This window comes from Oryza brachyantha, chromosome 5 (genome assembly GCF_000231095.2).
Source record: "Oryza brachyantha chromosome 5, ObraRS2, whole genome shotgun sequence".
In the NCBI taxonomy this organism is placed as follows: domain Eukaryota; kingdom Viridiplantae; phylum Streptophyta; class Magnoliopsida; order Poales; family Poaceae; genus Oryza; species Oryza brachyantha.
In genome coordinates this window covers 914438-975385 of record NC_023167.2, presented here as the reverse complement: position 1 = coordinate 975385, position 60948 = coordinate 914438, and the positions used below count along the sequence as shown (strand labels likewise).

Genomic DNA, 60948 nt, shown 5'->3' with positions numbered 1-60948 from the left:
CCTGTCACATCGAATGTTTGGACGCTAATTAAAAGTATTAAATATAGACTATATACTATTAATAAAACTCACTTCGTACTCTGCATTATTTTGCGGGACGAATCTATTGAGCCTAATTAATCCATGATTAGCGAATATGATGCTACAGTAAACATTTGCTAATCATGGCTTAATTAGGCTTAAAAATTTTGTCTAATGAAATAGCATTTATTTATGCAATTAATTTTGTTACCAGACTATATTTAATACTCCTAATTAACGTCCAAACATCCGATGTGACAAGGGACTAAAAAAAGTCTCTGGATCCAAACAGCCACTTAATTTACAGTGTGCGTGCCGTATCAAAATTCAGGACAATCCATTCCAACCAGTAATACTCCTTCTGAAGGAATGGCCACGATACCCATTATCTAAAAGTATATTTTGAAAAGGTATAATTTGTGGAAATAGAATCGTAGGAGTACGGTTCTAACTGCCAGGTGGACATGCACGTGCAGTTAATAATTAATGGAGCAACTATAAGCATCAGCACAATAAGTTGTCGTAGACAGGGTGTATATATAAGGATCGACACATTAGATGTGTACTTATTAGGTGGTGGAGAGAAGAGGAGAAAAAGAAGAAACAATGTGTATATATATGTATATATATATATATGTGGAAATGCAAATATGCTCGTACGTTCACATGCATCAACAATCTATGCCGTTGGCTTGTGTTTGAGATTGGTGTGGCTGTGTTACCTGTGCACATTGAGGTGTGCCAGTGGTACAGATTAGTACAGGGAGAGAGGACAGATGGGACACAAAGAACCGTGTTTTTTTATCAAGAGAAAGAGAGAGAGAGCGCAGGAGACAAGGGGAAGTTGAGATGAGGCCAGTAAGCTAGGTACTCCATACCTAAGTACCGTATTTTGAGACATCTCTTAATTATAAAAAATGATATATGTAATAAAAGTGTATTTTTTTGAAATATTTCTTGAATAGCTATAAATGGTTTAACTCAGAGAAACTCAAAAATAACTGGAAATATAAGAGAGAGAATTATACAGTTAGTAATTAACAAGAAAAGTCTCGGTGTAGGTGTGTTTGCTCCGTTGTTGAGCCGAACCAGCGCAGAACAGAGAGAAACACCGGGCGGAGAGAGGGGGCTAGACACACACGCATTCGTCCCCAGGAAAGTTTACTCTCGTCCCTTCCTCTCACTACTACGGCTGCCGCCGCCGAGAGAGAGAGAGGCCGTCCGCCGCTCGCCGTCGCCGACGATGCGTCGGGCGAAGTTGATGGGGGGCTTCCCCTGGCCGTCCGGCGGCATGCTGATGCCGGCGGAGCATCCGGCGCTCCGGTCTGTAGCCCCACGCCCCCCGCGTCGTCCGGATCCACCACCACCAGCTCCAGCTGCAGCGCCCTCCCCTCTTCGCCACGCGAGCCGCTCCACAGATCAGGCGGCGACGCCCGCACTCATCCGCCCCGCGCCATGCCCGCCTCATGCGCATGCGCGTCAATCCGCCGGCTGCCACCGTCTTCCGACTGTCAACCCGCGCTGGCGCTGCCGACCCTTCGCAGCATCGTCCTCCTCCTCGCCCGCCTCCGGGATTCTGCGTGCGGTAAGTCCAATTTGCACTTGCAGCCAGTAGTTAAGAGCGGCGTTTCAGGTTAATTCATATGCTTTTCCATCTCTCCTCTTTGCAGCGTCTCATGAGTACATTACCGCCACCCGCACGTCCTCCCTCAACTCTCTGCTGCTACCGGACTAATGAGCCAGTGAGCTTATCTGAGTTCCCTATCAGCTATCGTACCCCACTGGAGTTGCAAAATCAGTTTGATGAGGACAAAATCTCTCTTCACCAAAACCTTCATCTTGAAGAAATGAAGGATTTGTACTATACATTGGTTCGCCCGGTCTTAGTGGCCAGCTGTCTAGTCACCGAGGACCCCATCGATAGCCCTAATACCAGAGCACTAGATAGCACACTCTGTGCTAATTTTAAGAAGCCTCCTGTTTACTTATCAAGCCTGTCTTTGATGAAAGTGCTTACTGGACTTGCTAGAAACAAGTGGTGTTACTTGATAGAGTTTTTGAGGATCAATAGGGTGCTAATATGTGAGAATTGGACAGATTCATTTGGAAATTTGGAGTGCTTAGTACATGATGACTGTATAACCCTTTCAATCGATGGTGAGACCGTTTACAAGGGTCAGTGTGATGCTGGATACAAGAATGGGAAAGGAAATCTATGCGCGATCATAACGGCCGGGTCCAATGAGATTGTGGATTGCACAGTTCATTTAGGAGTACCTTGTGACTCGGCGCCACACGCTGAGTTATGGGCAATGTATGTGTTGCTCAGACGGGCGATTGATCTCAAGGATGTCCGCTTCTTTCATGTGAAGACGGATAGCAAATTTGTTGATGACACCATGTGCGAGAAATACCCCATCAAGCCAAATTCCACCCACCAGGAAATTTGCGAAGCGATTAGATGCATGAAGAGCTACTTCTCACGCTTTCATTGCAGATGGGAACCAAGGGAGAATCTTCATTTAGTTGATAGCCTGCTTAAGCTGATGAATGAGGGTAACTCACCAACCTTTGAGGAGATAAAAGCTGAATGGACAGACTACCTGCTACAGAAGCCACAGTTTCGAGCTCACCAAGAGAGGATGAGGTTTAGGAAGGAATACATTAGTACGTGTCTGCCTGCCTCCCTTTTTTTATAATATTGTACCAGTTATTCTCATTTTTCTATATTGTAACTAACTTTTCCATCTATTGTTACAGACAAGGCACAGCCAGTGGGTACCATCACTCTCCACCGCATGTACAAGGCCATCGTCAAAAACTGTCAAGAAAGCAGAATAGATGCAGTTGCGAATATCATCTTGTCGCTAAACCCACCAAACGCAGTTGTTCTTATAGGAGATCACAAGACAGCAGTGTTAGTAAAAGGGGAGTTAGAGAAGTTGGAGGGGTTTCCTGGGAAGTTTGGCATGTCAATTGTTGAGGTCGATGGATGTTGCTTTCTCACCTTGTTAAGGGTTCAGTTGGACAAGGTTGATAGAACATTGGATGTGATCTTCTATGCTGAGTTGAGTGGGCTTTATAAGGTAACAGACAACTCTTTATGCGTGAAGCTGTTGACAGCAATGGATGATGATGCCAACATGCTGGAGTTAAGCCCAGTTTGTTTCTTGTACTTCCATGGAAAGAATCCAATTAACTTGTAAGTACCAAACTTTCTTTAGTTGGACTCAACATAGTTCTCTTCAATTCCTATAATTTATAATATATATTATGATATCTGAATTTGTTTGTATTTTTTAGATCTTCTAGCTCAAATGACTAATAGGTGCTGGCTGCATGTTATTTAGTACCTCGGGCAGGGAACTCTACTCATGTTGATATGCAGTTGTAGTTCATGTTATAGTTTTGACCTGTTTTTTTTTTTTTTGAATTGACCATAGGGAGAGCTAGACACCCTCATTTTTTGCTTCTGCTTATGCTTATAAACCAAAATTTGAATTTTCAACTTTAGATTTAGAGTTGATTTTGGTGTTTTTTCATCGAAGTTTATTTTTTAAACTTAGCTTTTAGATTGCTAAGAACATGTATATAAAAGTTTTATTCATAAATTATTTTTTATTTACAAATATGCCGTAAGCCAAACAATCACCCTCAGAGTTGGTAATAGTAGATTAGAATTGATGTTGTTGGCAATTCAGAGATAAGTTAGTTTTAACTCTTCTAACCTTGATCTTTTGGATTGTTTCTATGTTGATGCAGTGGGGGGAAAATTGGTGAGACCTGATATCGTACTTTTGGAGAGCAGAAGGGCAGTAATTAGCTGAAAAATAGCTGTTTTTTTGTCATTTAGTTGGTTGTTAGTGGTTGAGATATCTAGACTTTGTGGTGAGGTTTCCAGTTAGTTCCTGTAAAATATTTTAGAGTTGGGTTTTGTTGGATGGACAGATTGTTTCAAGATGTATGTCCTTGCATGCAAAGCTGAAACCCCAGCATCGAGACTTCATTCCAGATTTGCTTTCTATGATGCAGGGCCTTGAGCCTTACATCTAAATATAAAACTTCGAAATGCAGTACATTTTGAGAGGAGTTTTAAACAGGTGGCATGTTTTCTTTGTGTTCCTGCAGTAATGCACTTATATATGTGATTCCATTGTCTTATTTAAATTCCTATTTATGTAATATTTGCATGTACTATGATTTGAGCCCTTCAGCAGCATGACAGTGCTAGAGAATTGGCACTTTTGCTCCTCTTCTTCCCATCTCTTTTCCATCTCAACTGAGCTTGTTTACAACTTCAAAACAAAGTATGGGTAGAATTTTCTGTTTACATACATGTTCAACTATAATAAATTTGTACTTTCACATAGACGTGCAAGTTTCACCTGTCTGGTGATTTGCTATTTGTTTAACCTGTCTGGTGATGGATCAAAGGGAGAAAAATAATAATTCGCTGCAGATCATTGCACCGGTGATTCAGTGTGTAAAATATTTAAAATGCTATGAAATTTTATGCCTAATATACTGGGGCTTTTTTAAAATCGTCATATACATTAATTGGAAATACAGGACATCAGTTCGAACGGGAGAGTATCAGCCTCATCTGTTCACATATAATTACGTTTAAAAGCTAAAATTTTAATTTTTAATCTTAAATTAAAGTTCATTCTGGGGTTTTCTTATCATAGTTTAATTTTTAGCCATTGCTCTTAGATCATTAACAACATATATAGAAATTTTATTCACAAAATATTTTTTATTTGTAAATATATCATTTTATTTTTTTCTACAAAACCAAACAATCACCACCACCCAGTATAATACTACTGTCAAAGTCACATTAGTTTAGTTGGTGAGATTATATAATACTACCTCAGTGGAAGAAGCCGTCGTAAATTAGTCCAACTAATATTATACTACTTTCGTTCTAAAATAAGTTCATTTAAGTTTTTGGGTACCGTGTTTGACTCTTTGTCTTATTTAAAAAATTTGTGAGTAATATTTTTATTATTACTAGATAATAACACATGAATAGTATTTTACGCGTGACTTTTTTTTAAGTTTTTCTATAAATTTTTTAAATAAGACAAATGATCAAATGACAAAAAAATAAAAAAATAAACTTATTTTAGTACAGTCACGTCACGTCGATAGATGCTAATTAGTTGGGGAGATTATATTCCAAGTCCGTATTAGTTGGGGAGATTATATTCTAAGTCCGTACGGAGTGACAGAAGCCTCCCGACTGTCCCTCCCGACTGTTTATCTTCATCATGTCAGACTCACCTGGTCCGCTGATCGTATTATCATCCACAAATAGCCGATGAAAAACACACCAGGATTAACTCAAGCCAAGCAGGATCGATCGAACAAAAAACCAATCTGTTGAAAATAGACTGCAGGACGTTCCCATTCCATGCGATCATACAATATTTGTTAGACCGGTTATGCAAGTACATGAACACAACATTTGTTCAGCCAACGTCGGCCCTGGCATATAAATACTGCAGTACAATAACACGTTATCAGGTCTCTGTCAGAACGACACACATCCAGTACAGAACAAAGCCAGGCAAACTAAGGGCAAGATAGTATGGTCCTACTCCACGAATCAGGAGGGCACCTGCACAGGAAAGGAACAGCGGTAAATAAACGACAATGAAAATGGTTGATTCCCCCTACCATCTATCTTTGATATGCAATAACTTGAGCTAAAAACCTACCATACCTTCCAACTCATGCACGCTTCAACATCTTCAGTAGTGTAAATGCAGCAGTACCAAATAACCTTCTGGATCGATGGATGCTTGTTAGTTGTGAGTTTTTCCCGAACAAACCAACATGAACTGGAAAAGACCCTTTATCCTTCAATTTATTTTCAGAACTACCGCCTGTAGAAAGCTTTGGCATAAATTGCTCATAGTCCTTCATGGGTGCATAGCTTGGGAACACTTTTACTGTACGGCGAGATTTTAACACTGATCTCCAAAATGGGAAGAACATATTCTTTGTTTTCTCAAGTTCCCATCTACTTGGTGGTTTATATCCTACAGCCTGGTTCACAAGTCAATCAGAATCTGGATCTCAGAAACCATGCAACAAAAACTTCAATACGAAGACAACACTCGGAAGTATAAACATATCACTGTTGTTTTGTCAACTACTAATGATAAAGTAATCATTCAGTCATCTGGGAACAGCTGACCACATCCTAAAACTTGACTTGGGAAGGCTAGTTTTTCACTAAACATTGACCAGCAAGGACCACACACCAACATGGCAGGCTGGGCAGGAGACTTGCTGCCGGGCAGCTTTAGCATTATATCAGAAGGGAGTGGGTATAACAGACTGGAGAATTCTTGCAATGCCAGAAACAGATGGGAGAGTTCAGGCAAGGCTAAAGCAGCCAGATAGTTAGCCAAACGATTACTGGCAGACAGTCAGTAACAAAATTTATGTACGCAGTTACGACCTAACCAAACCAAAACAGCACAATTGAATTGGACGATCATAAGTAAATATTAATTTTCAAAAAGGACTTGACGATGCTGGTGTTTGGTTCAAATATTGCATAGCCAGAATCTAACACAGGTAATTAAAACTAAAATATCAATCCAATTAATATCTCTGTAAAATAATACGTTTATTTTCCCCACTTCATCTCTGCAATCCAAATTCCAGTTGCAACCACATACAGCAAATCCCCCTGCCTCTCCAGGTGTAAAAACCTGCATATAAATTACTAGCTAGCACAATGACACAAACCATAATAAACCCGCTGTGAAGTTGTTTAAATTAGACAGGTCAACCATTCCATAAGCATAATTACTGGTGCAGATTGTACAAACCACAGATACTAGAGTTTACCAAATCAGGAATCATGCAACTAAATCAGATTTCAAAGTAACAAAAAAAAAACATCTGTGTTTTCGACTTTAAATCCACAAGTCAGCGATATTTAACTCCACTGGTCCAAAAAAACTCTCCAAGAACTGGGATTATAGAGACCTTTGCCCCCGACAATCTCAACATGCAAATACCCCCCAAAAAACACCTGGGCAATACCAGCTTAATAAGAACCAATAATGAAACGCAAAAAAAAAGGCCACAGAAGATAGAGTACACGGCTTCCATATACTTACATTTTTAGCTTCCATATTCAGATTAGGAGATTCTCCACCTGCCTCGGTCATGAAATATTTTTCTGTTTCACACGATACAACTATTAGAGAATATTTTAGTAAATCTGAGGAAAAATATCTGATATACTGTACCATGAGAACAGATACGCACCATGCTTGGACTTTAGCAGACTATCCGGCTCTCCGCAGTCATAGGGGCAGCTTCAAGAGCACGCGGACAAAAGTAATTAAAATATATACATATATAATCTGTGAATAAAAGAAATATTTTGTCATGGAAGCATAAGCGAATCAAGTCAAACCATTTCAGCTCTCCTATGTTTATTCCTTTTCCAGCAGAATCAAAACCATGATCCTTGAGAATTGATGAAACACTTTCAAGGATCTCCCTGTGAGATACCTGCATCATTTTTTGTAATGTTTAGATAAAAGTGAAAAAAAAAACACAAAGCACATATCACATCTGGTAATATTTTATGATAGTAATGAACAGATGAATATCATCCGATAGTTCTAAACAGCTACACAACTAACTGTGTGTTATTTAATTCAATAAGCCATCATGTTCAACAAATCAGTGAATTGTCTGTATTTTGCAGAGTACATTATTTGCATCAATGTGTGCAGCAAATACAGGTCTAGTATAATATATGGATGTGTTAATGCAGAAAAAATTGAAAAAAAGGAGGAAATCCATGCCATTGTTTTGAGATACAATACATAGATAGTGTTTCTGCTATCCATTTTCGCTATACAAACAAAATAAACAAAACAAGGCAGATGGATCAGATATACTTTTGTTTTCATTTTCTTGCTAGAGAAATGTCATCGGTCCAGAAAAGCCAACAAATGTGTTCACTTTATCCATTTCGCTATAGGGGCCATGATGATGAAACAAACTTTATAAACTTCGGGAATCAACCGATGAAATTATGCATAACCTTCAAACAAGTAATACCCTTATATTGACTTTTGATACAGTTTGGCATAAGCATGAATTTGCACTCGCAATAAGCCATTGCAAAATGTACGAATAACAAATTAACTTTGGACGTCAAGTCTATAGGTGAAGGGCCATATTTTTTAAAAAAATGAAAGAAGTAAATGAAACAAAGGACATTCATGTTGTGAGCTGACAAAAATGTGTACCTCTGAATGAGTCTGGATATATTCATCAAGAGCTTCACCAGCTTCAGAAATCATAGAATTAAGCACCAATGCATTACAGAACAACATCCGCTTCTCCTCCAGCTGCCTATATGCCTTGCTATTTCTACCGCTTGTTAATCCAGGCCATTCTGTTTCTATGGAAACAATGAATCCCATGATACGATCCTTGATAATAGTAAACCCACTCGGGTTATGCTTGATGTTTCTATTAGAAGAAGCACATGTACGAATTCTCCGTTGTGCTGCAAGGAGCAAAATGGCTGCATGGACAAGCTTTCCCTCCTTAATGTAATTCCATAGCTCATCAAGAAGATTATCCGTGTAGTCTGCAAGCAGTCTAGTCGTGGCCAAGAAGATCTTCTGCAAAGGCGATCAATGCAGAACAGAATTAATTTCTTATCTCCTAGCATGTGTAATCAGCTGACTTCAAAATCTATCAACCAATGATGAATCAACAAACAAATTAGTAATAATAACCTTTAACGGCACATAATCATGAGTCTGTACATAAACCAGCTGAACCATAAAAAAGGCACAAACAAGTCTCGATACAAAAGGAATACATAGATTGGATGTAACTTAGTCCTCGGCCTCTTATAGAAGAAGATGTAGATATTTGGTATGAGCTCAACGTCTTAATTATTGTTAAGTAAGCAAGGTAGTAATTATAGCAAGGGATTTCAAACAAACCATCTCAGGTAGACAAAGCAGATGGACAAGCTTGTAGATGAAGCCAAAATCCACTTGTTTGTGCTTTTGGTCAGTTAATAGATTATCCTCCAGATACTTGTGCATGCAAGTGTCCTCAATGGCAACATGGAGAGGGAGGAGGCCCTCGATGACCTTTTCCCCCGATGTGCGTAAATTTGCTGATGCGCCATAGCGAAGCAGCAACTTAATCATGTCAACAGAGAAATTTTCAGCAGCTTGATGGAGGGGGAAGTATCCGGAGCTGGTCATGCAGTTCGGGTTGGCACGCATCTGGCAGAACGCAGGCGCCTTGCCCTCCAAAACAAGCTTAGCACACCGCAGGGCATTGCGTGCAATAATCAAGTTTAATGTTTGAGGGGTGATGATATAACCCCAAGCCATGCAATCCACATTTTCTTTATACAGCCTGAGGAAGCTCCGAACACTATCTCTTTTGAGGATGAGCTCTAGTTCACCGGATATTTTGCAAAAATTACCGAGCACCACCTAGAGCAATTCATCCATGTTTGACAAAGGAATATTAGATAAATCTACCCAATTATTCAAATAATGTACCAGTAAAAAAAAGTAAGCAAACAGAGTTGCCCGTGAATATGAAAAAAGGTAAGATAGAAAAACGATCTATAAAATATAGTAAATGAAAAGAATAAAAAACCTGAGGAGTACGGTCTGGGGCAATTATATTTGTGGACCTGGAGGCAGCAAGTGCAGCCTGTATTCGAAATCCATGCTAAAAAAGGAGGACTCAGTCAGGAAAGAATACAGGTAGTCAAATACTAAGGAAAGGGATGGAATTGGATATCATATAAGCAGGCAGTTTTTGTACCTGTTTGATCATTTGCAATTTGGTCATAAAGTCTGCCGTCGGTGGAAAAGCAGGACGAGGAGGATATGGAGGGTTCCATGGGTCCCACTCAACTGCATCTGATGAATCTGATCCATCTGTATTTTCACTATTATCTTCAGAATGAGCAACTTTCACAGCATTGGTTTTTTCGACAGTTTGCATTGGCATTGCTGAGTCAAAAAGGTAGCATGGAATTACAAGACCAAACAATCTGGTATGCTGCTTGGATGTGCAGCTTTTAGTGCACTTCTGATAGGCAAAATGAAAGGGCGTAGAATGCATGAGGAAGTTCAAATTTCAGGGAGGCTATTAGATAATGGAAAGTCATGTGCCATACAAAGTCTTGCAGACTACTAAAGCAAACAGTTGTGTCGAACACGTAAATCGCCTAGCACCTAGTTTAATTCATTTTTATAGTGTGCCATGTTATTGGCTTACCACTAAACAGTTCAACTGCTAGATGCATTCCATTTAATTTACACGATACAGATTATTCATTAAATATTCTTTCACTTCACAATACCTATCCAAGACCACCATGTGCAGGAAACAAGTAATCACAAAAGTGACCATGCATGCTCATTATTAAACAACATTCAGAACAGGCACTTGGAGCTCACACAAATAAGGGGGTGAAGAGTGAAAAAGAATGGTAACTGGAAGTTTGATTTCCTCAATGGATAAACAACGCAAGCCAACACATCTCAATTGAATGGACAACCGTTACAAAATGGATGGGTATGTAAAGGTATATGTTCCTGTCATATCTTCTGAACTGAACTGCCATATATTCTTTAATCCTTTTACAGAAGGACCGTCTGTCCGTAATCGAGCACTCTACAGTCTACATTCCCCGCACCCCACACCCCACCCCAGAAAAAGAAATCACTTCAGAAAGGTCTCTTGTGGATGAGTTTAGACATCAGTGTGTTGTTTGTAGAATCCTTTGAAAAGGATTGTATCCTCTGTACATGCGTGCATGCCAAGGATGAAAAGGTGGATCTTTTAGAAGTTTAGAACTTGACCGTGTTCTAGAGAAGTTCTACAAACTACAAAGCCACATATAAGGAATGGATGCACAACATTGTAGTAGCAACTAAGCCGCATAAGCTGCCATTAAGCTGTATAAGTGCTACAAGATGGGTTGACCACGCAAATACAAGTCACCGCTTCTTAAGCTTGGAACTTTTTTATTATATCCACTCAAGATACCACATCCGTACATCACATAATAAAATGAATCCGAAATATTGTATGATTCTACGAATTAAGTGCATACTTGTGCATGTTAGAGAACAAAATTTAACGTGGATTACTTGAAAAATGGATAATCAAGCCACATTATGAACCAAGTAGAGTAGAAGGAACCTAAAGTTTAACTGTCAATGAAAAGAGCCTAAGGTTTCAGATTTGACATGAGCAACAAGCTGAAAACTGAGAGTAGGAAAAGGACAGGGGGGAACCCCCAAACTTTTTGGGAACAAAAGAACCTGTTATTAAGGTTATTATTAAGGCAAATTAAGCCAGATCCAGAAGAGAACAGATCTAGGGTTCATGATGCAGATTCCAGAAGAGAAAAAACTAGAGCGCGTGGTTGGATGGATGCTCACCGAGGACGACAGCGCCCCTGCTCGCGGGAGATCAGCGCAGGCGGTGGGAGGAGAAGCCCGTCCTGGGCCGCCCCAAGGAAGCCCGTCCTCGGCGGGAGGAGCGCGGGCGGGGGGGGGGGGGTGGAGATCGCCGGCCGGTTGTCGCCGTCGCGTACGGGGAAGAAGAGAGGACGGGGAGAGAAGAAAGAAACGAGGGTGCGAAGAGATTGATTTGGGGTTACGAGTTACAACATTCAATAGAAAACGCTGGGGCATTTGGGTCTTTTCAATTGGCACTTTTGCTGCTCTTCTTCCCATCTATTTTATAACTTCGAAACAAAGTATAATTTTCTGTTTACAAACATATTCAACTATAATAAATTTGTACTTTACATAGACGTACAAGTTTCATGCATAGTTGCACGCCGCCAATATGAGATTTGCTATTCGTTTTACCTGACTAGTGGTGGATAAAAAGAGAAAAATAAGAATTCGTGGCAGATCATTACATCGGTGATACAGTGGGCGAAATATAAAAAATGCCATAAATTTTTATGCCTAATTTATTATTTAGAAGTGGGGCATTTTTAAAATCGACATGTATATACAAAACGTCAACTCGAACGGTTGTTAACGAGAGTATTAGGCTCATCTGTTCACGTATAATAGTCAAAATTTTAATTTTTAATTTTAAATTAGAGTTGATTTTGGTTTTTTATCGTATCTTGTTTTTTAGTTATTATTTTAGATTGCTAAGGACACGTATACAAATTTTATTCACAAAATATTTTTATTTATAAATATATTATTTTATTTTTTCTAAAAAACCAAACAATCACCACCACATTGTATAATACTGCTGTCACGTCACGTCGATAGATGGGGAGATTATATTCCTAAGTCCGGATGAAGTGGAAGAAACCGTCATAAATTAGTCCAACTGTTCGTCTGTTAATTGCTTGATACATGTTGTGGCTCCTCTGTTAATTGCTTGGGTACTCTTCCTCCTCTGTCCCTCCCAACTGTTCGTCGGTCGTTGTCTCCGCTCTATTTTTCCCTAATTCTTTTCTTCCGTGAATTGCATTTGGACCACTCTTAATTACATTTTCATTGTTTTATATTATAAAATTTTCTGGCTATTCGTAGATTTATATGGGTACCGAGTAAGTCTGACATATATATATAAATATAAATCATATATATTAATCTAGGCTAGTCTTAAAGTCTTATACTTTCTCTATTTATTATTATTTTTTATTAGATGTTGTTGCTATTTGGTTCTATTTTAAATCAGTTATCTTATTTAATGACGGCGGGTTCTCTTCTTCGCCGCCTCGCTCTCGCCCTGTTTGCCTGCGTTGCGCCTCGGCAGTGGACCTAATGACGGCGGGCGCGGCAGGCGGCTGCTGACGGCAGAGCCCGGGGCGGCGAAGGTGGTGTCGGCAGCTGCCGGCCATGAAGCCCGGGGCGGGGGAGGCGGGCGCTGCGACGGATCCGGCCGAGGCAGCGACGTATCATGCCGGAGCGACGACGGATCCGGCCGGGGAGGCTGCGGATTCGGTCGGAGCGGCAGTGGATCTGGGAGCGGCCGGAGCTTCCTCACGACAGCGATCGCGGGCGAAGGTTCCTGTCGGCGACGAGGCCCGGGCCGGCGGGTCCAGGCGGGCCGGCGATGGATGTGGGAGCTAGCGGGCATCGCCTTCCTCTCCGCCTCGCTCCCTCCCTGTCCGGCCGCGGTACGCATCCTCCGGTCCGCCTCTCCGCGCTTGGAGGAGCTGCTGCACCGGCAGGCGCTGGCCATGGCCATCCACCAGCACCTCGACGCCGAGGGCTCCATGTCGCGCCGCATCGACGCGGGCGGCTCCATGTCCCGCCGCATCGGCCCCGGCTCCACCAGCTCCCGCTGCCGCGACGACCTCCCGGACTCCGTCACGAATGGCAAGGCAGTAAGGCTCTCGCCTCTCCTTTCCTCTCCCCGCCTCCACATGCTGTCACCTGTACTTTTGTTCAACCATGAGTTGTTCTTACACGTTCATACCCAATGCCACTGTAAAATTGTCCAATCGTATGTGTATTTTTGTGTTGGTGTATTGACGCAAAACTTTTGTGATTCATCGTGTTTGGCCAATTACAGGTTTATAGCTGCCAATAGATTGTAAGATCATTTCATCATTTGGTCCTAATGATTGTCATATTTGTTTCTTTTTGTCTTAGCTTACATTTTGTTGTTTAAGGTGTTCGTTGGTACTTGGAAGCTTCCTGTTTTTATGACCATCGTGTTATTGCCATGTTTTGAAGTTCCTTGCATTTTCAGTTGGCATTTGGACGATGGCTTCACTGCAACATTGTCCTCAGATTAGCCGATTTGCTCTGTTCTTTAATGTCTGCCTGCTCTAGATCTCAATGCATTGGTGTGCACATTCGTGGAGTAATAATTTTTCCCTTTTGATTGTTCGACACCACAGGTGAACATCGATCTTTGCAATAGCTTCTCAGTTGACCATTACCCTTTCGGACTTCGGGGTCCACAACAAAATCTGCTTCTGCTAAGCGGGATTCTAAGCAAGACAATAGCGAGATAAAATTAATTGATGATGGAAGAACAGCATAGCATTTACTTAAGTGGATAAATAATCGGATTAAATGGTAAGTTGTTTTCTTGGCCTTTTCTGCTCTCTGTAAAGGTTCAGTACATATGGAACCAGTAGCTACCTGCACTATTCTAATGTCTCTCTATTAACTCTGGTTGTTTTGAAATGTCTTGGTAAGAACACGTACATAAATTATTTTTCGTTTGTAACTATGGATTTTTTCTTTAAAAGCCGAAACCCCCTAGGTTTTCTCTGTTTACCAGTTTACAGAAGGTAACACCACGAAGCAGCACATTTAAGAACACACATATACGATAGTGAATTGAAATTTCGAAATACGATGCAGCATTTTTTGTGTTTGCAGCACCTGAATATATTCTTTCCAAAATTAAGGTTTCGCAGCGAAACCTTTGTGCACATCGCGGGACCTCCCAGTTCGTGTTCTTGTTGGGCTCATTGGCCCTGATTGGCCAACAGCCCTGGTCTGGCCCTGATTGGCCAACAGCCCTGGTCTGCCCCTGATTGGCCAATAGCCCTTGTCTCACCGTTCAGACATCCATTTTGGAGCAAGACAGAGTATATGTGCGTGTGTGTGTATATGCGTGTGTATGTGTATATACACATGTATCTATCTATCTATTCTGAGAAGCTAATACAGGCTGCCTAATCCACTCTCAGTTTGTCCACTCTCAGTTTGTTCATTTACATAAGAATTTGACGTTGAGTTTATTTTCTTTTATTTTTTCACTAATCATGATACCATTGGTGCGATTATTTTCTTATATTTATTACAGATGGCAATAGCCTCCACTCTTTAAATTCAATACCAGCTATTTTTTTCTGCCCAATTTTCTTCTTAGCTGGCCTTGATGTCAACAAAGAACTATTTATCCTATATAATTTTCATGTGCATGAAAAATCGACGGTTAGTTCGTCTTATTTACTTCCGTTTTACAAGGTGATGAGCTTAGCAAGACCAGGCATGAAGGAATACAAGTTGGAAAGCATATTTCTCCATCATGTTTATGTGTATGGAGGCTGTCGACATTGCTCTTATACATGTATATGTCCTGCCAGAAAGAATAGGTGAGTATGCATATAATTCTGTTGAAAAGCAAATGCCTATATATAAACTGACTTATATCTTAAAACATCAATATGTATAAGCCATAAATAGGAAAGGATGGATAATAAAATCCTAGATCAGTATCTGTTGTTTTGCACACTGTTTCCATTCAAACTTGCAACAGTATGGATACAGCACTCTTAACATGAACTCATGAAGTGTCACAAGGGGCGGTCTTTTAGATCACTTATTTACTTGCCATAGGGCAACCTTAGTTGTACAAATGAGATTACTCACAACAATACTGAACTGTCACTAGGGTCTCTCTTTTAGCATTCATTATCAACGCAGGGTATTTACAATTATTTCATTACAAATGACTATGTAAACATATATGACTCTTTTAGTTGGAAATGGCAGCCCCAAATGTGGCATTATTAAATATGCCCTAAATTTATTAATCTGTCCTATGTTTCCATGTCAGATATTTACAGTGGCAGAGTTTTGCTATCAAGAATCAAACAACAGGTGAAACGAAACACTATTATGTTTTAGTTTGTTCAACTATTTAGTGATATAACACTTCTGCTTGTTGTGCAGTTATGTTCTTCATTATGGGCATCCTGCTGCACCAAATGAACGGGTACTCTTTTACGAAATCTTGTGAGTTCGGTTAATGCCTGCACATTATTTATTTATCTCTTGTACCCACCAACACCAAGCGCTCAGCCACCCAAACCTCTTATACTCACACTGCCAGCTAATTGAAAATGGGGATGGTTTGGTTCAATTTCAAGACAGTAGAGTTCACCTACCTCTCTCTTCACCAGCTGCAATTTATTTTGTCCCATATGGTCTTAATGCCTACCTGATGTCTATTTGTAGAGAACTTGAGGGTAATGATGTAATCGAAGCAACTATAAGAGTACAAGTTGTTCTGGTGTTCTACGTGATCTGTAACTTATTACTAACTAGGTAGTATATTAGTCTATGAGTGTCTTGTATGCTACCTCTTTATGCCGAGTTAGCAAACAGTTGAATGCCCATTCTCATCAATGAATCTTTTAAATGTGAATATGTGGTAGAGCCGTGGAGTAGTCCTACTGGGACACTGCGTGAACGAAACACTTCTGAATGTGAAATGTCAAATGTCCATTATGAGAGACCATGAAGTCAATGATTTAATCTATATTGCAGGCCATCATTACTAGCTAGCAGGAAAATACTCCAACTTAGATTATCATTGTTTTACAGACCCTGAATGATGGAGACATGGCACTAATGGACATGGGAGGTGAATACAATTACTATGGATCTGAGATAACATGCTCATACCCTGTAAGTTTTTTGGAATATCCAGCCATCTACTTTGGTAGACATAGTGTTCTAACTTCCTCTGTCTTAGAACTGCTTCGCTGTTATTTGTTGTTGAAAGTCTGACAACACTTGTGCTAGACACATGTACCGATAGACGACAGCTGTAATTATATATGATGCTAACATCTGAAAGATATTATTCTTACTAAATTGCTGGCAACTGAAAGAGTTGCTTTCTTAGTCCTATATATAGTGGCAAAGGATCATTCTTGGATTCTATCTAAAGCAAATTTATTTTTGAAGAATAATTTTAGGTCAACTTTTTAGCCGTCTTCTTGGTAGTCACGAAAAGGTAGCTTGGCAATGAAAGTAATTGAGAAAACCCTAAAGATAATTTTAATCAAATTCTAAAAAATATAGTATGAAGATTAGCCAATTTATCTTTTCCTTTATTATGCACTATTTCTTCATTAATTGCCATCATCTATATCTGACTTTCGCCGATTAGCCTATAACTGACAGTCCTATCACCGCATTGCATTGTATGTGGTATTACCGTAGAATTTTGATTGACACATTACATTTTAGCATAACGTCGATCAAAAGCAAAGCAATTGTCTCTTTCTATTACTGTTTTGTCTATTAATATGATCTCAGTCTATATATTTTCAGATAAATGGGAAATTCAACAGCAACCAGGCAAAAATAAAATATTTCATCATATTTTATTTTTATGAAGACGATAAGATATGTTTGATAGGAAAAATATGCTTGCAGTCGTACATTACCCATACCACTCAAATGTGTCATTTTAAACCATGGATTATAAATCTTTCAAACAGTTCTTCTGGATTTTTCATCACCTTTCCATTCATGTCGTCCATTCTTTTTCTTGGTGTTCCATTAATCTGACTTTCTAATAGGTTAGCACCCTCATCTTTTCACTTATGTTTATACTTGTAAGCCCAAATTTCAGTTTCCAACCTTAAATTTGGAGTTAATTCGGGTTTTTTTTCATCGTATTTTATTTTTTAGCATTTGCTTTTGGGTCACTAAAAACACATATATAAAATTTCTATTCATAATTTTTTTTTGTTTTCAAATATCTTGTCCAAATGATGAGGGCCTAAGATGGTTGCGTCAGAGCATTGTGCACTAGCTTTCTTCTTATGGCTGCCTCATCTCTTCCTGTTCTCGGAGCTTCACATCTCTTACACGCCACCAATCCATCCTGCAGTTCTCCGCCACCTTGTTAGCCAAATTTGCCAGTCAGCATTAAATCCTACAGTATAGTACCCGGAGAAAGGATGGGATGGGATGGAGGTTGAATTAGCTTCAACCATGTCTTCATGTATGTACTTTTAGATTTATGCGCATTGATCCATTTTACTTCTCATAATGCTTTTTTTATATTGACTTGCCTTCGTTGTTCTGATTCTGATTTTTCTTTAATTCCCTTCACAGTTTGAATATTACAATGTCATCTGTTGAATCTATCAGGTCTTCTAATTCTACACCTAGGAGGGCTGAGTTACATGTAGTACTCGTGAGAATTATGGCCTTCTAAACCATTATACAAAACACCATGTCACTGGAAATGCATTTCGCCATGTTTGCAGTGAAATGTATGAGAATGCGTTGAATGGATGATATGGATCAATACCAACAATTACTTATTGTACATACTTTATAAACTAAAAATAACAGAATTTTCTTTTAATGGCTCTATATCTATTTCTTTTTATGTCCACTCACCAACAAATGTATTAATGCTATGTGTTTTGTGGAAGTAACCAATTTTTCTTTCATTTGTATCAGGGTTTTGCTCCACGTTTGTTCATTTATCACAAAAGATACATGAATGTGTACAGAAACATAAGATGCCTGTATTATTTCAGATGTACTTCACATTGCCACTTGTGCTCATTCCCACCTATGTACAAACAAAGTTCTCTTGTGTGTGCGCACGTCTGTGTGCATGCCCTCCAGTATGGTACATGTCTGTAGGTGCTTCTAAATGAGATTTCGTTAACTAATGTTCACTTTCATCTGTTTATATTTACATTTCAACTTAATTGGACTCTTCAGGATGTGATGACATGTTCAGTCTAATTGTGCAAAACTGGTTCTTTCCTTCTTTAATTGTCCTGTTTGCAAAAGCTATGACCTTTCAATATAGGTCATTTATTTTTTTCTGAGTACCAGAGCACTCATAGTTTATGCGTTCAAGAAATTTATACATACTTTTTCCCCTGTTAATTGTGTTATTACGTAATGAAAATACTGTGTTAAAATAACCGTATCTTTGTAGTTCAAATATGATTGTTGTTTTACAGGGATTACATATTACAGTGCGATTAATATTCACAAGAGAGCAAATTTGAAAATCTTGGTGTCATTGATTTATTTTTGAACCAATTATTTTGGAATGTGCAGAGTCGTGGCCAGGCCGCGCGCTAAAGCACGCCCCAACATCTAGTTATAGAGAATTTGCGGTATGCCAGTGAAATTATATCCGGTTTCTTTTATACTATGTAAAAAATCAAACTTCTATCTGTCACCACTGCTGTTAACTTTTCTATTCAACTCAGTTAACTTATCTGCTTACTTTTATGCCATTACATGCCAAATGACGAAACATAGAATTGAAATTTATATTTTTGAATAAAATTTAAAATTAAGATAGTAGAATTGAAAATTGATATTTTTAATTCAATTTAAAAATTGATATTTTTGGATACATTTGAAATGACCCGCAACATAGAATTGAAAATTTGAAAATATCAATTTACCTACTTTGAAGAGTACTAAAGAGCAATATTTGACCTTGCCTAGGTATTTTTTAAACCTTTTGAAAAATTCCAAAAAATAAGATGGTTTTAAATCTCTGAAGAAAAAAATAAACGAGTAAACAAAGTGACAGAATATCTTTAAAAATTCAATGTAATTAGATTGATATTTTTTAAATTTTCAATTCTATGTTACAACATTTCAAATTTATCCGAAAATATCAATTTTCAAATTTTATTAAAAATATCAATTTTTAATTCTGCTGTCTTAATTTTAAATTTTATTTAAAAATATCAATTTTCAATTATATGTTTCGGATCATTTGGTATTTAGTGGCACGTAAGGAACATAAGTAAAATAAAATAATGGAGTTGGATAAAAAAGTTAATGGCAGTGACACGTAAGGAAGAAAAAATTAAGTGAATGGAACAGAGAGAAGTTTAATTTTTTTGCATGGCACAAAAGAAACGGAATATAATTTGTGTGGTATACACGGAATAGAATTCTCTCCTAGTATAACTAGTAGGATGAAGTAAACCTAGAGAATCGTGTGAATAGCAAGGAAGTACTAGTAGTACGGCCATTAACAAAAGATAGCGTAATCCAATAATCTACGCTTCCAAAGCCCGACAGGTTGCATACTTGCATATGTTGTCCATATTTGTCCGTCACATCGAGACCAGTAAAAAAATAATAAATAAATAAAATATTACCCCTTTATTTTCGCTTCACATTACTGGTCGCCTTGAATTCATCATAAATGAAACATCTTTTCAGCTCATCCAAATTTAAACAAAAATATGTAAAAATCCATATCATCAAATATTTTTCAATATGTATGTATATATATTTTTCGGTTGAAATATTATTATATTATCATAAATTTAATACATTCAATATATTTATAGCATATTTATTTTGTAAAGTATAAACTTAAAGTAGATTCGATTTAATCTCTTTGTTTCGTATGTTGAGATAAATTTACTATCATTCAAATAAATTAATGTGAAATGGATGTAAAAAGAGGGTACCAGTTGAGAAAATTGCTATTATGCCATCTTGAATATGTGTATTCGCCTAAATAACGTCCTAGAATTTATATTCGCTAGAATACCACTCTCAAACTGGGCGCTATCTCTAAAATAGATTTCAACCAATACTAGTACGAAGTAAAAACATTATACGTATTATTGTTAAAATACGGACGAAACTACCCTCCCTACTCCTTCACAGGTCACAGCACAACTCCATCCGCTCCTAGTCCCCGCCGCCTCCACCCAGCTTTGGACGCCGGGCGCTCTCCACCCAAGACCGGCGCCGGCGCCTCCATCCGCCGCCCCGGCCACCGAAGCACGCCGCCGCCGCCTCCAGCCCGTCGCGCCGACGCCAGATCCCGCGCCGCCGGGTCGACCAGATCTCGCCGCCGCCGTGGGCTCGGCCCTGCTGACGCCGCCGCGGGCTTGTCCCGGTCGCCTCCTCCGCCGCCGGCGCGGGCTCGGTCTCGCTGTGCTTCGTCCCGCCGCCGCGGGCTTGTCCCGGTTGCCTCCTCCGCGGCAGGCGTGGGCTGCTTCGTCCCCGCCGCCGTCGGTGTGGGCTCGGCGGTGCGGGCTCGGTCTCGCTGCCGCTGCTTCGTCCAGCCGCCGCTCGGCTTCGTGCCCGAGCCGCCCCAGCCTCAGCTACATACAATTTTAAGCTATAGAATGTATTAATCGTTTGCATTTGTGCTAATGACTGTAGAATAGAATAATTTATACTGTATATAGGATAGACCGACACAGGAAAAGTCAGAATCTAAGATAATACACCGTCACTTGCTTAACACGGGAGTAATAAGTTTATGATCATGTTAATACAAACATATAATGTGTTGCTACTTTTTTTCCTATTAGATGGATGGAATTAGTACACTAATAGTAATATATTAATTAATCATTTCTTCACTAATCATGTTACCAACTTAATTTTAGGAAATACTACTAATTTATGTTCTTACAACTTTCATATAATCTATATATGAGATTACAATATCAATAAAATATTCCATTAACAAAACATGAAATTTTATTATTAAAAATGAATATTTATTGTCAACCGGTGCTAGTATACAATTTAATTTAAATCCTATAAAAATTTTGGTTATTAAATGTTGCCAAAAGTTATATCTAAATTTTTAAAATTTGTCCAAAAAATATTAATACTTACAAAGTATTTAGAAACTTAATATATAATATATACTATAAATATTTAATGCCACCCGTAACGCACAAGTCCACGGTTAGTTCCATTTAATTCACCATTATAGTAAAATTGACAGCAAACTCACTTACTGTAGTGTGCTCAACCAGGGGCATTTGGATTCTAACATTGATATAGCAAGGAGGCTAAATATTAATTTAGCAAGTTAGATTTGTTTAAGAGTGACATTTCAGCGAATACAAATTCGGATTATATATATAGACCCACGTATTAAAGAAAGGTAAGGTAGAATAGCAATTTTCTCATCAGCAACGGAGCCTCGTAATTAATCCACCAGCTCTCCCGCCACGTGTCCCCTCCCCTCACTCCTTCGTCCTAACGCGGCGGAAGCCATCAGCGAGGGAGCCACTCCTCAGATCGAGCTGAGCTCCTCCTCCTCCGGTAACCCCCTCTCCTCGTCCTCGAGATGGGGCATCAGCAGCAGCAGGAGGAGGAGAACCTCACTCTCCTCCCCACCACCACCATGTCCGCCGCCGGGGCGGGTGCGGCGGGGGGGCGGGCGTTCACGGTGGGGCTGGTGGCGGCGTGGTACGCCTCCAACATCGGGGTGCTCCTCCTCAACAAGTTCCTCCTCTCCACCTACGGCTTCCGCTACCCAGTCTTCCTCACCGCCTGCCACATGTCCGCCTGCGCCGTCCTCTCCTACGCCGCCGCCGCCGCCTCCTCGGCCCCGCGCACGCCGCCGCGCTCCCGGGGGCAGCTCGCCAGGGTGGCGCTGCTGGGGGCCGTGTTCTGCGCCTCCGTCGTCGCCGGCAACGTCTCGCTCCGCTACCTCCCCGTCTCGTTCAACCAGGCCGTCGGCGCCACCACGCCCTTCTTCACCGCCGTCCTCGCCTACGCCGTCGCCGCGCGCCGGGAGGCCTGCGCCACCTACGCCGCCCTCGTGCCCGTCGTCGCAGGCGTCGTCATTGCCACCGGGGTAAGGCGCGATTCCTCGCTACCCTCGTGGATCTGTGTCGTTTTGCTTTTTTTCTTCAGATGCAATGCTTGGTGTGAGAATGCAATTAGAACAACAAAATGGCCCAATTTTAATCTGGACGAACACATCAACAATCTCAATGCTTCATATGTAATCAGGGCGAGCCAAGCTTCCATCTGTTTGGTTTCATAATGTGCGTCGGCGCAACCGCCGCGAGGGCGCTCAAGACCGTGCTGCAGGGGATCTTGCTGTCATCAGAAGAGTAATAATTCATGACATCCTCTATGAATTATTGTAGTCACATTATGTAATTAATTTGGTCAGCTGATTTTGTTCCACCTGATTTGGTGTGCAGGGAGAAGCTCAACTCCATGGATCTCCTCCGTTACATGGCTCCGGTTGCTGTCATCCTGCTGATTCCAGCAACACTGATCATGGAGCGCGACGCGCTCAGTATGGTAACCGTGCTGGTGCGGGAAGATCCGAGTTTTATTTGGATATTGCTTTGCAATTCCTCTTTGGCATACTTTGTGAACTTGACAAACTTCCTAGTCACCAAGCACACCAGCCCACTCACTCTCCAGGTGATCCATCCTTCCTAGCTATATTGTTACCATGTTGCTTAGACAATCTTCAATCCTAACATGCAGGAACATGTCGATACGTTCGCAGCTAACGAAGTTCATGTGTTGCTTGATTCGTATTAGGTTCTTGGAAATGCGAAAGGGGCAGTTGCCGTTGTCGTCTCCATCCTGATATTCAGAAACCCAGTAACCTTCATGGGGATGCTAGGCTACGGGATAACAGTCACGGGCGTAGTTCTGTATGGTGAGGCCAAGAAAAGAAGCAAGTGAAAAACAAAAGGAATTTACTTCACCACAGCAGTTTGGCAGCTCCTGCGCTCTACGAATGGTGATTACATTCTGCATATGCACATCCATCACTGCCACCCTGATTTGTTCTGAACTTTTGATTAAATCATTGATGGGATGATGATGATGAAGTCGATAAGTGAAATCTTTTTCTACATGCTCCAGATGTGCAATCTGGGATCCTAAAGTGTAGGGGTTGGTGATCGTCTTAGCTTATCATACAACGCTAGGTCAGATGCATTGATGCTTTGTAACAATGATGTGTACTGTAATCAGTTTAGGTGAGATGCAAAAATCATGATAACCTTGCGCTTGCATGACTGTTCCATGGTGTACATTAATTTCAACCCGAATCTAGGGTTACATGAATAAGAACAATTAAACCAACAATTCGTAGGAAGATTGAGATGAAAAATGTAACTCATTTACGATTACTTGAAAATCTGCTGTTGACATATCAGTGTCAACTGCCCAAGTGTTCTGCAATCTGATTACAACCGAAAGCCCACACTTCCTATCATGGCATGCGATGTACACAAGGATTGTACAGAACGAGTTGAACAGCACATGCCAATAATAAGGATGTATCAGAAACAACCAAATACCATACGACTCATCAACTGCAAGATCAGGATACCAGATCAGTGGCGTCCCCAAGAGAAATGGAGGATAACCTCTGGCAAATCAGATCAACTCCTAATTAACCAGCGCCATCATTATTTGGCTGGATATTCTGGTGCAAAGCCGGAATGTTTTCCTTTGCGGTGTCTGCTGCTACCACTTGCCCGGGCTTTGGTGTGCACACTTCATGTTGCATAGCTTGGGATGGCTCAAGTTCTATTTGTACAGCTTCAAGGGGCAGCAAAGGGGACGGCTTGCTCTGGACACTGCCCTTTGTATCATGAGGTGTAGATCTCGATTCCGGTTGACTCAAGGTAGATGGCGCTGGGGTTCCCATCTGAGCAGAAGATCGCTGAGGTGAACACTGGATTTTCTTGGGCATCTGTGCACCAATGTGTTGGTCAACGGATTTCTCCTGAAGACAAGCACAAATGACACGATCATATTTTTTTAATGCCATCGATTAAGAATATTTGCATGAACACATTGAAGAAAACACTAAAAGGCCCAGAGAAAAGAAAACACCAAATTTACTTACAGCATCAAAATATCCAATCTTGGGTGTAGGCATTCGCAGCCCGGATGGCTTAGAACCTTTTCCCTGGGTGGCTGCATCTGCTCTTATTGGAGGGTGATCATTGCTCTTTCTGAGAGGAGACAATGAAGAAGACCGTGTACTGAAGCTCTCAGATGTATGGCTCATCTTCCCTACAGTGGAAGTTGTTGAAGCCCCAGAAACCACAGAACTCAAGCTATCCACAGAACTGCTGGGTGAAATGCTTGGTGATATACGATCGCTATTGCCCCTACTTGGAATATTATTTCTGGATGCTCTTGCTGGGTTAACCTTGCTGATATCAGTCCTTGACGTTGAACGAACAGGAATCCTTTGAGCAGTTCTGCTCTTGTTGCTCAAGGCTGGTGGTTTTGCCTTTTGACCTGCCATATTACCAATTGAAGTGGCTGCTGCTGATGGTGGTGGTGGTAAGACACCTGGTTTTGAGGTTGAAACAGATTTTGTCATCCCACCAGGCCTAGAATGTGTGCTAGCTGAATTGTTGACAGATTTACCGACTGCCTGCCTGCTGACCGTACCTCCTACAAAAGGAAATGCATATTAGGCTTGCCATCTGTAAACATTACAGCAGACAAAGAATCTATGCTGTTGACGCACCAGTGCTGCTTCTTTTGTCTGGAATCCCAGAAGCCATAGCTGTATTAGCTGGTGCTCTCATTGTGGCTACTCTTGGTAGAGCTCTTGGAGGTTTCAAAGATGGTTTTACTTCTGTCGACCCTGGTAAAGCCTTCTCAAGCAGAGAGTTGAAATGAGATTAATTTCAAAACATTGCACAATTCCAATTCTCAACTAAGACAAGGAAATGCAAAGCTAGCCAAGCTACATCTTGCAAAATGAAACATCACATATTATATATCCATAGCTCGGATTTCTAATAAAAAATGATAAGCACTTGGTCACTTAAAAAGGGAATTCAAAAGACCATGTTAATCTAACCATCAGCATTTTCATTGTTAAGTTAGGAATAGCACACAATTTCCTTTTCAAACCGGCGCATTATACTTTTTGCCTTTGGCTTGACCGTCATAGAGTACAAAATGTTTTAAATCATTGAAAACGTCACTTCTAAATGTTAAGATGTTATGAAGAATGTAAACAGCTAAAGTACAAAAAAAAGATCATGATTACTCAGTTTTTGCTAGCATGGAACATACCACTCTTGTAGCTGTAGACTCTTTCAAAGTATCTTGGAGCCTTTGTTTTCCTCCAGCGACTCCATGACTTGTGGAAATGGGGGGCCTTGTCGGAAGCTGCATTGAAAATTCTGCTCAGTGATGGCCACAGACTACAGAAATTTTAGATCAAATCATATATGGATTGAGTTGGCATACCTTACTCTGAGGCATTAGATCAACCCTTGCTGGAAGTAGCAAAGAATAACATCAGTTACAAACACAAAAACAATAGATAAAGCATAGAAGAGCTACAGCAGAACAATTACAGCCTGTTGCATCAACTTTTGAGGCTTCTTACCAGCAACACGAGGAGCATTTGTCTTGGATTTTGAGGGTTTTGAGGTAACAGAAGTAACTGGGCTTTTTCTAGGATTGCCATGTGATCTCTGGATCGAAGCACGCACATTGTCAAACAGCTCAGTCTCAAGGTTTTCTAGCACCCAGCTTTCACTTTCAAGGGTGGAGGTAGTTGACTCCCATGACCTCCTCATTTCCTCAGCGATTCCAGGCAGCCTGGAACCCTGTGCCTTCTGGAATGTGCTATTTACAACAGCCAATTCCTCGGTATCCAGAACACCTGCTCAAAGCACGAAACATTAGGAGCTGATACATATCTACATTAGGATGTTTGCCTACTGTAAGAAGGAAACAAAACATACCAGAAAGGGAGGGAAAAACAGAAAGGGAAATGTTAGGAATTAGAAGCTGCTATCGATCTGTATCAAGACGGGTTAAGGCTGAAAGGAATCGGCAGTTCTGTAGTGCAAGATGTATGAAAGGGTGACAACCAAGAACTAGAAGAACAGCAGTACTAGGAAGCATTTTTAAAAAGTTCACTGTCCAAAGCATTGGATACTACGTGTGGTTCATCTATACTGATGCAGTGTGTGATTGTGTGTTGCTGTTAGTGCTTCTGAAGAAGCACAAATTACTGGCATGCCATCTGTGGCTGGGTCTGTAAACAGCAGCCTAGTGCTGTTTTTGTTTTGTCCTCTAAATTCGGTAAGCCTTTTTGTTTCTGTTATCGCCATAGTGAGAAATTCCTAATCCGAAATCTACATCCGGATGCAAGAGTATGCTACAGCAAGCAACAAATAGTACTGAACATCAGCATTTTCATTCATGAAAAATGATCTTGTTTTGACCTCTAAATTCTGCAAGCGTTCTGTTTCCGTTATCACGAATTCAACATGGTGAGAAACGGGAGAGAATCCCGAATCGAAATCTACACCAAGATGCAGGAGTACATATAGTCCACTAAGCGGCAATTAGTACTGAGCACTAGCAATTTCATTGATGGGTGGGAAATGGGATAATGCACAACCTTCGCTGGTAAAGAAAGCGCTGTCCCACGCCAAGCTCTTGCGGAGATTGACGCCAGCCTTCCCCTTCCTCTGCTTCGGAGACTCCGATTGCTCGGGAGCCTCCTCCGTCGCGCCAACGGGATCCACAACCCGCCCTTCCTCAGAAGCATCGCCGGCGGGCTCCAAACGAGAATCCTCGGCCGCCACCACCTCCTCAAACCCTGCAAAAAGAAAAAAAAAATCGCCGCACCAAACCGTCAGATCCCCAGATCGAAGCATCTCCGCGGCACCAATCAACCCCCAAAATCTCGACCAAACCGAAGCGCGCGTTAGCTTCACCTGGGCGGGGCAGATCGGGATGCAGCGGCGGCGGGTGCGGGGGCGGGGGCGAGGCGAGGTCGAGGAGCAGGTCGTCCTCGGCGGCCACGTCGATGAGCGACAGTGCCTCCATGAGAGAGAGAGAGAGAAGGGGGGGTGGGAGGGGGTGGACACCGACGGCCGCGGCGTCGGGGGCGGGGGGGGGGTGCCAAACCCTAGATCACCGCGGGCGGGGAGGAGGGGGAGGAGGAATCGGCGGCGAGCTGGAGAGAGACGTTGGCGGTGAGTGAGGGGCAGGCTGGGTAATTAAAAGGAAAGGTTTCGGGAGGGGGTTGGGTTGCGACGCGTGCGGCAGTTTAGGGGAGTCGCTGACGGGTGGGCCCGCGCGCGTGGGTTTAGCCTTTGCGACGTGTCAAGAAGGGTGATTATTTTTTACATGGGCGGGATGATTTGAATTTTGGGATATCGAGCGAACTATTGGTTTCGTTTGGGCCTTTTCTTGGGCTTTGCTCATGGGCCGGGTGATTTTTACACTTCTTTACTTGTGTTTCGAAACATTTCTTGGGCCGCGTTCGGCTCCACTTATTATTAGTTAACTTATCTTTCTTATTTTTCACGTGCACATTTTCTAGACTGTTAAACGGTGTATTTAAAAAAAATTTATAGGAAAGTTGTTTAAAAAAATCATATTAATCTATTTTATATTTTATAATAATTAATAACTGACTAAACATATATTAATTTATTTTTGTGTTTTCCGCACCGGATAAGTTAACTAACGGACCCCTCGCTGAACGCGGCTTTAGGCCTGATCTCAGTTTACACTAGCACTTGTATATGTGCATAAATTGAAATAAAAGATTCTATAAGGATGGGTACAGAGCTGGCCTTTAGCCTTTAGCTTTATGGTGTCAGTAGGCAATAAACTTTATATAGCTTGGAAGAGGCATAATTACAACCATTTCCCTCCTAACCTTTTGTAACATACTAAAAAAAATTTTGTGAAACTGTTTTTAAAGTTTCATTGTTTTTTTTAAGTTGGAGTAAAATGTTTTTTAACTTTTTTAAAGTTTCATTGTTCTCATATTCATATTCTATCCAAATATCTCGAATATTCCAAACCCATATCAAACTAAAGTCACGAGTTTATTGATTTCAGAGTATCCGTCAATATTACGCGAACCGTCGTTCCTATCGTCATCTAAATTCTTTTCAAATTTCTAAACATTTCCCTATTTATTTTAGACAAAGTTTATCCATCCGATTCATCCAATCCAGCCATCCATCCAACTTCCTCTCTCTGCCCCGGTCTCTCTCTTTCCCTGTTCCTCTCTGTGCGTAGCTGCCGCCGCCGTTTTGCCGACCTCACCACGGCCACGCAGCTGCTTAAGCCACGCCGACGTCCACGCGTCGCCGTCGCACCCACAGCCTCGCCACCGACGTAGCCAAACCGACACGAAGTCTTACTGCTCCGTCGTCATCCCCTCGCTGCCGCTTCTCCTTGCCACCACCTTGGTCTCTCTCCAAACTTCCTCTCCGTCTCTCTTTTCCAGCCGCCAACCACAGAGAAAGCAAAGCCCTTGCCTCCTCTCATCCTCTCCCCGAACCAGCAAGTGCCATCGTCGCCGGAATTGTCGTCGCCAACTTGAGGACGCCGTCGGCTCCATCCTAGCCGCCGACGCCATCTCCTCCGAATTCGCCACCATCGATTCCCCTCCTCCAAAATCAAGGTATCCATCACCTTCGCAATACCCGTGGGCCTCTTCCCCCCCCCCCCACCTCTCCTGAGCCAAATAGTCACCGGAGCCCAATGTCGCCGCCGCCCGGTTCTGTCTCCCCTGTTCGGCCTCCACCAGCCGCACGGTGCGCCGTCGCTCCTGTCCACCTCAGACTCCGCCGAGTGTGCTTCCGGATTCGCCCCACTCCTATGAACCCTCTCCGATCACCGCCCTCACCGGAGTGCCGCCGCCATGGCTGCACCTTTGCCTAGATCCAACCCGACGTGAACAACTTGTTAGACTGTTCTTCTGCCTCTACTAACCACAAAAATGGAATCCCCTCATTGTGGAACGCGTGTTGACACGCCAAACCAGCCGCGTTCTTCACCGGTGCTCGCCGGTTCATCCTTCTCTCTCCTCTTGGGTCCAAAACCTAGTGGGCATGTTCTGGCTGCTCTCCCTGTTGCTAGCGCCGGCTGATGCTTCCTGTGGGAGAGCCGTCATACGGGACGCGTCGTGCCGTGGCTATCGTCGCCGTTCCATCACTTGGACGCCGGTGCCCTTGCTCTCCTCTTCTCTGTGCTCACGTGATAGCCAGGGAAGAAGACGAACAGTGCCAAGCAGACACTGTTCCTATTTGACTCAGCCCAACCACAATCCAATTGAGTTGAGCCCAGATAAAACCAGCCCAAATTAATGCAGTGAACCATCTATTTAGTTTATTTTCAGTTTACTGTCACAGTGATCAAAATTATTCAAGTCTCCCTCTATACTGTATACTGTATAGTACATGAATCCTAGATTACAATCATCCATTTTATGTGACACTAAACCGAATCTTGAAATCAATCTCTACGATTTGAATCGATTCAAGTTTCGGTTCATCTTTGATTCAACCATCTCAAAATACAATCTTCTGCTACATCTTGAAGTACCTGAACCTCGGAGGCAATTATCCCTTCACATCATATTAAACATTGGCCCAAAACCAAGGTATATACCTTTTCGACCCATTCCACGTTTGAGTTCAATCCTTTTCCAAAAGAAAATAATTTCAGAAATTATTTATTCTCTAGTTCACTTGGTTCACTAATCCTTTAACCTTGGAAACATGGAAACAAATCCAAGACACATTCTTAACTCCTTGAATTATTCTGGATCCAATGGCGTCGATTCGTCAAGACTCGGAAGTCGTAACCCTAATTTTGACGCTAGGGTTTTACTACTCACTGGTAATGCCGAAACTATCTGAATTCAATTCGACCCTTGATTCGATGGACTATTATTTGATTAGCCACTCTGATACACTGTATAATCATGCAGTCAAATCTGGAGTTCATCCAAATGTATCGGTGATATTTGAAGTGTCGATTCCATATCAATTCCTTCGATATGATCTTATTCGTTTCGCTTACCCTTTTGTTCTATACACCAAATCACGTACAATTTAAACTATTGATTTAATTCAATAGCTCAGCAGTTTACCATCATTGGCTAACCATTCCTTTTTAATCGAGCCAACCATACCTCATTCATTTATTCTCTTTCAATACGTATTTTAATTTTAATTGCGTATGCAAGATGATGATAAGCGGAAAAAAGTGGGACGCCGATGAACTCAATCTAAAAGAAGACTTTCGCGAAAGAGAGCGCGCCCTTGAGGAGGCAATCTCGAAAATGCTTCTTTTAGAGAGAAGAAAGTCGTCCGAATTTCGTTTCCAGGGTCCCGAAGAGGTTCGAAAAGGCAATAATCTTGTTTCCAATTTAATCATTTGTAACCATTCACCGACTATAAACCCATTTATATTTCTTTATCTACATCAATTCCCATGTCCACAACAATATCTTGGGTTAAACACCAAGTCCGCTCGGTGTTTAACACATGAGATCATCAACTCATTTTATAAGGCCATATATGGTCATGCCACAACCATCCCACATCTTAGTTCTAGTTTTCACTGTTATTATCTTGCAAAGCCCTAAACCATATCTATCCGGACTATTAACCCTAATTGTGTTCTTCGAAACAACCAGAGCCTATTCAAATCCGTCCATACTTCAATTTGTTATGGTATCCTTTAGAACCACCGCTTCAAGCTATCATACGACCATGGCATCACGACTCGTACCTTAACCCAGCTATCAACATCCTCCAGAATCCAAGTTTATGTTGTTTATCGCAAAATAACCTCATCTAGCTTATCGTCTTCTCTTCTAACGCACTACCACATAGCCTCGTTTAAACTCTTATCCCTATTCAATGGCTTAGCAAGCCCTAACTTTTAACCAACAATTGTCTATTTGTTTTTCCCTTTTTATTCAAATCAACCTTTGTCTCGGGACATACTTGATCTTCATTTATGTGGTACATAAACCAATCTCGCATTATGCGAAGCAACATAAAATCATATCATAGACGTGATCTCTCTTACTTCCGATATTAATCATACACCAGTTCGACTCTAGATCATAACCATCTAAGTACACAATCATAATCTTGATCCTATATCTGTTTAAAAGCCTTCCAAATCTCTTGTCACGTTCAGAAAGTCCTCACACGAATTTCTAAAATTAATTGTGTATTAAAATCCCTGTCCAGGACCAGCCATGATATACAAAAAGACAATGTTGATTACATAACCATTATTTTTAGAAACAACTGAAAATAACACTTATTCTAACGAAAATGCAGCGGAAAGAAAGGTAGACTAGCTCCAGCGGGTACGGCTCTAGTCCACAAGCAAAGCTTCGACGGTAGACCAGCTCACTCCTGAGAGTCCTCTCCACCAGACTCAACTTCCAACTCTGAAGGGGGAAATTAAGCAAGGCTGAGTACAAACCACCGTACTCAACAAGTAACACGGAAAAGGGGGCAATAAATGATGCATGAGGATCGTCAAGGGCAGGTTAGGGTTAGTTGCAATAAAGCAGCAGTTAAACAAATAACAGAGATTAAAAAGGATAAAGATAATTGAATACAGTAAAGGATAAGTAAATAACAGTTGTAAAATACCACAACACTGTCCAATGTTACACCACGTTGCAACAAGCCCAACCACTACTCAACGTTACACCACGTTGCAGTAGTCCCGAGAGAAAACCAGTTTACTCAAGTTATTAAAGGTTTACTAATCATAGTGAAGCTGGGAGTTCGCCCGTAACCGTGGGCACGGCTATTCGAATAGATTATACTCTGATCAGAGGTGTACTACTGTACCCACAAGACATAACTCCACTACACTTGAACATGCGCCGACATACCACCACGGTATACCGGAAAGGAGACCGTGATAGGACCGGTCACATAACCCTCCCTATTTAATCGTACTGCACTTCAGGTTTCACCCCCTCCTTTACACCAAGTCAGGCAGTCCCCTCTTGTGCCTTGGTAGATCTGGAAGCAGCAGAGGCTTTCGTTACACCACGATTGCCCGTCCATACTCCATCACGCCTACCCTTACCTTGGTACGTCAAATAGTTCGAAGCCATGCTTCAAATCCCACCTTACCTATTTTGGCATGTGGTTAGCACTTAATTACTTCCAGGGTTTCCCGTGAACCGGTCCTTAATTGCCATGGGTGCGACTCTCAAAACCATGCACCCACGCACCCACAGCCCACCATAATCAGTATTTTAGTTGTCATTAACCCAAACCGGGTACTGAATCAATATTACAGCTATTCAGAACTAAGCAAGGTTAAATGTGATCCCATGAACTACTTGTTCTAAGCATGGCTAAGCATTAACTTAGGCGTAACTCTAATCAAGTTACCCTTGGTCTAGCAATGAATAAAGTTGGATAGTCAAAGGCATAATAATAAGGTTTACCCGAAAAATAAATACAATAAATATTTTAATTAAAACAATGCATATTTGAATAAACAAAGCGGGGAATTTGCAATAATAGGTTCAATATGATCAAAGATGTGTGCCACTTGCCTTGCTCTGGCCCCTAGGGAACTTCGGCGACGATCTCGAAGTAAACCGGCTCTTCGGCGGGGTCCGAATCTAAGCGACAAAGCACAAAAATAAATAAAACATGCACAAACTCGACTGAAACAGCAAAAGAAAGCATTTTTAATGGATTCTTGACAATTTTATGAATTTAATGAAATTTGAATGGACCTAAACGGAGACTAGATGAATTACTTATGAATTTTAAAAGTTTTCTGGGTTTTTAAACTAAACAGAAAAGTCCTAAATCAATTATTGCGCAATTAATGGGGCTGCTGACGTCAGGAGAGAGGAGGCGCTGACGGGTGGGGCCACCTGTCGGTGGGAGAGAGGGGGAGAGGAGAGGCTGACAGCTGGGCCCCACGGGAGGAGAGAGGGAGGAGGGGCGCGGCGGCGGCTGACGGGTAGGACCCGTCGGTCAGAGGGAGAGAGCAGGGGAGCGGGGAGAGCAGCTCGGCCGACGGCGGCAGCCTGCGGCGGCGACAACGGCGGCGCACGGTGACGGCGCGCGGCATGGCGGCGACGGCGCGACGGCGACGACCGGCATCCGGCGACGGTGCGTGGCGCATGACCGAGACGGCGGCACACGCGGCGCAGCCGGGCAAAGCGGCGGCGATGGACTGGCGCGGCGACGACGACCGGGCGACGAGCACGGGCTCGGACGAGTGCGGGAGGCGGCGACTTGACGACGGCGTCGCGAAGGCGACGACGATAGCGGCGGGCGGTGGCGACGACGTGCACCGCACAAGTCCGGCGACGGCGTGCGGCTCGGTGGCGGTCGGCCGGGAAGGAAAAGAGAGGGGAGGAGGAAGGAGGCGCTCACCAGCGACGGCGACGGTGCGGGTGAGTCGGCGAGATAGAGGCGGAGGTGGTGACGCGGGTAGGCGCGCTCGGTCGGCGATGGCGGCGGAGATCGATCGGCGGCGGTGAGGAGGTCGGGCGCGGCGGCGACCGGGTGGCGATAGGATGCGCGGCGCTGGGGATGCTCACCGGCGACGACAGGGGCGGCAACCAGTCGGCGACGGCGAGGCGGAGGTGGTGACAGCGCTCCGCGGTGACGACCAGCGGCGAGACGCGAGATCGATCGGCGGGGGAGGACGGGGCAGCACGGCGGCGGCGATTGCTTCGGGCGGAAAAGGTGAGCGGCGGCGGTGAGGATTTATAGCGCGAGGAGGCCGGCTAGCTGGGCGGTGGTTGGAGACCGAGTCGGGCGCGGCGAGGACTCGGCGGCCGCAGTTGCGGCGCGGCGGCGGCACGGATTCGGCCGGCGCGGGCGCGGTCACTGATAGGCTGGCCCCGCCTGTCAGTGGCGCGAGGGAGGAGGGAGGCGGCAGCGGACTTCGCGGGCGAGCGCGGGCGAGCTGGGCCGAGGCGGCCCAGGCGGAGGGAGGCGGCGCGGGGAGGGAAAAAGCCGGCTCAGCTGGGCCGGCCTGGAGGGAGAGGTGGGACGGCTCGGCTGGGCCGGCCCGGGAAGGAAGAGGGAAAAGAAAAAGAAAAAGAAAAAAAAGAAAAAGAGAGAGGAGGGAAATTGGACTTTGGCCCAATTTGAGAAGGAAGGGAAAAAGAAAGGAAAAAAAGAGGGAAAAAGGAAAGCCCCACTTTTGCCGAGTTTTATATTAATTTGTTTGGCCAAATTTTATACTTCTGCAATTTGAGTTTAAATCCTGTTAATTGATTTGCGAACCTCGATTTAATTAAATTAGGTTCTTTTAGGGGGATTTTTCCTGAGTTAATTAAGCCAATTGTTATTTACGGATTTCTTTTTACGATTTTAGGCTTAGGACAAAACTTCGGGTGTGACATCTCTCCAATCATCTATTCAATTATTATCTTTCTTTAGCTCCAACTTTGTTGTTATTTTATCTTTTATTTATAGTTATAGTTTTATGGTTTTGTTTATTGCTTGTTCTTGTGTGTGTGCAGTAGTCGTATGGAAGAAAGTCTATCAAGCCGTTGCAGGAGCTGATGTGGACCCAAACGACTACGTTGAAGCTCCTAGAAAACCACATATTGCAAGGCAAGCCACGAAACCATCCTTTGATCATCTTGAGAACCTAAGTAGAGAACCACTTAGTTATTTTGTGCATTATTTACTTGCAAAGTTATTTTGGCGTATTATTATTTTTAAATAATCATGTAATGTTAGCTATTGCCCTGTACTTAATTTACTATTATTGCCGATACCATAAACTACCTTATCATGTTCCCTGATAACCTAGGTATATGTTGTACACTTCCTCATATTAATATTGTAGTGGATAATATCACCAAACTTCTATATACATACATCTGTTTTGCCCGTCATCACATGATGACGCTATTGGGCTACATAAAATATTGTTTTGATATAAATCACTCGCCTTGAGTGATATGGAAGATGACTCCGGGTGAAGGTTGATGTTCTGGATATTATGACATGTATTAATGTGTTTATTACATGCATGTGCTATGCTAATCTGGTTGCTTCCCTGGATATAAGGATAAACCCTCTTATGCCATGGAAAGTGTATAATTTGCGGCCATCCACAGGACCAAGTAATAGGACTTAATCTAGTACGTGGTCCCACTATATGAACAACTGTTAGAGGCTCTATGACATATAGGAGTAGATATGTGCAAGGGGCCGCGGGCCATTGACATGATCTCACAACAGCGGACAACCATGAAAGTGCGACGGTGAAAATTTTGCCTAGCGCTGGCAAGAGTCAACCACTAAGATGGTCCAAAGGATCCACTGGGCAGTGCTAGTAGTAAGTGGGACTAATAAACGGTTTTGTTATCTCGACTCGGAGACGCTGCAGAGTCGTACTGTATTCGAATACGCCGTGCTCCCGGTTAATGGAGATGTGTCATTGGGTGTTTCCTATTTCTTATGGTATGAGTATATTTTATAATTAAAATTTGGATTGGAATAAGATGAGAATGATGATTAATATTGCTACGTTTTAAAATGTCGATTTATAAATGTTTGCAAATAAATTGTTTATTAAATTAGGGAAAAACTATTTATAATAGGCTGGTTATCAACCCCTCTTGATGAATCCTATATTCTTGTACTACTTGCATGTATTCTATTTGTATTCTTAGATCGTGGTTTGCTGGGTACGTTTGTATTCACCCTTTACATAAAATGTGGTTCAGAAGAACATATTTTCGTCAAGATTGCTCGTGTTAGGGTCGTTCCCTTCGCTCAGGCTCGCATGTGGTATTGTTGGGTCTTCTGCTTGCTGCTTGGTTGGTCCTTTCGAAAGCTAGGCCGACGTGCCATATTTTCGCTGCTAAGTAAGTTTTCTTCGCTGAGCTTGTGCTTTTATACCTTTTATGTGCGCAACTGAACCCTGGATGGTTGTGCGTGAAGGATTCCTGTCTATTTCAGGTATATCCCTACTCCTTTAATGCATTTAGGTGCATTGACCGTAAACATTATGGAGAAAATTACTCAGTTCCAGTAAATTTTTTTATCAATTTTTCTTGACATGGTTTCCAAAACCCCCCGCATTTAGCTCAAAATGTTTCACAAAACCTTATGTTTTATGCAAAATACTTGTATTTCACTCTAGTAGATGACATTTCCAACCACACACACTAAATATTATATGCTGAAATACATTCCTATGCCAACTACCCTATTTCCATCCTAACTCTCTCAAATAATAATGGAAACAAGATATAAACCCAAGTAACAAGTTCAAGTTCATGTGTATGAATTACATACGCCCCAAATTAATATAATTGACAAACGACTTTTGTTGAGAAAAACAGAAAGTGGTCAATGTGTGTGTCTACATCGAAAACACGGTATAAGAGTGTTGCTTTTTATATATTGTTAATGCCAGATTTTGCCAAATTACCGTTATAGATTGAAACACGATTGAAGACCAAATCGGACAAGAAGGGGCGAATCGGCTGGAGGCAAGAATTTGGAAACGGTAGAGTAACAGTCCATGGAGTCCGGATCGGATGGGGATTGGAGTCCGATTGGGCCCAAAGCTTGGAGATGGGTTCGGTATTAATCGTGAGTCCATGTAGCTTAATTAGGTTTTATCTTGAAATTCGGTTAGGATTCTTGTATTTAATTAGAGTCCGAACAATGTAAGTTAGTTAGTAGGGGATTCTTATCCGGATAGGTTAGTTAATTCCCGGGGCTATAAATATAAGGGCTTGAGGTCTTTGTAAATTATCTCTAAATCAATCTAACTTGGTGCATCGCCTCAAACCTTCGACTTGCTTGAGCTCTTAGCGTGGGGTTTGTCAGCTTCACAATGTGAGTTCCTGCTCGTCAAAACCCGTCGATCAACTAGAAAAGAATTGTCTCGGTTAAGTCCGATCTTCTGCCTAGTTGATCGGCGGGCTGAGTTCTATTATCGCTTTAATCTGTTTTAGCTTGAAGTAGTATTAGTTCTCGATCAAGTCCTTATGAGTTCTTCTGTTCAATCTGGTAAACGTGGTTTTGGTTAGCCTGATTCTGTCTCGGTTCAGTCCGATCAATCAGGATTACCGGGTGCATATTATTATATTGGACTAGGGGCTCGTGAGAGCTTATCGCTGGAGTTTTAGCCAACATTATCCTCAGTAATCTGTTGATTGGTTTATTAAGCTCGTCGATCTTCATATTTCTATGATTATATTGTATTAGATTACATAGTGTCTCAGTTAGGTCTTCTAATCTATGTATATTTGGTGTGATCTGCTCATAGAAGGTTGTTCGGTTGACTGAGTTTAATGAATTGGTTGATAGATTACGTTGGTCTGCTATTTGATTATTCGCAGGTTATAATAATTAATTGATCTTATGTGTGATTATGCCTAGATCTGTACTGTGTTGATTATGTTCGATCTTCTAGATCTGGTATGAGCATGCATATTATTGGTTATTATTGTTATTTTATGCTGGTAATTAGTATAGCATGCTATTTTATGTCTAATTCCGCACTTAATCCCGTATCGGCTGTAAATTTCACGTGCGATAAGTACTGAAGCAGTCTGATCGGCTGGTTAATCTTATGATTGTCTCGGTTGAGTCCGATCTTTTAAGATTAATTAGCTGGTTGGTCTATTTAGTGTTTATCCTGCTTATGATCCAGCCGATTGGGCATATTTATACTTAATATCGTGAAATTCCTGTAAAACCGATCGTCTAGTCTATCGGCTAGGGTCATAGGACGGTATCGGCTATCCGGTCGATAGCGATTTTAGGGTTAACTGTTTGCTATGCTATTATCTTGTCATTTACAGGATGAAACTAACCGGCACGCCCAGTATTTTTAAGAATTAGGTCCGGCACTGGAGTGGTCTAAGATTGATTCCTAGGCCTATGTGTGTAACCGTTGATTGTCATTTTCAGCGTCAATATATATGTATTATGTATTAATATTTTCCAATCATCTTCTCTCATGTTATTATTGCTCCTACTCTTATAATTGGATGTTGATATACATGGTTCCAGTCCTCGTTTCTACCGTCCCTACCACTGGTACCCGTGGATTCCGTAAAAACCACGATGAATTTGAAAATGAAAAATTTAAATTCAATACCATGCAATAATCGCAGTTACCACACGGTTTTGCGTGGTTATTGCGCGGTTTCACACAGTAACCGCGGCTAATGCTTGCCAAAACAATGCATGAGAACAACGTTAACCATGCAAAACCGTGCGGTTTTGGCTGAAAAAATCGCGGTTACAGTGAGAAAACCATGGAGGAAGATTTAAAAACAAGAAAAGTTGTGAGATGTCAAATGCAAAAAAATTTTAAAAATCTGAAAAAAAATATAGAATAAATAAGAAAAATATTTTGTGACTATATTTGTGATATTTAGGACATGTTATAGAGAAAACAAGGAAATTTTGACATGATATTTTCTAATTCTTGACATTGCAACGTACAAACATACATCATCATATCACCCTTCACCAAATAATTCACATCAATAACGAGTAACAACTTCATTTTAATTGTTGCGTCACAAATATACCTACTACCTATTATTACGAACAAAACTATTATGTATGTACTAACATACACATATAATTTTCCTTCATACATATTTTCCTTATATCCATCATTGTATATTTGTATTTCAATATCATGTACCATATATTTGTATTTCAATATCATATACAACGTGTGTCTAGTGCAAATTAATATTGACTCAACAACAAAATACTATTAACCATCTTCTCACGTAATATTATTTGCAATAGGCTATTTTTAATTTTTTCCTCTGAATTTTTTTATTATGATTTTTAATTACGTCGAAAATACACTTTTTTCATGAATTTCTTTAACAAAACTATACTATGTATCAATCTATATAACATATATATTTTCCATTAAATTTCCTCAAAAATTTTAAAATTTTCTCAAATTTAAACTCAAAATCATGGTACATGTCATACCGCGTCTCCGCGGAGGGGCTGATTAACGCGGTAAGGAAAACCCTGTTGATATATGAAAGAACATTTATATTTAGAGTTTAAGTTAATATTTCCAATATTTAGAGTTTAAGTTTATATTTCTAATATATATGACGCTCTGTTTTTAGAGGGTAAGATAGATTATCTCCTAGAAACCTTTTTTAGGTATTAACTACTTTTAGGATAGATGATATAATAGAAAATCTGCTGGGTTTGGTCCCAGTCAAACAAACCAATAAAGAATGAAAGGTTCTATTTTTTTATGCTAAGGAGGCAGGGAAACTATTCTAAGGCCACCTCTAATAGTACCAGTATAATTTTTTTAATGGTTTTGTACATATTTTAATATTAGGTGAGAATGAATCGTAGGGTACTTTGTAATAGTATTTGCTAAGAGCTAGATCATTGAATAAATTATCTTTTAGAATACTTAAAAGGCTATCTGTAATTGTTGGAGATGGCGCGAAAATAGAGACATTTGAATCCATTCTCCCAAACTCAATCGTTGGAGGTGGCCTGAGCGCGGAAATGGAAAGGAATTCGAATCCATTCCCCCCGAACTCGTCTTCCTTGTCTTCCAATCCTCCTCCGATCTCTCTCTTCCCCTCCCCTCCCCCTCCGATCGGCGATCGCCATGGCGAACAAGCTGGTCTCGGAGATGCGGCTGCCGCCCCACCTCGGCCACCTCCTCGCCGCGCGCCGCCTCACCACCGCCAAGGTCAGCCACTCCCCCCTCTCGCTCGGCTCTAGAACCCTCAGCGGAAACACCTAACCGCTGCCCCACTAAACCCCAATCTACCCAGGACGTGCTGTCGCTGCCGGAGGTGGAGCTCATGGGCGTCCTCGACGCCGGCATCCACACCGCCCGAGCCGCCATCGCCCACGTCAGCGAGATCGCCTGCCCTCCGTATCAAACGGTACCTGTCGCTTCCCTTCTCCTCCCCCTACAACGCCGGGTTTGGTTCTACCGCCCGGCCATGTGCTGGCTGGATTCCGGATTCGGTTCGAGTTAGTCTCGTTTTTGCGAAGTGCATTTGCGTTTACGATTTGTGTCAGTTGGGTTCGCACGGTCGGTGTGCAGGCGCTTGCGCTCCTAGAGACCGTCAGGGTAAGAGGAGATGGGCGGCTGGCCACCACGCTTCGCGGACTGGATGAGGCATTGCGTGGAGGAATCCCCGCAGGGAAGCTCACTGAGATCGTTGGGCCCTCGGGGATCGGCAAGACTCAGGTGAGCAGCCGGACATTATGCAATACTCAGGTGTTTCTGATATGAACCTATTTGTGTGTCTGCATGCCTCCTGGGATCACTTGGTGTCAAACTGTCAATTGGGAACCAAAAGTAAATGAACCCTGTGTATGGATGTAATGGGACACTGCTGCATGCTGCATTACTATTATTGACATTGCCGTGTGCTGGTTGCTGCATTCTTATTGTAGCGGCCAATGGTAGGAACTGAGTCTAAGCCTAGCAGCGATTGAATTCTCTTTGACTTATTTTTATTACTCTTAAAAAATACCTTTGTTACATACTCCCAGGTATTATCCTCTTTTGTTGTTTTTTTCAGCCAGCAGTGGTTGGGCCTATTTATTGGGGGCTGGTTATCACAATTCTAATTTTCATTGTAAATATTTTAGTACATGATTTTGTTGATTTTCTAGTGCAAAGGCTTCCACTTAACCAATTAATGCATCTTTCGAAGGCTCTCGTTCAGATGATTTGTGTTGCTCTGTGTGACTGTAGAAAACTTGTTTTGACGGTCCTCTCACTGGAGAGAATCTCAAGTGCTTCTTTTATATTATGTTGAGCAATTTATTACACGTTTAGTGAAATTTTATAAAGGGTTTGCACACTCTGCAGTTCTGTCTGAAGCTTGCATTGCTAGCAGCATTACCAGAATGCTATGGAGGTTTAAATGGTAGAGTTGTGTATATTGACACTGAATCCAAGTTCTCTTCACGGAGGTAACTGAAGTTTCTGCTTACTATTCCCTACTCTCAAGTATGCCAAATTGCCACATGAGAACTATCTGTAGTAAATGTTTGCATGATTAATCTAGGATGATCGAGATTGGTGAGAAAAGCTTTCCTCAAATATTTCATCAAGAAGGCTTGGCCCAAACGGTTCTTATGCTTCACCTTGTACATTAATACATCGATACTTTGAAAACTCTCTTAAGTGTTGTACTTTTTTGTTCTCGTAGCATCGGACTTCATGTGTTGTTATCTTCTACTTTTCTGCAGATGGCTAGGAGGATTCTAGTTCTGCGCCCAACATCATTATCTGATTTCACCAAGAGGTATATGTGTATTTGTAAACTCAATCAGCATAGGAAGGTTTTTAGGGAATTACTGTGGTTCTAGGAGGGATACTTGAGGGTTGAAGGGTTAATTTACAAATCCATAGACTTCCTGTAGCATATATTGAAAATAACTTTATTCTACCCAACAACATGGTTGCTGGTCAATGTTTAGAACTATTCTACATTGGTTTTTATGTGTAAAAATTCAACAGAATATGCATGAAATACTCTGCTTTGTTACTTTTCAACCTTTCTACAGTTTGGAACAGATGAAAGTGACTCTACTTCAACATGATGTGAAGCTACTCGTTGTTGATAGCATGGCTGCTCTTATGTCCTCGTAAGAAATACATGATAATGTGTATTATTTTAGGCTTTCATACTGTCTTACTTTCAAATGATGATAGCCATCATGATGAGGAACAATCAGGTTCTAAGCATATTCTGTTTTTACTTTCAAATGATGATAGATACTATAAAGGGAGGTTTATGTATTGAATGGAGTTCATTTCCGTTATAAACTTTTTAGGCTTCAGCTTGCTAACATAATTATACAAAACTTTGCACTATATAATAAGGCAGAATCCTGAACAGGGAGAACTTGTCAGGAAGGTAGAATCCCAAGGGTGAGGTAGCAGCAGATGCACGATGTTGGCAGTGTTAGTTTCAATTAGCAGCAACGTTGTTTTAAATAGCTTGTCATCCCTTGCACTGGCAGCGTTACAGAGGCCTATGTCCTACTACACTTGCTCTGATGCGTAGTCTGCAGCATTGTCTAGCACAAATAGATTCGGTGTTTCCATACGAGTTAATTATTGCATGTGAGATGTGTGATGTGAGATGCGTTAATATGGCCCATTACTTATGTTATAAGAGTGATGATCTCATGCTTCTTTTTTCTTTAAGGAGAAACTATCTAATATTTGTATCTCTATTTCATCTTTTTCACGTGACAGTGAGATCGAGAAAAGCCCAACAGGTCCCAGACAACATCCCCTAAGATGGGCTCTTTCATTTCTTAAGTGAGTTACCTAGACATTGGTATTTCATAGCATTCTACTACTTGGATTCTAATATTTCATAATCTTCACCTACATTGGTTAGTTTACATTTGGCTACTTACCATTTTTCTTGCCATGCAGATCTATAGCAGAGTTCTCACAGATTCCTGTTGTTGTTACAAACCAAGTACACAGTCAAAGTAACGATGATGGCTATCATTATTCATTTGAAGGTCTGGGCATCGAAGAAACAGATAATCTTTTGGACACTTTGTTGGGAGGGAATAATGTTTCTATTGTTCTCCTGCAGGTGAGAAGAAGGATGACAGTAGTAGTGCTGACAGGTTTGAATCTCATCTTGTTGCTGCTCTAGGAATCCAGTGGGCTCATGCTGTAACTATACGTCTAGTCTTTGAGGCTCACTCAGGTTTGTCTAATTATTTTTGTATTCATAATGAAACAAGCGCCTATCAGTACCATTAATACCTTTTATGTACCCATCATCTGATACGCCGCATGACAATGCAATAGGAAAGTCTGAACTACATTTGATTTCAATTTCATCTATGTACATGCACTATTTATCTCCTTACACCTTTATATTATAGTATACCATTTTTAACATACACTGTGACACAATTGAACATTATGAATCGACCCAAATTAGTCCTACATTTTTGTAATATTGAATGGATGAAATGATGATTTATCTATCTTTTAGTATTGTTAGTTTGTTATATTTATGCTCTTTTATATATGCTTACCTTGTGCGCACAAGATGATCTAGATTACCGTAATGTTTTCACTCAATAAAACACCTTCCTATAGTATATACTATAAGTGTAAAGCAGTAAAGTAAAGCAAGCATCAAGCTTAATCGTCCCCCTCCCTAATCAAATGTTTGTCGTGATTAACCGCCGGTTAATTGGACGAGCAAATTTATGATCAGCTGATTGAGTTGATTGCACCAAATCAGAGTTTCAGGGGACGATCAATCAGATGATCAGATAACATTGGTGAATAAACGGCAAGTTGGTATAGCTTTCTGCATTGTGATGCGGTGGTCAGTATTAGCATGAGTATCACTATTGTTCAGTTCTTTCATTATAGGATCAGATAATGTTGGCGCATCCGCGCATGACCCTGTTAGTTAGAATTTGGTATAGCTTTCTGCATTGTGATGCAGTTGTCAGTGTTAGCATCAGTATTACGACAGTTAAGTTCTTTCATTATAGCTTATATGTTTACTGTGCTAGTTTTGTGTGAGTTATACAAGCTGCACTTATATAGGTCACAGGTTCATCAAGGTAGCTAAATCACCTATGTCTCCAGCAGTAGCTTTTCCCTTTACTGTGGAGTCATCAGGAATAGTATTACTTAGTGACGAGGGCATTGATGTGCCAGGCCCTGAGATAACCTCAATTCGTTGTCAAGGTACGATGCTCCATTTTGTATTGTATATTTATTGCACATAAAGAGTTTCTGCCTGCAGTATTCCTTTTATTACTCCTAACAAAAACTTGTTTCAGGAGAAAATGTCCTGGCTCAGTGACTATTTGAATGCTACTGCACTTACAACTAACAAGAGGTGCAACCTGTATTTTCATTAATCAACTTGTTATAGGAAAATAATTTGATTTCAGTGCACTCTCGATCAACTTCAGCAGTTGTGTTGCACATCATTTATATTTATTTTTAGAGTAGCTTACTCTGTAATGAAAGAGTGTAATAGCATAATCTTTAAATTTCCTAAACTGCATTCCAAGTGTAATAGGTAGGTACCAATCCATTGTTCTGTAGTTACTATGGTAACATCCTTAACTCCATTAGTAATGTGGCTCTTTATTTTACAATGAGCAGGAAGAAGAAGCAGGTGGCCGAACCGGCGGCGCGCGTGTCCTCCACCTCCACCACGGTCAGACCGACGCCGCAGACGTCGCGCACCAATGAGGAGGGCGCCCTCGCGCGCTGCGCCGTACCGCGCGCGTTCAAGAACCGCAAGGACGACGAGCGCCGCTCGCGGGAGAGCGCGCCAGCGAGCAACCCGCGCGTCCCGCCGCCGGCGCCGCCGGCGCCGATCGATGCCTTGTCGGCGCAAGACGCGCTGAGCGCCGCTATCGCAAGTGCGCGTCAATTTCAGGACAAGCAGAGGGACGTCGCACGCCGCGCGGCACAGGGTGGAGGCACGGCGGGAGCTGGAGAAGATGATCAGGACCATGTTGTTCAACGATCCCTACATCTCACCCCTGGATGTGCTCAAGCCCTGATCGATCATGGTGTCCTCAGAAGTTTTGAATCCCTTCTTAGGGTTTGTTGAATTCATGAGTATTTGTTAATCGAGTATGTGTTATTGTCGTATTAATGTCTGAATCATTGGCAATTTTGCTGTGAGCCCATGGTCTAACATAATTCTTTCGTTGAACCTTTTAGTAATCATGAAGAGTAATACAAGATATAACTATAATATCTATTGTGAACTGAACAATAAGGCTGTTAGTAAATATATGCCGGTAATTTTAGTACTTCCATGTTTTCTTTATTAACATTTGTGGACAAATCAATCCTGATTAGGCCTTTAATGAGTTGGATGAAAATGGGTTAAATGAGTTGGTTTTAATTTGAATTGTGTTTGCTTGCGTGTAAATTGATTGTAACCTCAAATGGTCTGGATTGGATTTGGGTTATAGAGACAAATGTATTGGTATGGACTGGATTTGGTTATGTTATTTTAGGTTTTAAATGGATTTAACCCGTGGAGGGTAAATGGATCCTTTAATTGGATAGCTAATGAATAAGATAATACACATACATGGGGTCAACATGCAGAAAGCGACCAAAATTTACACAAAGTTGCTTTTATACATAACAGATCATCCTATTAAATTTTAGCTAAATTTGATAAACTTTTATAGTGTGAACATGAGTTTTAAAATTTTAGGTCCGAGTTTATATATATCAAATGGTGCATCCATTTTGCAATGAGCGGTTTGAATTCATTTTAACCAAATGGGTTGGTGCGGGTTGGACTAAAATCAAAGTTGGATTGGTTTATATTGGATCCTAATGAAGGATAATTGGTGCGGATTGGTTTGGTAGACTAATTAGCAATCCACTGGCAGGCTTAATCCTGATTACCACATTTGAGCTTAGTGAGATTTGAATCAGTTGGGCCAAAACACCTCGTTATCGGGCCATCCAGCATACGAATAAGTTCACTTTAGATCTCTTAGATTGGTGTCGAGTTTTAAAATCGTTCTTAAACCCCAATAGCAAAAATGTTGGACATCGAATTCACATATCCCATCTAATATAGTTCTCTAGACAGTATAAATGGATGGTTTACTTACGTGGCATCCTAGTCAGCAAAAGAAACATTACGTTGGCCGCGTTCGTTCCTCCTGTAAGTTAAATTATACACTCTCGTTTTTCGCACGTACGCTTCCCAAACTGCTAAAAGGTGTATATTTTTTTAAAATATTTTATAGAAAAGTTATTTTAAAAACCATATTAATCTATTTTATATTTTTTTATAATTAATTAATTATGTATTAATCTATTATTACGTTTTCCGTGCGGGTAAGTTAACCTACTTGCCTCTACCGAACCCGGCCCCCGGCCCAAGTTTGTGGCAAACCGGTCAGTGAAACAGGATTAAAAAAATGGAAAAAAAAACTCCTTCCGTCGTCTCCTCTATTTCTTCTTCCGTGCGGCGACGCCGGTGGCGGCAGCTGGCTCGTCGTCTGTCCGCCTTCTCCGCTCGGCGACCGTCGGCCACCCCGTGCGCGCCCCATAGCCCGCGCCGCCCATCCCCAGCCCGTCGGCCGCCGCCACCGCCTGCGCCGCCCGTCCCGAGCCCACCGTCTCTGTCGCCGTCCGTCCCCAGCCCGCCGTCCGTCGCCGTCCGAGCCGCCCGTCCCCAGCACGTCGGCCGCCACCGCCCGCGCCGCCCTTCCCTAGCCTGCCGTCCGTCGCCGTCCGCGCTGCTCGTACCCAGCCCGCTGGCCGCCTGCGCTGCTCTCCCGCGAGCAGAGGCGGCGCACTCGTCCTGCATCCTCACCGGTGAGCTACCATCCATCCATCCACATCCTCGTTCTCATTTCTCTCTATCCACGCACTTTTTTTTTCTCTTCCGGAATCCGCGTCATGAACCCTAGATAGGTTATCTTCTCGATCTGGCTTGATTTGACTAATAGCAGGTTTTTTTGTTCCCAAAATTTGGGATATTTTGATCCACCCCCCTGCAACTGGGTTTCGCCTTCGAGCTTGCTCATCTGACTGCAGCCAGGCAGCCGATTATCGCGGGAGCCACAGAAATGTCTCTTGCTGCTGCTGCTGTTGCTGCACCTTCCCCGGCGCCGTCATGGGCATACCAGATCCGCATGGCTGCCTCCCAGGGCCAATTCCTCCACGCCGTCTCCCTCTTCCTGCAAATGCGGAGCTCTGTTGCGCCCCGATCATCTGTTCCGGCCTCCCTCCCGGCTGCACTCAAGTCCTGCGCTGCCCTTGGCCTCGGCGCCCTCGCTGCGTCTCTCCACGCACTGGCCATCCGCTCCGGCGCCTTTGCTGATCGCTTTACTGCCAATGCCCTCCTCAACCTCTATGCCAAGCTCCCACATTTTCATCGCCCTTTTGGGACAGATGGTTCAGGAAGCCTGGAATCAGCTTCATTTGAGAGCATGCAGAAAGTATTTGATGAAATGCTCGTGAGGGATGCAGTGTCTTTGAACACTTTGATATTGGGATGTGCAGAGAACAAGATGCACCAAGAAGCTCTGAGCATGGTTAGGGAGATGTGGAAGGATGGAGTAAAGCCTGACTCATTTACCCTGTCAAGTGTGCTGCCAATCTTTGCGGAGCGCGCTGATATCAAGAGAGGCATGGTGGTCCATGGGTTTGCTGTCAAGAATGGGCTCGACAATGATGCTTTTGTTGGAAGTAGCTTGATCGATATGTATGCTAACTGCACTCAATTGGATTACTCTATGAAGGTGTTCGACAGCTTCTCAGATTGTGATGCAATTCTGTGGAACTCGATGCTTGCAGGTTGTGCACAAAATGGGTCAGTTGAGGAAGCTCTTGGAATATTCCGTCGGATGCGGCAAGCTGGAGTGAGGCCCGTGCCTGTGACTTTCTCAAGCCTTTTACCTGCCTGTGGCAATTTGGCATTGTCGCGTCTTGGGAAGCAGCTGCATGCCTATTTGATCCGTGCCAGATTTAATGATAACACTTTTATATCTAGCTCCCTTATTGACATGTATTGCAAGTGTGGGAATGTTAGCATTGCTCGCCGCGTCTTTAATGGGATACAATCACCTGACATTGTATCATGGACTGCAATGATCATGGGTTATGCATTGCATGGTCCAGCAACCGAGGCTTTTGTGTTGTTTGAGAGAATGGAGTTGGGAAATGTAAAGCCTAATCATATCACTTTTTTAGCAGTTTTGACTGCATGTAGTCATGCTGGATTGGTGGACAAGGGATGGAAGTATTTTAACATTATGTCTGACCACTATGGAATTGTTCCTTCACTTGAGCATTGTGCAGCACTTGCAGACACCCTTGGTCGTGCAGGAGAGTTAGATGAAGCATATAATTTCATCTCTGAAATGAAAATAAAACCAACTTCAAGTGTTTGGTCCACCTTGTTAAGGGCTTGCAGGGTCCACAAAAACACTATTTTAGCTGAGGAAGTGGCTAAGAAGATTTTTGAGCTTGAACCTAGGAGCATGGGATCTCATGTAATTTTGTCGAACATGTATTCAGCTTCTGGGAGATGGAATGAAGCAGCACACCTACGGAAATCTATGAGAAACAAAGGTATAAAGAAGGAACCAGCTTGCAGTTGGATTGAAGTGAAGAACAAATTGCACGTGTTTGTAGCTCATGATAAGTCCCATCCTTGGTATGATAAAATTATTGATGCAATGAATGTTTACTCAGAACAGATGATTCGTCAGGGATATATTCCCAATATGGAGGATGTTTTACAGGACATTGAAGAGGAGCAGAAGAGAGATGTGTTATGTGGTCATAGTGAGAAACTTGCAATAGTATTTGGTATTATCAGCACACCACCTGGAACAACAATACATGTGATGAAGAATCTCCGAATTTGTGTTGACTGCCATACGACAACAAAATTTATTTCAAAGATAGTTGCAAGGGAGATTGTTGTGCGTGATGTAAACCGATTCCACCATTTCAAGGATGGGAATTGTTCCTGCGGAGATTTTTGGTGATTCAGCAATCAGGATGTCTTTAAAAGATTGAGGGCATGTTTGCTAGTGCTTGGACACCCCTCTCCAGGGCACCTTACAGTCGATATCATGGTGGCATTGTGTCTTCTTTAGTCATCATCTTATGCTATATCTACTACTATGTAAATGCCATGTGAGTTACCCGTAGGCTAGTTTCTGGCTACCCCATGCTTGCAACTTGTCCGAATGCCAAGCAGGGGCTGCCACCACTTTAAACCTCTGCCATCTACAGATCTTCTCTTTGCAACTCAGAAATCAGGTAAAATTTTCCTTTATGCACTTATAAGATGCCTGGCCGATAGGGATGAAAACGGTACGGAAATGTATCGACCGTACCGATACCTTTTTGAAAATAATATAAAAATGAAATCTTACCGACCATTACCGTTTTTAAAATTTAACATTTTTAGTTTCTGTCTGAACTTTATTGAATTTCACACCTAGTGTAATTCATAAATTTTCATAAATATGGAAATTTCCCAACCGTACCGATACCGTTTCCGAATATATTATTAAAATATGATACTGTTTCCGACCGTTTTCATCCCTGCTGGCCGATGTACCAGCTGACATGCACTGGACTCTTAGTGGCTCTGTGATCCTTATTCCTCTTGACCTCTCCTAGTAATTCCAAACTCCCCTTGCATTCTTTAAGACTGTCTTATGACAGCATGGATGTTGGCTCTGGTGGACACCAGCAGGTGATCTGTGCTCGATACGACTGGTGCTCCTGGGGATGGAAGAGACTCACTACTAACGCTGCAGTGGATGGAATAGAGTCACTACCCTATCTACTTCCCTTCTGTCGTTAGTCTCTGTTGTGGGGAGATGTAGCTGTGGGTAAAGAGGGATGATGGCTCCGTCGTTGTACACTTGTCCACAGCGCTACCTTTTGCACCGTCTAAAATTAGTAAAGAGTATTTCAATCCATTGTATCATTTCCTGTGTAAATGTTCTAATTGTTTAGTTAGATTGCAACTCTTGTACCACGCTTACATCTGTTGTTTACCCATGGATTCTCTTCAGCCAATGAACTATAGGAAGATGAAACTGGCTGATGCAGTGAGGCAGACACCACATTTAATTTGTAGCTTCAGCCTTCAGAGACGGTGGCTGCGAGGTCTTCAGCAACCCTGAGGCCGAGTTGCTGAGATCATGGATTTCTTTTTACTGGACACAATAGATGGATTCCTTGAATATCCTTGCGAGAATTTTCACCCTAAGCCTAGCACCGATTGAATCCTCTTTGACTTATTTTTATTACTCTTAAAAAATACCTTTGTTACATACTCCCAGGTATTATCCTCTTTTGTTGTTTTGTTATTTCAGCCAGCAGTGGTTGGGCTTATTTATTGGGGCCTGGTTATCACAAATTTTAATTTTCATTGTAAATATTTTAGTACATGCTTTTGTTGATTTGCTAGTGCAAAGGCTTCCACTTAACCAATTAATGCATCTTTCGAAGGCTCTCGTTCAGATGATTTGTGTTGCTCTGTGTGACTGTAGAAAACTTGTTTTGACGGTCCTCTCACTGGAGAGAATCTCAAGTGCTTCTTTTATATTATGTTGAGCAATTTATTACACGTTTAGTGAAATTTTATAAAGGGTTTGCACACTCTGCAGTTCTGTCTGAAGCTTGCATTGCTAGCAGCATTACCAGAATTCTATGGAGGTTTAAATGGTAGAGTTGTGTATATTGACACTGAATCCAAATTCTCTTCATGGAGGTAACTGAAGTTTCTGCTTACTATTCCCTGCTCTCAAGTATGCCAAATTGCCACATGAGAACTATCTGTAGTAAATGTTTGCATGATTTATAGGATGATCGAGATTGGTGAGAAAAGCTTTCCTCAAAGCATTCTACTACTTGGATTATAATATTTCATAATCTCCACCTACATTGGTTAGTTTACATTTGGCTTACTTACCATTTTTCTCGCCATGCAGATCTATAGCAGAGTTCTCACCGATTCCTGTTGTTGTTACAAACCAAGTACGCAGTCAAAGTAACGATGATGGCTATCATTATTCATTTGAAGGTCTGGGCATCGAAGAAAACAGATTATCTTTTGGACACTTTGTTGGGATGGAATAGTGTTTCTATTGTTCTCCTGCAGGTGAGAAGTAGGATGGCAGTAGTAGTGCTGACAGGTTTGAATCTCATCTTGTTGCTGCTCTAGGAATCCAGTGGGCTCATGCTGTAACTATACGTCTAGTCTTTGAGGCTCACTCAGGTTTGTCTAATTATTTTTGTATTCATAATGAAACAAGCGCCTATCAGTACTATTAATACCTTTTATGTACCCATCATCTGATACGCTGCATGACAATGCAATAGGAAAGTCTTAACTACATTTGATTTCAGTTTCATCTATGTACATGCACTATTTATCTCCTTACAACTTTAAATTATAGTATACCATTTTTAACATACACTGTGACACAATTGAACATTATGAATCGACCCAAATTAGTCCTACATTTTTGTAATATTGAATGGACGAAATGATGATTTATCTATCTTTTAGTATTGTTAGTTTGTTATATTTATGCTTACCTTGTGCGTACAAGATGATCTAGATTACTGTAATGTTTTCACTCAATAAAACACCTTCCTATAGTATCTACTATAAGTGTAAAGTAAAGCAAGCATCAAGCTTAATCGTCCCCCTCCCTAATCAAACGTTTGTCGTGATTAACCGCCGGTTAATTGGACAAGCAAATTTATGATCAGCTGATTGAGTTGATTGCACCAAATCGGAGTTCTGGGGGACGATCAATCAGATGATCAGATAACATTGGTGAATAAACTGCAAGTTGGTATAGCTTTCTGCATTGTGATGCAGTGGAAAGTATTAGCATGAGTATCACTATTGTTCAGTTCTTTCATTATAGGATCAGATAATGTTGGCGCATCCGCGCATGACCCTGTTAGTTAGAATTTGGTATAGCTTTCTGCATTGTGATGCAGTTGTCAGTGTTAGCATCAGTATTACGACAGTTAAGTTCTTTCATTATAGCTTATATGTTTACTGTGCTAGTTTTGTGTGAGTTATACAAGCTGCACTTATATAGGTCACAGGTTCATCAAGGTAGCTAAATCACCTATGTCTCCAGCAGTAGCTTTTCCCTTTACTGTGGAGTCATCAGGAATAGTATTACTTAGTGACGAGGGCATTGATGTGCCAGGTCCTGAGATAACCTCAATTCGTTGTCAAGGTACGATACTCCATTTTGTATTGTATATTTATTGCACATAAAGAGTTTCTGCTGCAGTATTCCTTTTATTAATCCTAACAAAAACTTGTTTCAGGAGAAAATGTCCTGGCTCAGTGACTATTTGAATGCTACTGCACTTACAACTAACAAGAGGTGCAACCTGTATTTTCATTAATCAACTTGTTATAGGAAAATAATGGAATTTCAGTGCACTCTCGATCAACTTCAGCAGTTATGTTGCACATCATTTATATTTATTTTTAAAGTAGCTTACCCTGTAAGGAAAGAGTGTAATAGCATAATCTTTAAATTTCCTACTAAACTGCATTCCAAGTGTAATAGGTAGGTACCAATCCATTGTTCTGTAGTTACTATGGTAACATCCTTAACTCCATTAGTAATGTGGCTCTTTATTTTACAATGAGCTGCATTATGAGGATGTACAAGCCTTATCCATAATTGATGGATCTGTCAAATAAGGTTATTGTGGGTCATATGGTCCATTGCTGCATTAGTGGGAGGGTGCTGATGCTGATGTCTAGTTTCATTATGTATAAAACCACACTTTATTCAACTTTGTTCTTTTATTGTGCTCCCTTATAACTGTTTTTAAGTGAAGACGGCATCTGAAACTAAGCTATTAATGGGCTTCTGGATTCTGCAGGTTGTAATGTAACAAATGAAGATATTTCTCCAGTCCCCATGGATGGCACAAATAATGGCTGATTCATGCAGGTGAAAAATGTTTAATATAAACAAAACTTACTTGCAAGATGCAAATAATTTACTAACACAATATGATAATTTCCCCACAAAATCTTTAAGCTATGAAAACTTTGGAAATACAAAATTTTTTTGCTATGACCGTATGAAATGTATGTTTATAGAAATTCATTTCAATATTATAAGAGAAGTTAAAACTATTTTTGATGCATTCTAGGATTTTTTACGAAATTTGAATGGATCTAAACGTAGAAGTTTACTAATGCTTTCTTGTTAAAAAGAAAAGAAAAAGGTAATTTATTGCACATTAAACCGTGGGGCTGACTCGAGCTGAGGAGGAGGCAACACTAACAAGCTGGCCCCACTCTTCGGTGACTCCAAGGCGGCGAACGCATCGTGGACCTGGTCAGGGTGTGACATAGGCCCATGTTTGGTCCAATATGTGTAGATAACAATACATAGATCTGATCCAATAGGCCCATGTATGGCCCAGTCTATATGCTGTGTATATGTGGTGCTCCCTATTGAAACCCAAATATTTAGGTTGGCTCACAAACTTCACAGGTAAATACAATTGTGTTGTCAGTAACTAAAGAAAAATGTGTAACATACACATTGGAAGCTTTGATCATCAGCCCCGTGTTTCCCTACAGTTTATAAACTGCTGCCCAAATTTGAATTTTAATACTTATATTGGAGTTGATTTTGGGTTTCTTTCACTGTAGTTTCTTTTCTACTACTTGCTTTTAAATCACTTAAGGAACATATATAAAATTTTACCCAGAAATTTTTTTTTTCGCTAATAAGCCATTCTAAACTTGTACGGCTTATCAGCTATGGACCAAACGATTAGAATTTAGTTCTGGATCTGGAATTGCATATTATAATTCTGATACCATTTCATTTACAAGTACATCCTGAAATGGCTCAAATTTGTAGGATTCGATGCTTGATGGGATCTGGTGTGATCTTCTGTCGAATTGAGGTATAAGAAATTATTCCTTGAATTTTTTAGTTACATTATGTGCAGAGAAAAGTAAGTCTGTTTCTGTTTCTGCGTTTTTGTGTGCTTGACTCTGCTGTCTGATGATCAATTGATCATTTACTACCCCAGCCAAAAAAAAATTGATCATTTACTAGGTAACCTATGCAATCATACAAAATCCTTGATTGGACATTCAATATTATGTACAGTAACTGGAATTATTAGTTAGTGGGAAAAAAAGGGTCTGACCTGTTTGGTCTGGGAGCTGTGGACTTTCTAAGAACGGATACCAATCTTCCACGTCTTGCAATACCATTTTATATACCTACATTACCTCGTATGGTGCGTGTGCCAGATCAAGTTCTCCACCCACAGAATAAAAGAAGCCACAGCCCACAGTTGCACCTTGTGGGCTCTCCTTTCCGTCTTTAAAATCCTCAACTACTACTAAACCATGGCTTGTTTAGTCCTCCTGAAGGTGTTGTTTATTCCAATCTAGGAGTTGAGCTGCTCATCCATTTGCTCCCCCCTGGCCAGAGTTGCCCCCCTAACCACTCCTTCCTAGAGAAATAAAAACATTTATCTTGGAAACTTTTATCTCATCGTGCTGCTACAGTGCTAGTATACATGGATATACTGAAGAATTAGTGTTTACTAAGCAACGTTTTTTGCTTTTCTGAGCTTAAAAGAAATGGAACCAGGTTCTAGGGGAACCTACTGTTTCGTTCAGAAAAAAAATGGGGAGCCAATTGAGGTGAAGCAACTGGACTGTCTTGCTGGTAGACATGAAGAATCACTTTACTGGGTCTTTGATTGCTGGGCAATTAAACTAAAAGTCTAATGCTTCCTTTCGTATGATTTTGATGGATTGCATCTTGGATCGCTAGCAAGATTAGTTTACCGAGCAATTTGTTTATCATGGTTGGCCAAAAGGGGCATGCGTCTAGAAGCATCAAATTTGGGCATGAAATGATTACTAATAGGCCGTCTAAATCAGTAACAGAAATAATATGCACCTGCTAGAATATTGGATGACCTGTTAACTTATTTACCAAATGCCCCCGAAAAGCAGAAAAATATTCGACAAATATGCTGGTGCATTTCCTCATTTGGCGATTCGGTATTCGAATAACCGCTATGGTTGCTGCCGTTTGAGGACATTGACTTTAATTGTGCATCGGAACATAATTATTTAAGAGTATAAGAATTCATGTAGACTGGATTCTGTCCAGGGACAGCTTTACTCCCCAGGATGCAGGTTCCTCTAATGGTGCTTTGTCTAATACAAAGCACCTGGCCTGGCTAGCTGTAGAGTTCAGTATTTGAACATGTCCTCATGAGTCATGTCTCATTATGCAGTTCTTTTTTCTGTATTACTCGCCTTTAGCATAGCTTCTTTTCAATTAACTGGCTGTGGACCCCCTTCTCCACTCTTGTTAATTTGCTCACTGCTGACTCAGCTAACGTAAGTTGCCTTTCGGGGATTGGTTCCCGTCCCAGACCTAAACAAGGTGAGGTCTAGCACAAAAGAATAAATAGGGAAAGTGTTACTAAGTTTCTAACCTAGGAGTCAAACATGGGTGTCCAGTAGTTTGGCTGTCTTGCATTGGCCATTAGTTGCCTGGTCCAAGGTTTGGAGGAGGGAGGCTCGAGAGCCTAGCTAGCAACGTTTGATTGAGAGCGAGATGCCAACCAATTAGATTGGGTTGTTGAATAGCAGCTAAGGACCATCCATATGCATAGAGTTGCTTCTTTTTCCACAAGAGTAGGTGTTACAAGTACACCTCCATGATTCGTCAGTTGCATCCCCCAGCTGCTTCCCTTACCTTATCCGAGCGGTCCCTTTGAAAGCTCTGCACAGCGTATTTGTGTAACTATGGGGCCAGACTTGCAACCCAGTAACCTGATTGCCTAAGTAAGTGCCTGTATGATGCAAAAAACATGCTGTCCAAAGTTTAAGTTGCCTTCTTTAACTACCAGAGTCTGTATTTATGCTACACCTACTGTTTTTGGCAACTGCCTGGGTATGCAGATAGATACTAGTATCAATTTATTGCCACTGGCACTTCTTTTCATACCTGTATATATTGTTAAATGGTAGTCTCTAAAATTCCTGTCTGAACTGATTTTACCACTGAACTCTTTGGCATGAAGCACTAAATTGAACTACTAATCGTGTTATAGTGCGTACACATGACAGAGTGACCAACCCGAGCATCCACGGAATAAAAATACGATAATTTTCGTATTGGCTCGGTGAGCAAGAGCTATCATTTTGTCATTTCTTTATTGTATTGTATAGTCAGCTAGGAATGATATCTGATATATATATTTATTGTGGGAGGCCATTTTATAAAGTGTTTCTTTCCCATTGATCTGATGGGCTTCCAATCTAGTCTGATAGAGGCCGGTGGATGAAAAGAGGGGGGGCATCATAGTGGTGGTCCTTTTGTTCTTTGCATCATACTGTGTCGGCACTACCATTCTTGGTCACCGGTAATTGCATCTGCTCCTGTTGGCGTCCAAAAAGAGTGATGCTCATAGAAAATCACTTCATAAAGCATACTTAAACATGTTCTTGCGGACGGTCTTGTCTCATGTGTTATCTAGTTCTGGAGTATGTTCCTGTGTGTCTTGGACGATACTGACCATTCACTCCTTTACTTTCTTTGCATAAGCTTGATAATTCTGATTATTACAGATGAGAGCTAGGTAGATTATACAGACCACTGCTTTTTTTTTTCTTATCTGGGTATGTAGTGAAATCTTTTAACATTCATTTTGCGAGATTCCAAGAGTTGCTTTGCATATGGTTGTGTAACGTGTCCTCTCAACTGGACGTCTAAGGATAAGAACGAGGTCTTATGTAATGTCTCTACCCTTTCTATGCAGCCATCATGTCTTCGTCCACTAGAGTTAGTGACCATTACCGCTGTAGTTCAACCCTCCCGTGTAAACCACTTAAGTAGCTGTTTGGATCCAGAGACTTTTTTATAGTCCCTTATCATATCAAATGTTTAGACGTTAATTAGGAGTATTAAATATAGACTGATAATAAAATTAATTGCATAAATAAAGACTATTTCATTAGACAATTTTTAAAGCCTAATTAATTCACGATTAGCAAATGTTTACTGTAGCATCACATTCGCTAATTATGGACTAATTAGGCTCAATAGATTTGTCTTGCGAAATAGTCCAGAGTATAGGGTGAATTTTATTAATAGTTTATATTTAATACTTCTAATTTGTGTCCAAATAATCGATGTAGCAGGAACTTAAAAAAATCAGAGGGAAATAAACAGGTTCTTAGTTAAGTTCGACCCTTTCTGAATGAACTTTTTCTTCTGGTTTCTTTTCAATTTGCAAGATGATGCTAGACGGCCGCAATAATTGACTTTAAGCTTAGAAAAGGCTCCAGTTCCAACTTGCTACTCGTGCAAGCACACATGTTTCTTGGTCTTACTATTCAAGGTTTTTCGTTGTCGACAGGTATGATATGATAGACGTAAACTAAAATGTACTTGTGGTCAAATTACGTCCTTGTTTTGAAACAGTGAATCCTCCAGCTCTTTCTTGAGTCCATAGGAAATTAATTTGAGCAACTCGTCTTGAATTTCTTTCAGTTTTGTTCCTATGCATCGCGTCTCAAAACATGTCTAGAGCCGTAGCATAGCCGAGTCAAGAGAATGGCGACCATTTTGGAGTTGATCCTAAAAGGGACACTATTTATGCTCGTGGAAAATTAGCCATTGGTGGTGGACCCCGAGACAGATTGCACAGTTAAGGGCTGCCTCCTGGTGCTCGTCAAGGGCCAAGACATGTCAAAGTTTTCTTCCTACATCGACTTAACTGATCAATCAGAGATGAGGAAATAAATGGTGCACAGGAATGCAGCCTCCTAGGTTTTTCAAACGAAAAAAAAAATGCTGCTCTCAAGCAGCAAGTGGAGGCACCTTGGATCCAAAGACGTTTGCTTTTCTATATTGCCCATGAGTCTATAATTTGACATACTATATGTTTCCTTTCAAAAAAAAAATAATTGTCTGATGTTGCCAACCCTATATATATGATATATTGTATTGTTCGCCGTATGCTGCAAATGTGACTTTGCCTAGCAAGCTGGGTATCTTATACTAATATTTTTTTCCCTATCTATTGGCAACTTGTAACATTATATTTTTTCATGTCCAACTTGCAGGCTAACATTTATCCTCGATTTCCTAGAAGATTGGAGTGTATTGCAATCCTTGTACCATCAGAGATGCTAACCCACCACCACATCCAAGCTGTGCGAGGGGGCCCAACAGCCAATTTGACCACGTCGGGATGGATTAGCCAGTACTGCTGCAGCAGCAGGGTGGACGCACGCAACGTAAGATCGACTACCCAATCTTACACCTTATACTATTTTTTTTTAAATGCCAAAATACCAACTAAACAATGATACCTTTATGTGCATATGCGATATGCTTTAGTTAGATGGTATCAGCTGCTTTATAATACTACAAACTGTTAGGCCTCGCAAATAGAAAGTCCGGTATGTGGCAGAGGGAAAGTTACATATATATAGTAATCAATAATGGATGCGACGAAGGTTATTTATATGCAAGATTCTTGGTGCCTTTGAGGCCACTATTACTATGTGATTGCCAAAAACATTTTAGTTGACAGGGACGTTGGATTCCAGTGTGAATTATACCTATTTATCTTCTATAAACTGTTTTTTTTTTGGCTGGGTTGTATAAACTGGTTTTAGAACCATGGGATTGGGATGGTGAACCTTGTTCTGTAAACTGTTTGTTTATTTAAGAGTGGTAAAATTTATGTTGTCACCACTTGTAGTTTATAACAACAATCGACATTTCTAGTGCTCCCGCGTTCTCATCTTTTCATGATTCTCTAGATTTGCGTTTTAAGTTTCTCCACGCACAGTCTAATGGTATTGTTCCTCCTGATTTACCAATTTTTACTTAAATTTTTTACTGCCTTTGTCCACATACTTGCCTAGGGGGTGATTGTTTGGCTTATCATATTTTAAAAAAAATTGTGAATAAAACTTATATATATATATATTTTTGGAGATCTAAAAGCCAATCTGAAAAATAAATTTCTGTGAAAATACTCCAAAAAGACCGTAAATTTAAGGTTGAAAAATTTTAGCTTATAAGTATAATCGAAAGCAAAAAGATAGAGGTCTATAGTCTGGAACAATATATATAGCTGCACAAACTTTTCGACAATACGCATATGGCACTAACCTTTTTTTGTTGAATGTGCACGAGAGCTTCTGTGACATTCCATTGGAGAAAGAAACAACAGCACATCACAACACATTGCATATTGCACCATAATCCATCCAAAATCTTCAATCCAAACTAATATATGCTACGTAACAGAAATCCAGGGTCCCGAACAGAACAAGTGAATCTTTTCTTTATTTCATGCCTTGATCTTTTCATTATGAGATTTTTTGAATTAATTGATTCTGTGATAATTCTTTAAAGGTATAAACGATTGAATTTACTAATACATGCTTTAGTAAAAATCAAAATGAGTAACTAAAAAACCTTAGAAAACATGTATGGGATAATTCATAATAGATGAAAAATCCCCTTCATCTTTTCGTTTCTACTCATGCTTATAAGCTAAAATTTAAATTTTTAACTTAAAAATTTGAGAAGTTGATTTTGAGTTTTTTTTCATCAAATTTTATTTTTCATCAATGGATTTTAGATCACTAAGAATATATATATGTTTATAAATATACCGTCAATCACCCCTCCTGTCCTGTAACCAGGTCTGAGATTAAACATGTGTGGTTGTGAGACACTACCTTGTCCCATGTTTGACGCTGTTGACTTTTTTATATACGTTTGACTATTCGTTTTATTCAAAAAATATATAATTATTAATTATTTTTATATTATTTTATTTATGGTTAAATATACATTTATGTATATATATATATATAACTTTACATATTTAACAAAAAAAATTAAATAAAATAAATAATCAAACATGTATAAAAAAAGTTAACGACGCTAAATATTTAGGGATCGAGGGATTACTAACTAAGAATAATAATAATTGGCGGTGCGTGAGATGGAGAGAGCTTTGGTGTTGTATATGACTCTAGTGTTATGTGTGTGTGTGTGTGGAGGGGTGAAGGTCCGCACGTTTCGGATCGGGACGAGGCACTCATCTTCTTATTGCTGCTGCTAGTTGTCCGTGACTAGGACGGGTGTAGCGTAGAGGGGGAGGGGAATCATTGAAAAAAAAAATACAAGTACGGTGGGCCCCACGGCCGCGGGCCTCGTCTTCACTCCTATTGGTGCTCCAGGCCCAGCCAGCCCTCGAAAGCGAAACGGATCCCTTCGCAATTTGCGTATGCAATTTGCACTGCACTCACCGCCGGTGGTCGCCGCTGCTTCGCCGGTGGTCGCCAAGTGGCCAGCCAGGCGAGCCACCCACCTTTCCCAACACGGAAGGGCATACGAGGTCACCGCGCTCACAAACGGGGCAGGTTTAAGGTTTACCAGATCCGGCAAGGCTGTGCCAAGGAAAAGTCGTCTCTGGCCTATATAGCTTATTCATTAGCTGCTGCCGCCCCGCAATTCTTTTTGTTTCCCCTTTCTTTTTTTTAAATGTTGCTTATTTATTCGTTCATTCAAGATTTTGGGGTGGTTTAGGCTTAGCTTTACTTAGCTGCTGCCTGCTGCTGTAAAACCGCAATTTCTTTTGTTCTCCTTTCGTTTACTATCCTGTTTTAAAATATAAGAAGGGTTAGATTGTTTAGAAAGTAGTAACATTAAAGGATCCTTATTTTTTAAAATAAAATTGATCACTACGATGGTTAATTTTTAAAATTTAAATTATTTACATACTCTTTTCAAGCACCTGGTTAGCTGAGTAATCATTGGAATGACGAGAATGGAATCATTTGAAAAAATGTTATATTGTGATAATCCTAAAATTACTTGTATACTTTAAGGAGAGAGTATTCACGTGTCCTTTTACTTATTTGTTTATTCATTTTCCATGCTCTTTAAGATTTCGAGATGGTTTTCTCGATCGGAGTCCCATT

At 41.2% G+C, this 60948-nt stretch overlaps 6 protein-coding genes across 24 annotated transcripts; 4 read left to right on the top strand and 2 right to left on the bottom strand.

Moving 5' to 3' along the window:
• Nucleotides 1-5382: 5382 nt before the first annotated feature.
• Nucleotides 5383-11604, bottom strand: LOC107304289. Of its 4 annotated transcripts, none has more exons than XM_040523990.1 (10): nucleotides 11502-11601; nucleotides 9871-10061; nucleotides 9700-9774; nucleotides 9024-9530; nucleotides 8313-8693; nucleotides 7466-7563; nucleotides 7315-7364; nucleotides 7164-7225; nucleotides 5745-6075; nucleotides 5383-5644 (listed from the first exon to the last, which is right to left on the bottom strand). In XM_040523990.1, the coding sequence occupies exons 2-9, from the start codon at nucleotides 10057-10059 to the stop codon at nucleotides 5758-5760; spliced, it is 1680 nt and encodes a 559-aa protein (XP_040379924.1). In that variant the 5' UTR covers nucleotides 10060-10061; nucleotides 11502-11601; the 3' UTR covers nucleotides 5383-5644; nucleotides 5745-5757. The 4 variants fall into 4 exon arrangements, with proteins under 4 accessions (XP_040379924.1, XP_040379923.1, XP_040379925.1 ...); XM_040523989.1 differs by having other exon boundaries at nucleotides 5750-6075; nucleotides 11502-11599; XM_040523991.1 differs by having other exon boundaries at nucleotides 5750-6075; nucleotides 9871-9986; nucleotides 11502-11571.
• A 1207-nt stretch (nucleotides 11605-12811) lies between these two features.
• LOC102722856 (xaa-Pro aminopeptidase-like) lies at nucleotides 12812-18548 on the top strand. Of its 12 annotated transcripts, none has more exons than XR_005811834.1 (8): nucleotides 12812-13426; nucleotides 13946-14126; nucleotides 15030-15157; nucleotides 15622-15665; nucleotides 15738-15780; nucleotides 16392-16475; nucleotides 17692-17805; nucleotides 18273-18548. XR_005811834.1 is itself a non-coding variant. In XM_040524006.1 (4 exons), exons 1-4 carry the CDS (start codon nucleotides 15532-15534, stop codon nucleotides 18459-18461), a joined length of 450 nt encoding a protein of 149 aa, XP_040379940.1. In that variant the 5' UTR covers nucleotides 15458-15531; the 3' UTR covers nucleotides 18462-18548. The 12 variants fall into 12 exon arrangements, 4 of the variants coding, with proteins under 4 accessions (XP_040379940.1, XP_040379941.1, XP_040379939.1 ...); XR_005811832.1 differs by lacking the exon at nucleotides 18273-18548 and adding an exon at nucleotides 17955-18265; XR_005811833.1 differs by lacking the exon at nucleotides 18273-18548 and adding an exon at nucleotides 17919-18265.
• Nucleotides 18549-21472: 2924 nt separating this feature from the next.
• Nucleotides 21473-23596, top strand: LOC102721165 (probable sugar phosphate/phosphate translocator At3g11320). Its single transcript, XM_015837293.2, has 4 exons — nucleotides 21473-22419; nucleotides 22578-22681; nucleotides 22775-23003; nucleotides 23127-23596. The coding sequence occupies exons 1-4, from the start codon at nucleotides 21907-21909 to the stop codon at nucleotides 23271-23273; spliced, it is 993 nt and encodes a 330-aa protein (XP_015692779.2). The 5' UTR covers nucleotides 21473-21906; the 3' UTR covers nucleotides 23274-23596.
• Nucleotides 23597-23681: 85 nt separating this feature from the next.
• On the bottom strand, nucleotides 23682-27419 carry LOC102720880 (mucin-5AC-like). The gene is made up of 8 exons (XM_040523891.1): nucleotides 27308-27419; nucleotides 26989-27189; nucleotides 25963-26241; nucleotides 25821-25849; nucleotides 25644-25739; nucleotides 25087-25216; nucleotides 24451-25010; nucleotides 23682-24327 (listed from the first exon to the last, which is right to left on the bottom strand). The coding sequence occupies exons 1-8, from the start codon at nucleotides 27417-27419 to the stop codon at nucleotides 23992-23994; spliced, it is 1743 nt and encodes a 580-aa protein (XP_040379825.1). The 3' UTR covers nucleotides 23682-23991.
• Nucleotides 27420-39986: 12567 nt separating this feature from the next.
• LOC102722576 (DNA repair protein RAD51 homolog 2) lies at nucleotides 39987-45186 on the top strand. 2 transcript variants are annotated; one of them, XM_040524270.1, is made up of 13 exons: nucleotides 39987-40091; nucleotides 40177-40290; nucleotides 40455-40601; nucleotides 41232-41335; nucleotides 41431-41494; nucleotides 41615-41670; nucleotides 41933-42013; nucleotides 42630-42695; nucleotides 42816-42907; nucleotides 42985-43101; nucleotides 43965-44108; nucleotides 44204-44262; nucleotides 44535-45186. In XM_040524270.1, the coding sequence occupies exons 1-12, from the start codon at nucleotides 40008-40010 to the stop codon at nucleotides 44224-44226; spliced, it is 1092 nt and encodes a 363-aa protein (XP_040380204.1). In that variant the 5' UTR covers nucleotides 39987-40007; the 3' UTR covers nucleotides 44227-44262; nucleotides 44535-45186. The 2 variants fall into 2 exon arrangements, with proteins under 2 accessions (XP_040380204.1, XP_040380203.1); XM_040524269.1 differs by lacking the exon at nucleotides 44535-45186 and having other exon boundaries at nucleotides 44204-44367.
• A 1411-nt stretch (nucleotides 45187-46597) lies between these two features.
• On the top strand, nucleotides 46598-58673 carry LOC107304297 (putative pentatricopeptide repeat-containing protein At3g23330). 4 transcript variants are annotated; one of them, XR_005811787.1, is made up of 7 exons: nucleotides 46598-46733; nucleotides 50558-50661; nucleotides 50882-52153; nucleotides 52248-52306; nucleotides 52818-52888; nucleotides 53816-53861; nucleotides 58063-58673. XR_005811787.1 is itself a non-coding variant. In XM_015837640.2 (5 exons), exon 2 carries the CDS (start codon nucleotides 46988-46990, stop codon nucleotides 48914-48916), a length of 1929 nt encoding a protein of 642 aa, XP_015693126.1. In that variant the 5' UTR covers nucleotides 46598-46733; nucleotides 46956-46987; the 3' UTR covers nucleotides 48917-50661; nucleotides 50882-52153; nucleotides 52248-52306; nucleotides 52818-52888. The 4 variants fall into 4 exon arrangements, 2 of the variants coding, with proteins under 2 accessions (XP_015693126.1, XP_015693128.1); XR_005811788.1 differs by lacking the exon at nucleotides 50558-50661; XM_015837640.2 differs by lacking the exons at nucleotides 53816-53861; nucleotides 58063-58673 and having other exon boundaries at nucleotides 46956-50661.
• Nucleotides 58674-60948: the final 2275 nt, after the last annotated feature.

Excerpts from the sequence above, each read along its gene's own strand:
- LOC107304297 (XM_015837640.2), top strand. The coding sequence starts at position 46,988 with ATGTCTCTTGCTGCTGCTGCTGTTGCTGCACCTTCCCCGGCGCCGTCA.
- LOC102720880 (XM_040523891.1), bottom strand. The coding sequence starts at position 27,419 with ATGGAGGCACTGTCGCTCATCGACGTGGCCGCCGAGGACGACCTGCTC. Across the intron at positions 25,740-25,820 it reads ATCTAATGCCTCAGAGTAAG|CTTCCGACAAGGCCCCCCAT; the intron begins GTATGCCAACTC and ends TTTTCAATGCAG. Across the intron at positions 25,217-25,643 it reads AGTCTACAGCTACAAGAGTG|GCTTTACCAGGGTCGACAGA; the intron begins GTATGTTCCATG and ends CTGCTTGAGAAG.
- LOC107304289 (XM_040523990.1), bottom strand. The coding sequence starts at position 10,059 with ATGCCAATGCAAACTGTCGAAAAAACCAATGCTGTGAAAGTTGCTCAT. Across the intron at positions 9,531-9,699 it reads CCCCAGACCGTACTCCTCAG|GTGGTGCTCGGTAATTTTTG; the intron begins GTTTTTTATTCT and ends GAATTGCTCTAG. Across the intron at positions 8,694-9,023 it reads TGCTTTGTCTACCTGAGATG|AAGATCTTCTTGGCCACGAC; the intron begins GTTTGTTTGAAA and ends TCGCCTTTGCAG.
- LOC102722856 (XM_015837587.2), top strand. The coding sequence starts at position 15,532 with ATGACTCTTTTAGTTGGAAATGGCAGCCCCAAATGTGGCATTATTAAA. Across the intron at positions 15,666-15,737 it reads TATCAAGAATCAAACAACAG|TTATGTTCTTCATTATGGGC; the intron begins GTGAAACGAAAC and ends CTTGTTGTGCAG. Across the intron at positions 15,781-16,391 it reads CTGCTGCACCAAATGAACGG|ACCCTGAATGATGGAGACAT; the intron begins GTACTCTTTTAC and ends ATTGTTTTACAG.
- LOC102721165 (XM_015837293.2), top strand. The coding sequence starts at position 21,907 with ATGGGGCATCAGCAGCAGCAGGAGGAGGAGAACCTCACTCTCCTCCCC. Across the intron at positions 22,420-22,577 it reads GCGTCGTCATTGCCACCGGG|GGCGAGCCAAGCTTCCATCT; the intron begins GTAAGGCGCGAT and ends ATATGTAATCAG. Across the intron at positions 23,004-23,126 it reads CCAGCCCACTCACTCTCCAG|GTTCTTGGAAATGCGAAAGG; the intron begins GTGATCCATCCT and ends GATTCGTATTAG.
- LOC102722576 (XM_040524270.1), top strand. The coding sequence starts at position 40,008 with ATGGCGAACAAGCTGGTCTCGGAGATGCGGCTGCCGCCCCACCTCGGC. Across the intron at positions 40,291-40,454 it reads CCTGCCCTCCGTATCAAACG|GCGCTTGCGCTCCTAGAGAC; the intron begins GTACCTGTCGCT and ends GTCGGTGTGCAG. Across the intron at positions 41,336-41,430 it reads TCCAAGTTCTCTTCACGGAG|GATGATCGAGATTGGTGAGA; the intron begins GTAACTGAAGTT and ends TGATTAATCTAG.